The following is a 60948-nucleotide window of genomic DNA, read 5'->3' as shown; positions in this document are numbered from 1 at the left end:
GTAAGTTATGTTTTAAGATTCTACAGGTGAAAAAGAGAGTTTTGTAGAATATTAGAGAAAAAGAGATAAAATGGAGCAATTCGGAGCATTAAGGATCACATGGGAAGCCCGTGGACAATCATGGAGAAGGCCAAGGAATTGAAGCTATTAAAGATGCGACTTGGACCTATTTTAAAGCCTATTTGGAAGCCCAAGGCCAAAGGATTCGTTGCTTGGACCAAAACCCGCAAAAGAGGAAAGAAAAATAGACCAAAGGTGGAAAAATAGAGTCTCGCGTTTGAGACGCGACTATCGTGCGTCCAGACGCGACCCATGCATTTGGGACGCATAGATCGAGCGTCCAGACGCATTGATTAAGTCTGGGACGCATGAATAGTGCGTTCAGACGCATGAATCGACACTGTAGCCAATTCCTTCTAAGTTTTGGAGATGAAGTTGGACTCTGGAAGAAGTCTATTTGTATTAGGAAACAAATGACGGTTTGTAATGCTTCTGGAGCTCATTGTAACCCCTATAAATAGAGGACCTAAGTGCCTCATGTGTAGGGGCCAATTCACTTATATTCTTGTCTCCTTTAACTTGGAGGAGAGAGAGATTAATAATAAAAGATCGGTTTTTAACTAGTCGAAGTCTTAATAAATTAGTCTTTTTAGTCTTATGTTCTTCGACTCTTCTTCTTCTCGTTCTTCGTGTTCTTCCTTCTTTATGGAAGGCTAATCTTCTCCTTCAAGGGAGGAGATGAAGCCAGTGCTTAAGATTTAATGATTCTTCTAGTTCATGGTGTTCTTCAATCAGGTTAGTTCTTTATGTTTTTAGTTATTAGTTCCATTGCACACACCAGGGGATGGAAGTATAGAATAGGGTTTATGTTTTGCAATATTAATATCATGCTAGTATTCTTTACTTTTCTTCTAGTAGTATAGTTCTTTAGAGTTAGGGAAGTATTCTTTGTGTTGCCTTAGAAGGGGTAGCTCAGGGAGTGGCTGCCTAGGGGAAGTATTCTTTGTGTTTGCCTTAAGTGGTGATTCATTGAATGGCCGCCCTATTAGGAAGTACTCCTTGATGTTGCTCTTGGTAATACATTGAATGGCTGCCCGAGCTTACATAAAAGGAAAGAAGATATTAATAGCATAAACATAGGAACAACCTTAAGTAGAGTTAATTGTTAACGATGTTTTATCCAAGAGGGCATCGGCACTTGCTCGATTGCCTAATTGTAGTATACTTGTAAGAACCACCATGAAGCAGAAGGTCATAGATTAAAAGTATTGGTGGATTCTAATCTCTTGAATTCCCTCTCTTATAAATTCCCAATAGTTTAGTTAATTTAGTTTAGTTTAGTATTAGAATCTAAATCTCTATAATCATAGTTTTTAATCCCTTAAACCCCCTTTCCAGTCCTGTCCTTCACATAACATACACTTAAAAGTGGAACGATACCTTACTCATCCTTTACTTATTGAGGGATAATTAGGTTTTGATACGCTTCTATTTTGTTCAACGACCATCATCTATCTACATCATTCATCTCATCTACACACACAAAAAGAGGCTGGTCAATAGGCTCCAAGACTCTCTTCATCAACTTTTGTAAGTGGAGACGAATATCCAAGATGGTCCTGATCCATAAGAGAAACATCATTTCTAACAAACTCGTCCTGTACTAACTTCTAAAAGAATGACCAATGTTTATGCTCAATCCAGTTCCATCATTATACAACAGACTTATGCTAGAGGAGTCTTCAGTCAATCTTTCCTTTGAAAATATATCTGACAGGAAATCCCGAGGGAATCGGTCATTGATGTCAATAAGAATATCTCCACGCTTGGCAACCGAGGACTCAACTTGAGGTGTATCTTTAGTGGAGGCCCCTGCCTGAACAGAATTATTTGATTGCTCAAGAATCATTACTATGTGTGTCACTGGAAGCTATCTCACCCCAATGAAGCTCTGGTAGGATAGATATAGAGTCCTCACATTGCTTATAAGTTACTACTAAGCAATAGAACTACACAATAAGATAGAATATAAACAAAAGAAGAAGGGCAGAAAAATGAAGGGTTGAACAAGTATAAAAATGTTGCAACAGTGACCTTACCAGAAACTTTGGCAACCGTGTCCGTTACTTACAGAATCTTCATCTTTCTTAAACCAATCGACCTAAGAGCGAAAAATGTTGTTAATAAATAGACGCTTTTGTGCATTTAAAATAATATAATAGAGATAGGAATTACAGAAATAACATTTGTCTTCACGTAGACGATGAGGCACCATTGACTCTCAGCTTGACTTTAAGTCATAGTTCAAAGTCAACAATATAGTTCACTAATTGCAATTCATGATGATTTAACTGTCAACACTTTATATAAGAGCCTGATCGTATTAGGAGAAAAAGATGAGAGCTTATCAGACATTCAACTTACTTGTTCTTGGTGGTTGCCATACACTGGATAAGTCCCATATGCTCGCCGGGACGTCTTTGGAGTCCGGAAGTGGGTTGCAAAGATACCCATATCGCCGAAATCGACTTCCATAATATGTTCCACTCCAATCGATTTCCACGATTCACCCTCAACCGGCAAACAAACATAAAAGAATCATCGCCAAAACCCGATAACATAGTGAAGATCGAAAGCGATTGAAGAAAAACGCTTTGTAACCATTTTGTCGGTTTCATTTTATTTTCCTTCTCTCTCTTTGTAAACAAGAAAATCACCTAATCTGGGAACCTTTTGCATTTCATCGCCAAATGCCATGCTTAGTTGACCTTCATCACCATGCTAAAACAATACATAACAATTACTATAAGTTAAAAACCGAGGAAAATAATGGAAATAAACCAATCACTTGATGACTACTGAGGATGAGATGACCTTTTAAAAGCACCTACGAGGGCTATATCTTTGGATACAATAAGTTAATAATGATTGCATACAATGATTTTCAATTAGGATTGAACTTGAAATTCGAACACTTATCGTAACATGTCAAAAGTCGGAATTAATCGTAATCAATGTAGCACAACTCATGTAGGAAGCTTTCGAACTTTCAAGAGCTCAAAACACTTTGTACAAAATTTCAAACCAAATTGTTGCTGGCTGATATGAAAACGTCTCACCAGCCCCTCATCCTTCAAAGGAACCATTTCACATCCAAAGTGAACAATTCTAAATTTCCAATGAGAACCACCAATATCCGACACGACTATGAATAATGTTCAAAGCCTTCACCATCTAACTATCCCCAAATGATCCCAATACCACCATTCAACGGTGGTCACCTTAAAAGGAATATCACTTCTACCCATTCAACTCTTTCGAATTGTATCCTCTACCAAATCATTCCCCATAATTTATATTTTAGTGTTCCCTCTCTTATCCAAACCAATCAACTAAAAAACCATTGGAAAGGTAAAATAAAAGTCTGCATGAGTGGGTATTTGAGGAAAAGGGACAATAGTAGCGGGGCAAAATAATCAATTGTTAGACATTGTATCCGGTTCAATTATGATGTTCTTTGAAGGTGATAAAACTTCACCTTTAATCATTTAAATTGATAAAGTTTGAAAGAAGAGGTAAATGACACAATAAAAAAGAAAATACATGAACACAAAACCTTACTTTGTCGGTCAAATCAATGACCATGGCCTCTCCGTATCTTTGAATGAGATCATTAAAATGGCGTTGAACGATTTTAGGCTAGAAAGAAAAGATTACTGCATATCATTATAGAAGCACTGTGTTGGAAATACTACAACATTCATATAACAAAAAAAAAATTAGTCACATACTGTTTCTTCATGATTGACGATTTTGATCCGTGGCTTGTAGCTCAAATCCACGATTTGCTCCCAAAGAAGTGGAATTGATCCTTGAACCTGAAACACAGATTTTCAGCATCCGTTATGAAGAGAGGAACTTATCTATCCAGGAAAAAACACAATGGAAATCTAGTATATCTTACATTTGCAAATGACCCAAGATATGTAAAGAAAGTTTGGAGCAATTTCTCATGTGTGAGGTATGGACAGCTTTATCCCAAAAAAATTCTGAAGTCACCAATGCTTAAGGTGGAACTGTTAGATACAGTATACATGTAGTTATCGGGAACCATTTCCCAATCAACTAGCGGTTTCCTAGGAAACCCCCTCCGATTTCCCAAAAGATCTCATATCGCAAATAGTTAGGAAACGTATTTCCCTAACCTAGGGAGCTAACATAAAGCTTTTTCTTCATTAAAATATAAAGATTGCAAGATTTTACACTGTGTGCAAATAACAGTAGAGTTTGCAAGAGGTACAAAAAAAGTACCTGCAAAAATGAGTACCTAAAACCTTCAATCTCCAACAATTGCTTTGTCTCAATAAAGTTAGCAGTGTCCCCTTCAAGGTTAGCTCCTCGTCACCACATTCTTGTTCCTAAAATTCCGCTTACCATGTCAAGATTAACTAAGTTTATGAGTGCTTCTATATAGCCATAAGACTTTAATGTATATCAACAGGTTTCACTCCTTGTACCTAAACGCCTTGTGCACCTCCTCGAGATTAAAGTAATTTTAGCAGGAGTGTCTTTAAGATTTATCAGACGGTCGAAAACCTAAGACTCGGTTAAGTGAAACAACTCTTTCTCGTGTGGCGATAGCTCCACCGGGTTTTGATTTGCAATCTTAAAGACCAACATTTATAGCAACTCTGAGAAGTACAAAATTGGAAAACAAAATGCTTGGAATCATAACCCGGTAATACTCTTTAGGATACTTCCTTTCTTGGAGGAATGATGAATGCATCAAGTTTGCAAAAAAAAAAGAAAAGTACTTTTTTAGTCCTATATAAGAATAATTGCATTCTTAGCTCACCCATATGAGAATAATTTATAACTTTATACTAAAAATATGTATAACCTTACACTCAATTAGCTCTTCCAACAAATTCCTATTCCAAACAAATCGAGGATCAGCCTGGTATGCATACCAAACGTTAGCTCCTCAAGCAAATCAATAAATGGTGAATTTATCATGTGTCATAAGTGAGCACGGATTGTCGGGTTGAATGAAAGAAATTGTGACCGACTAGGAGACTGTTGCAATAGACTATACCAACAGACCTGTTTCCAAAGTGGTTTCCTTGCCTTAGCATTAGTTCTTGGAGTCGCATGTTCCACTCATTCACCTATAGAACGCTTGACGATGAATGAAGTCGTCATTCAGTTGCATCGAATTAGGGAGCATCATGAAGGTGTTAGGAGTCATTTTAATCAGCAGCAGGGCAAGTTGGCCACTCTCGGTTGGAAGCAAAAAATGGGACTGTTGCCAGTCTTTTTAATCTGGCGTCAAATGGACCTAATCTAGCAGTCTAGATTGCAGTCTCTATGCATCTCTGTTTCTGCCCCGGTGACGAACAATTAAGATGAATGATTTTGTAGGTTTCCTTTTCCTCAATGCATTTCAAGTTTTCAACTAATACCAAATACCAAGTGTTCCAAATTGTTTTTTCATTTAATAGTTAGATGACAGTCGTGACACATACAATTGCGGAAACCGCCAATGAGTCAATGACTGATGTCATTACTTCACTTTTGGTTTTTTTGCCTTAGCTGTTCGAAATTGGACATCTGTAGTCTGTACACATTTTGCATAGCAGCCACATTATAAAACCATGTCATTCTGAGCGTTGGCTGCCAAGCTACCAATAGTCCAATACCACTTTCTCCAACTAGGGCCACTTTGTGGAATAACACGAACAAAAAAACTAACAAAAATGAAAAGGCCTTAAAAGCCGAACAGGACAAGTTGTACCAGCGTCTATGAACAGGACCTACGACCATCTCAATCTGACCCTTCATCAGTCATTTTACGTATTCAAGCATGCTAACTTCCCTGTTCGCTGCAAGCTGGTAGACATCAGAAGCCGCACACCATCCAATTTGCGGTTTGACACAATATCTGACCACGAGAATCTGAACCTAATAAGTGATAATATTCTCATACTAGTTGCACTCTACTTTAAAATACTGCTTAAAAGACTCACTTTAATGTAAGGTCTGTTTCATACGAATAATACAACCCCGGTGTTGATTCCTTTGTCCTTAACAGGGCTCATAAAGTAAGCATCATCTCTTTTTCAAAAGCAAAAGCGGGCTTCGCTTCTTATTCAAATAATTGTCCAATCAAACTACGAGGAGCGATTGAATTTAAGTGCACCACGAATCTGAGGATATAAACCTAGACTTTTGTCTCCCCCTCTTCTGAAAGGGAATTAAACCATGAAGTATGAAGTGGAAGTAAGGAGGCCTTTTTCCACAAATACAAAAGTTCTTACTTCTTGACAAGATGAAAGCCTCAAAATCCCATTGCAGGCCATAAACTTCATAGACATTACTCGGAAAACGGGGAAACCAAGATAAGTGCCAACCTCCTTGCGAGAAGTTATTACAAGTAAATATGTTCCTGTACCAAAAATACGGTTAAAAAGTTCTTTTTTCAACTGACTTCACCAATATGACCAGGCACATATCACCCCATCCATCTTACTAGTATAATAGCTTAATAAAGAATCTAAAGTAACAATATGGCAGAGAGATTGCATTAATGTAAGATGATAAGAACTATAATATCACACTAGCCTAGTAGTCTCCTATTATACTATTGCAATTTTTCCAGTGGACTACAAGATAAAAAATTAACTAATATAAGGAATCCATCCAAACTTACTAGCCAGTAGTCTAATTGTTCCAACCACACCATAAATTATAAAAACTTTATTAGTCCACTGGAAAGCACAGCTCATCCATGTAGTTTTTCTCTAGGACCTTCTTGTACTGGTCCTCTGACAAGGACTTGCATTGCTTCCTGATACGAACACGGACCTGGGAAAATCAAACATCATGTGATTAGAATACAGTATATATAGAGGCAGCAAGATACAATTCTATGTCTACCAAATAAAATACAATTCAATTGCAAATAATGCAGATTATGTGGCTTATTCACTTCTCTGTCTAACAAATAAAATACAGTTTGAAGTGATCAAATGAACTATTGCGAATCTCAGTGACGAGGGTACCAGCATCGACTAATGAGCTGGTCGGGAAGCTTTGCCGCCAGAGTGAAATCAAACTAGCATGACTCGGTTTTGCAAGGGTGCATGCCGATTTGGGAAGGTCATTGAAGAAAGAAAAAAGGCCTTCAACTTCTATTGCCTAAACCTTGATCATTTCCAACTTCGGATATTCTCGACAAATGCGAAATACTAAATGTTGTGTAACTTATTGTATGATGGTCCTGGTCTACCAGTGCACTTCATTGCAGTTAAGTATTGGTTACCTGAATGAAGAGATGCTCATTGTTATCAACTTCAGAATGCTCTAAGTATTGTGTGCAGGTGCACACCTCATGTAAGACTAAGATCAGAGGTTAAATCAAAGGAGCTTTGAGGTTCTAGTGTGAGCTTGAACCATGCAGTATAGGCCACACCTGAAAATTTTTATGTATAAGTAGACCTGTCCTTTTGAAGCATATTTATTGAATAAATTGAAATTAGAAGTTTGAACAAAGAAACTTAAGTCTACAAAACCCTACCTGATACCATCAGCCTCTCGGCGAGTATCGTTAGTTCTATGCACACCACAACTTGTCTTTTACTCTCTCTTTCTTTTACTTCTTGCGGTGACTTTCTTAATACGGACAAGAATCTTGAAGTCTGTCCCTCTTAAAATGCTTTCGGGCTTGAGGAACTCCTTGAGAATGCTATAAAATGCATATATCTAAGTCGGAGTTCACAATGTATGTGTGGTGGGATGAGAAAAGAAGATGAGGTTTTCGATATCGTTACTCGTACAAGTGATTTCTCATTTAATCCGAAGTCCGTTAGCTGTAGATGGTTAGTTCGGGAATGCTACAAAACTATATTTTGTCTTTGGAGCGAAGAATCCCTCAACCCAGAAATGGTTGTGAACAACTTCAAAGAGAACTTCGATACTTCTCTTTTTAAGCGGAAGAATCATTCTACCATAAACGCTCAATGTATTGTACATGAAGCGCTTTACGTGTTGCCTAACCGTAAAGCTTGGTCAGTTAGGTTTCCTATCTGTCATCGTCTCTCTTACCCTTTAAACATCACTTCACCTTCACTGCCCCAGCATAAATGTGTAATGAAAAAAATGCTAATTGAAGAGAACTTTCATACTCAGATGATGATAATAGGATCAACTAATGAGCTGGTCTGGAAGCTTCCAAGCGCACAAAAAAGTAGGTACCTCCCACGTTGCAATGGTGTACGTGGCCTGGAAGATTATTGAAAATATAAGAAGTCTTTGACTCAATGACTCTTCTTTCTTAAACCATCATTTTCCAACAATAGGTAATCTGAGAACAGAAATACCTAATGTACCTAAGCCAAAAATTCTCATGGACCCAGCACACGCACTTCAAATGCTATCAATATACAGGCCACATCTCATGCAAGGCGAGATCAGAGGTTCAATTGACAGACTTCCAGGCTCCAGTATCAACTTGAACCATGCAGTATAGGCAACACTTGAAAAGTGATGCATTAGTATACTGCTTCTAATACCAGTCTTTGTGAAGCAAAGAGTAAATTATTAGATTAGGAGGATGCTAAGACTACAACAACATACCTAAGAGGTCGGAGACCTCCGCCTATTTGGTAGTATAGTTAAATGTAAGGGCTCCATGAAGTTGAAGGGAGTAGAAGCCATATGGGGTGCGACAAAGCGCTTTTGAGTCTTCCTTCGCTGCATAGCTTTCTTGTGCTTTTTGCAGTCTTCCTCCAAGGAAACAAAAGAGAGAAGAAACCGACCTGTATCAACATGCCATGTCCATGTAGTATAACTTCCAACAATTTCTTGACATTCCCGCATAGTTTGCATGGACATAGTATAGGATTTCCCTTACCAGCATCACATTGATCATCAAAACAATTAATACAAGCAATATGGCATACATAAATTCCTTACAAGAATTTATTTACTAAGAAAAAAAGTCTTATATAGAATCTGAATAAAAGTAATAACTACGTCAAGTAATAAAAGTAATCACTAGCCAAAAGGTGATTTCAATAACATTTAACCTAAGAAAACTAATAGAATCTCCAAATTCTTGAAAGCTAGCTATCTCCAGAATCTTCTAACTGAAAGTGATGATCCAAAACCTACAAAGCCAAAATGAACACCTTAAAGAGTTTGACTTTATCATTTTTCCATGATAGGTTTGATTGTCAGCAAAACAAAGGCATACTATTTAGCAAATAATTTCTAAAAAAGAAAAACAATGTAAGAAAATACTCACCATGCACCAAAAGTCTCGCTCCCAAATGCCTTTAACCACTTCAAGTTATACTCAATGAGAATTGTTGAATAAAGTCAAGTAGAACCGAACGAAGGTCTCTTATTTCATCTTTGGTATATCTTTGCTATCTTCCCCAACTCTTGGATCTAAATTAGAGAAGGAAAAAAATTAACTAATATATTATAAGGCATTAATATTCTAATTTAATTATATGACAAAGAAGTATATATGTGTTTACCTTATTTGTTAAAGATTGAGAAGGATCCCTAAGAAAGTGTCTCATAAACATCATAACGTAGTAGGCACATTCTACACCTCCTGGTTGTTTTGGGCACTACACAAGACAAATAATAAGATTAGTCATACTTACTTGGAAGGAAAAAGTAATAAAAATATATGAATTTGGCTTTGTTTACCTTGACCACTTGCCAATTTGGTCCTGCCATCATTCTTTTCCCTCCAGCATAAGTGAAAGCTCTAATAGCACTACAGAAAAAGAAATTAAATTGGGTATACACATATTCATATAAGACCTTGTTGCAAACATTTTGAGATCCAAGCTCACATTGCATTCACTTCGGTGAGGGGCACACGCATTAACACAACATATACTAAAGGAGGATGCTAGCGAGAAGCATCATGTAAGACAATACGAGTTTGAATATGTTTCTAATAAAGTCGAGAACTTAAAGGGTTGGTATTTTAAAGGAAAAAGATTATAATCATACAAGAAAATACATGAAACACATAACTTACTTGTCAACAAGAACTTTTTATTGAATATTGGAGTCGGATTTCCAGAAGAATCCAACCAGTAAACTTGTTGTGATGATATATCAATAACAATCAATACCCAATGCCTCCTACAATGAAATAAATATATAATAATTAATCCATAATGTATAGGGTATAGTCATTTAAGTAATAAATATGATTAAGAGACAAACAAAACACTTACCCCAAATTGTAAGGAATCAATAGAATTTGATTCTGCCTTACATAACCTAATCTGTGTTGCAAATGCTGAACTTTCTCCCCATCATCATTCCCATAGTTTGTGAAGTTAGAAGGATTAGCAAATGTGTATCTTTCTTGAGAACTCATGAAACTCCCATAAAGATATCTAAAAAAATTAAAAATAAAAAATGTTACAATAATTGCATCTACTAATCAAATACAAATGTTTAAAGCAGCATGCAACTTTAGCTCACTTCATGTATGTAGTCATGCAGCTGACACTTAGCCAATCCATGTTGCAAATATCCAACAAATCAAATTTTTCAATGGAAAAATGGCCTAGCTCAATCTCTTCCCCCGAAAAGCTCCCTTTCTATAGGGATGGCAATATTATCAAACGATTCCATCATGTTGTCAAGCATATCGCCATATTCTCTGATACTACGTTCCATCTCATCAAGTGTTTCCTCCTTTTCCTATGTGAAATAATCAAAATATTGACGGGCATAACATAGATATGGACTTATATCACTGACGCTACTAGAAAATAAAAATAAAAAGGACTAAACTATACAAAAGAAATTGAAATTGAAAACCCAAAGAAATTGAAGAGAATAAAAGGACAAGGGCACAAATTTAACTTGAATAAGCTAATTCACATGGATAGAACTTCACAACTTATTATTATAAACATCATCGCTAAATCTAGAAAGAAAAAAATCAACTCATACTTTCAAATCGATTGAAGTTTAAATAATCTAAAGTCCTGCCAAAACTAGTTGCATCTGCGAAACCATTAGGTTATGAGGATGAAACTTAAGTTAAGTTAAGATCTTCAAAAAAAGAAGTTTACAATGCAAAACACTAATACAATTGACACAAATGAAAATGTTAAAAGTGGTTGGAAACTTGTCAAGTATCATTCAACTTATAAGCAAAGATGGGAGTCCAACAGGAGATTTGTGGAAAACTGGAATATTGCACTTAGAGCAAGACCTAAATAACAACATGCTATCATTTTTAAGCCATTGGATATATTGCTGGCTTAATGCAAGTGCTACCCAATCAAATAGATAACAATTTGCATCTTCAATTGAAACCATCTTTGCTACACCAAGATTGAGAACATTACTAATTTCTTTGTAGCCAAACTTTAGAAAAGCGTGTTACTCAAATCAATATAGAATATGGAGCATAAGTAAGTTGCATCCATTGGAAGCAAGTCTTTGAATACAAGAATGCTCTGAGAACTTGAGAAGGAAGCTCATTTGAAGCATAGTTGCAATTGCTTCTTCAACTTAGTTAGGCCGATACATAGTAGGGCGGCTATGTGTTGTCATCTTAAAAATTGCTATATAGATAGTTCAGTTAGTGCATTTAGACATTTAAGACATTTTACTTTCATTCTTGTATAAGTTCAATATTACTGCCGAGGGAGTGAGTGTTCTATACTAAAATAGGGGAAATAGGCCACAACCGCTTGGACCACCTTTAATTGCTTTTAGTGGCTAAGTGCCATCACTGCCATGGATTTTATAAAAGGGAATTGACACTGTTAAATATAGTTTATTAAAAACTAGTACTCATTGGAAATATGATTTACGGTAAATTCAATCTTCCTGCAAGCAATCAAACACATCACAAGTGTGCAATTGCTTGCTTATCTTTTTAATGGAGAAAACATGTTTTTAAGCAGTTAAACAGTTATATAAAATAATTTTTACTCCAATAACATGTTACAGGGACTTGTGTTATTTATAGGACAATATGAACCGAAAATCTGTTTGCTAGAGAAAAAAATAATTGTATCCCCCGAAATATGACCAATCAAATAGATAACAATTTGCATCTTTAGCAAGCAACAGTTCACACTTATAAATTATGTGTAATTACTTGAATATGAGTGTCCATAGACATACATTCTGCCAATAACATCAGTCTATATACTAGTTAAATCAACATAGTATTAATCGTTCAAGCTATGAAAGCATAAAAGTCATGTTTCTCCACCAATATTGTTTCCAGAATAGCGGCAAGATAAAACTCAATACTACCCAGGAGGCACAACAACCCGAGTTTATACAAAATGAAATAACTTTTCCTCCTAGTCGTCCTAGAACCAATTTAGATTGTTCACCAAACTCTAATAATAATTAACGGCACATAGTGTTTGATTACCAATGTACTAGTTTTACTTATTTACTAAATTAACCTATCTAATGCTATGAGTGCAGTGTGAACATTTCCCTGCCTTTCATTGGTACCTTCCTCTATGTAAATTTACTCTTTGCACTGGGGAATGCTAGAAATGAGATTGTTCCTAGAAAAACCAATTCTTCTTTATGCAAAAGTCTATAAATAACAATTAGTAAATATATGGGATTATGATCATATGAAATAAGCTAAATATCTGTGGAGTACTAATTTCAAAGTTAGGCAATGCCTTCTTACTTTTAGCCACAACACCAAAATCTTTTATCTGCATGAGTATAGTAATAAATCTAAGTCATATATTAAAAGTACAAAATGCATATAAAAATACAATAATGTAAACTTTTGACTGTTTGCCTTTGTTATCCTTTCTAGCCTTCTCTCGATCCAAGTAAATCATGTTTTTCTTCCTACATGAATAAGGAGAAAAAAAAAAAAAAAATTAGTGTATGCATGTCAACACCAATAATCATTACTTTTTGTCTAATAGTTTACCACATTGCCGATTATCACAAATTCTTTTGGCCACACCACAAAACTATGTCATGCATCCTTAACAAATCTCAAGTCACCAACCCGTCTTTGGGAGAGGGAGGTCGAGGTTTGATTCATGTCAATTTGTACTTTCGAAAATTGGCTTCTCCTAAAGGAATATCATTAATATTTTCTTGAGGTCGAGTATTCTTGAAAATCGAGCCTTTAGCAGCGATGTTGCTTTTCAAAGTCAAAGCCAAACTACACTTCACACCCCTAAAAAAAAAAAATAGTAAATCAATATATCAATATATGTACACTAAAAAGTACTGAAGTGTTAAGAAGATAAAAATGTTGACTTGTTTATTTGATTTTTATCGTTGCTAGCCTTCTCGGGTGCATCAAAATCACCATCTCCTTCCTACATAAATAAGTAGGGAAAACAACATAATGAATCAAATGAATGAACAAGTGTAAATCAACCAAATCGTCATTAATCTTTCTATGATTCTTTACCACATCGCCGACTATGACAAATTCTTTTGGCCATGCCACAAAGTTGTGCCATGCATCATAATAATAATAGCTTCAAGTCACCACTTGGTACTGGTATTGGGAGGGGGAGATCAGGTTTCATTATTAAGTTAATCTGTACTTTTCGTACATTGTGTTCTCCTAAAGGAATGTTGTGGACTTTTTCTTCCGGGTCAGATCTTCTTGAAAAGTAAACCTTTAGCAACAATGTTGCCTTTGGATCTCAAAGCCAGAGAACACTTAATAGCCTATAAGAAACATGGATATGAGTTAGAGCTTATGCATATATCGTGATAAGAATTATATCAATTTAAAGGATAAGTACCTTGGGTGTACTGAATTCATGATTGGTCGGAGTCTTCTTCATTTTTAGGATACCAGCATCTTTCACCTGCATGTTTAATAAAAATAAATCAATATATGTACACTAAAAGTACTAAGTGCTAAGTGTTAAGAAGATATCGGTGAAAAACATAAAATGTTGACCTGTTTCCTTGATTTTTTATAGTTTCTAGCCTTCTCGAATGCATCAAAATCACCATCTCCTTCCTACATAAATGAGTGGGGAAAACAACATAATGAATCAAATGAATGAACAAGTGTAAATCAACCAAATACGTCATTAATCTTTCTATGATTCTTTACCACATCGCCGACTATGACAAATTCTTTTGGCCATGCCCCAAAGCTGTGCCATGCATCGCTAATAACGCTCAAGTCACCACTTGGTGCTTGGTATTGGGAGGGAGATCGGGTTTCATTATTAAGTCAATCTGTACTCGTACATTGTGTTCTCCCAAAGGAATGTTGTGGACTTTTTCTTCTGGTCCAGTCTTCTTGAAAAGTAAACCTTTAGCAACAATGTTGCCTTTAGATCTCAAAGCCAGAGAACACTTAATAGCCTATAAGAAACATGGATATGAGTTAGAGCTTATGCATATATCGTGATAAGAATCATATCAATTTAAAGGATAAGTACCTTGGGTGTACTGATTTCAAGATTGGGCAACATCTTGCTAAGTGTATCCCCATCTTCTACCTGTATGTTTGACAGATCTAATTAAGTCCCACAAAGAAAAAAGAAAGAAATTGAATGCGTAACACAAACAAGTCATAATCAGATGCATAACTAAGTTGATACCTGTTGGTTTACTCTTTTATCACTTCTAGCACTATTAGATCCAACATTCTCAGGTGGTGGCGACTTATGCATCTCTTTCTTCCTTAATGCACTTTCCTTTTCTAGAAACCTCACCCTTTCTTCTGCTTCCATCCTTCTTGCTTTTTCTTCATGTAGTTGGGTCTCAAGCTCCTTTCTATTTCTCTTCCAAGTACGTCTAGGAAGTTTAAAGTATCTTTGTTGGAGTTACAAACCTCCCTCCCCTAACTCTACCACTATGCTCGGGGTTCCTAAAAGCCGAGTAAGTATATCATTCTTTCCTTAGTTACTAAATTCCCCTCCTTCTCCTTGGTTTCAATTAAGCCTACATGACATAATTATGTTAATACATTTCAATATTTTATATATAAAAGTAAAAAAGAAATTAACAAAACTTCAAGAAAACTCACAATTCTTTCTGCAATTTCCATAGTAGCATCATTCACAAATTCACCATTCTTCTTTTGGCGAGCCCTTAGCCATTTGACACTCCGATCATCATGTTCTCTTGAGGAACCGAACTCTTCTTTCTATTAAACATAAACAAAAATTGTATTAGACTAGAGTATATTCATTGCTACAAACAAGTAACATATAATAGGACCTAGAGTATTGGACAAGAGGTGAGGTGATAAACCTTGGACCTCTGACCACCTAATGGGACATCTGAGAATTGATTTGATAACCAGATAGTAAATCAATTAATAGCATGATCCTACATGAACCAGACACCTAAACCAGATAGCCACCTAAACTCGTGAAGTCAATTAATAACAGAAAATTCCTTCATCAGCTGGATGGCATTGAAAGGAGGGCTCAAGACGTTGCAGAAACTAAAAGAGTGGAAGAAAGTAGCAACTGATGTTTGTGTGTTGTGTTGGCGGGAAACTGAAACTGTAGATCATCTCTTTCATACATGTACAGTCGCGCAAACATTATGTAGTATACTGCTTTAGAAGATAGGATTCAGCAGGCCCATGGCCCATATGTGGCAAGAAGAGGTACAATGGGCTGAAAAAATTACACGAGGTAAAGGTTGCATACAAGATAGTCACAGGTTTACATGGAATGCTTTTGTATCACGGGATATGGAAAAGCATAAAATGACAAGATTTTTCAGAATAAGCAAGTTGGCCTTGAGACCGGTTAGTAAACTTCGGTGATCGGAGATGTAAGGAGACGACTCTTGGCTCTTAACATAAGAATGGAGCAAAGGACGGAAGCCTGAGAACTTCATGGAAATGTGGGAGATAGAGGTTGGAGTAAAACAGAAAAAGTATGAGTACTGTAAGTGGATGAGAGCAAAGAAGGAGATACACAATCTGAATACTGACGGGACTCTACAAGGAACAGAGGGAGAATGGGCAGCAGTATTACGTAATGATAGAGGAGAAGTACTTGCAGCAAGCCAAGGCAAGTTAAACATGCATAATATTGCTTTGATAGAGCTACAGGTCGTAGAGCAAGGAATGAGGATGGCATTAACACAAGGAGTAAGTAAGATAGCGGTACAAACAGACTCAACAAATGTTATAGCGTGGCTGAAAAAGAAAACCAAGTACCCATGGACAGCAGAGAAGATGATCCGGAAAATTCAAAATATGAAGGAAGAGATGGAGCAATTCAGCATCAACCATGTATATAGAGAAAGTAAAAACCTCGCTTACCGACCAAAAAAAAACAAATTAATAACAGAAAATTTAGAAAACTAAATGATTACCATCTCTTCTTCGAGACCAACATAGCCTGATCTACTGAGTCGGTGGTTATACACATTCTTCTTTCTCCTCTCAGATTGCAGCTTGTTATACTCCTTTGAATTAAAAAAGACAACAATAACTAAGTATAGTAGGGGCTGAACACACATAACTAACTATCACTATGCAATTTGAATTTCATTCATCCCGAGTTTAAACAATTACTATACATACCTGAAACTCATCTGTCAATCTTGACTTCACAAACTGTTCCCAGTCATTTTGATGAATAAAATCATAAATTTTTGGTGGTTTCTCCAGTAGGCTGCGGTCATTTAAGTAAGGAGTAATATATTTCCTAGTCAAATTGGTCTTGAAAGTCCTCCATCTTTCCCCAATGGATGATATGACTTTATCAATACAATTTGGATCAATATCAAATATTTGCTAGACATAAAAAAACATGTAAGACATCAGCTTTAGGAAGAAGAGCAAAAAACAAATTGTTCATAATATAAAATACATAGAATTATACGATTACGTACCTGCATTGCTTCCCATAAATCATCTCTCAAAGGTTCTGGTAAATCATGCCAAGTTTCAAATTCACTCAATGGTACCTTGGACCTTGCCAATGCACCCCCATACCAGCAAGTTTTCTCCGTACTACCCGATTATTTGGCCTTCCTTTTTCATCATAGACAACTCTAATTTTATTTCCATCCCATTTCTTGTTAAGCTCAATCATTATTGTTGTTCCTCTTTTCGTGTTTCCCTTTTTCGATTTTTCGGTTGCATCATTCCTTTTTCGGTTGTCATTTGATTGGCCATCTTCTTCTGTACCCATGATAACCTACATGGCAAAAATAAAAATGCACAACACATGTTAAATCTATGTAGAAATTTTAGTGTATGACAGATTAACGGTCAATTTTCTAATTTAGGAAGAAAATGGATGATGAATCAACAATCTAAAACAAAAATATAGGAAACTAATGCATCCCATAAGCATTTCCAACAGCAAAGGCGAGAGTATCTTTACCAAAAAAAAAAACAACAAAGGCTGAGAGAAGTGCAAAATTAAAAATTAAAACACGCTTGGAATTATGACCAAGCAATGACATGAAAATAACAAGATAAACAAGACAATTGAATATAAACAAAGGCACGAAAGCTTTATTAGTTTTATTAGGATCATCTCAAGATTCTTCTAAATCTGAAAATTCAAGCTACACTATTAGAACTAACAGAAAAGAAAAAGAAAATAAAAGATACAATAATCAAATAAATAGAGCTGAAATGTTTCGTTTATGGGCTTTTCTTTTCTTTGAAGGCTTGTGAGCAATCCAGATCCCTTCACAATCTTCACGTCCATACATTGATTGTTCATCGTCATTCACATCCACAGATTCCATATATGGAAATACTTCGTTGCGAATGTTGTCTCCAATACCATCATCAATGAAGTCATCATCTTCATTCTCATTATCATGATCATAATATCTCTGAGGAGTTGCTAGGGCAACTGACCATTTAGGATTGATCTGATCTGGTACATAGAAAACTTGCTTCACTTGAGAGGCAAAGACGAAAGAATCAGATTTGTACCCAATTCTACCAAGATCAACCAGTATAAAACCCAAGTCATCTACCTTGATGCCATTCCGATTCTCAACCCAATCACACTTGAATACTGGGAGTTTGAACTTAGTGTAATCAAGCAATCATATTTCGGTAATAACACCATAGTAGCAACTTTCTAAAAAAAGTGGATTTTTATCTCTTGCACTTGTTATTTGCATTCCACTGGCAACTAAACTCACTCCACTATTCTGATTAACTCGTGACGCATCACGATCCTTTGTGGAGAAATGGCAACCATTAATCACATAATTGTGATATTTCAATACATGTTTATGAGGACCTTAAGCTATCCAACGTAAGGTTTTCAAGACATTGTTACCAGGGATGCTCCTTTCATCTGAAACCTGTGTTCTTTATAAAATTAGTTACGCTTATTAGAGTAGTAAATAAAAAATTCAAGTTGTTTAGTAACTCACCCTTTTTCTTAACCAATCACTAAAAGTGCTAATATGTGCATCACGTAACCAATTTTGGCTTTTTGATTGGCGGGGATGGTTTTGCCTTAAGTAGTTCATATGCTCCCTACAAATTATGAACACCAACTCTGGTTAGATATGACAGAAAAATTAGAAAAAAAAAATTGAACTCCTCAAATGTATTTGAAATGTCATTACTCGATATAAGGTTCAACAACATTTGTATTGTGCAACACATAACCATGTGCTTCCTCTAAGGACTTCCGGTCGACAACTACCAAATCACCACCGATGGAGGCTTTTCGAAACAATCTCCTTGGCTGTGTTGCTTTCAACATGTGGAGTACCAACAGCACCCAAATCAGATAAAACTCACTACAAAACTCAAACCGCTTCTACGTAATATAACATTCAAAGAATGCACCTTATACGGACGATTACAATTTCTTACATAGCCTTTTAAAACCTTCATATACCTTAACAAAAAGAAAAGGAATATTGATGGAATTTCCTATATTTAACTTGGTATAATTTGAACTATAAATGATATTCGGCAAACTTACCTCTCAAATGGGTACATCCATCAAAAGAAAACTGGACCACAAAGTTGGACTTCTCTCACAAGATGTACGGTTAAATGAACCATAATGTCAAAGAAAGATGGTGGATAGTATTTCTCCAGAAGACAAATGTGATTACCAATTCTTTCTGAGTTTCACGTAATTTCTGCAAATCAACTACTTTCGCACAAATGGCATTGAAGAAGAAGCAGAATCTAATAATTACATATCTCATATGCTTTGGCAACACAGATCTTATTGCCACCGGAAGCAATTGTTGCATCAGCACATGACAATCGTGGGATTTCAGACCACCTAATTTTAAATCTTCCATTGAAACAAGTGGCCTGAAATTAGATGAGTAACCTTCAGGAACTTTTAGCTCATGCAAGGTTTTGCAAACTCGTAATTTCTCCACTTTGGATAATGTGTAACAAGCTGGTGGCAGGTATGTTCTCAATCCTTTTCTTTCTGGTGCCAATTCCTTTCTCAAACCCATCTCCTTAAGATCACGACGAGAAGCAACCCCATCCTTCGTTTTCCCCTTAATGTTAAGCAAGGTCCTAATAATGTTATCACAAACATTTTTCTCAATATGCATGACATCCAAGTTATGTCGGAGAAGTAAATGTCTCCAATACACAAGCCTGAAAAAAATAGACCTCTTCCTCCAACAACGTGTAACATCATCATGAACAATATTTGCTCTTAACCTTTTTGACTCCTCACTTTTGCCCCAAAAAGTTACAAGTGTTTTAACCTTCTTCCGTATACGCACACCGGTGAGTGGTGTTGGTGCGGATCGAAACTCACATTTACCATTAAACGCCTTTTTTTGCTTTCGATACGGATGCTCTTCCGGAAGATATCTTCTATGAGCCATGTACACATTCTTCATGCAATGCTTCAATCTGCAAGAATCTGTGTGTTCACCACATATCGGACAAGCATAATAGCCTTTAACACAAGCACCGGACAAATTACTAAATGCAGGAAAATCGTTAATTGTCCACAAGAGAATAGCCTTTAGTGTAAATTTTTGTCGTTGGAAAGCATCATAAATCTTAACCCCTTTCTTCCACAATTTTTTCAAGTCCTCGATCAAAGGTGCTAAGTATATGTCAATGTCATTTCCAAGTTGATGTGGACCCGAAATCAACATTGTCAACATCATAAACTTCCTTTTCATGCACAACCACGGAGGAAGATTATAAGTGACCAACACAACAAGCCAACAACTATATTTACTACTAAGAGAGCTATGTGGGTTGATTTCATCTGCCGAAAGTGCTAAGTGAAGATTTCTTGGTTCTACTCCAAACTCTGGCCACTTATCATCTACTAGCTTCCATGCGGGTGAGTCTGCTGGGTGACGTAGTTGCCCATCAACTTCTCTCTCATTGGCATGCCATGTTAAATTTTTCGCTGTCTCTGCTGATTGGAACATCTTTTTGAATCTAGGGATCGGTGGAAAATACCACAAAACTTTTGCAGGCGAACCATTACTTTGCTCAATCATATTATCCTTCAACTTATATCTTGAAAGTCCACATGTAGGGCATGTCTTTCTGCCACTAAACCCCTTCCGATATAGTATGCAATCATTGGGACACGCATCTATCTTCTCATATTTCATTCCATACACTGCCAATGTCTTTTTAACCTCACACATATTTTTGGGCAGTATATTCTCTTCGCTTGGTTGCGTGTCTCTCATCATTTGTAACATCTTTGTGAAGCTTTTGTCGGACCACCCACTCTTCGCTTTCAGATTGAACAAGTTAACAGTGGAAGATAACTTCGTATACTTTGAACATTCTCTATACAAAGGTTCCTCAGCATCTTCAAGCAACTTCTTAATCATTTCAGGGTTACCCCGCGATAATCGATCTCAAGCTGGCTGAACCAATTTTGCTGTTTCAGCTGCATCCTCTACAGGCTCCCACTCAAAATGATGATGGGAAGGCTCATCTGTATCCATATACGAGGGAGCTGCACTTGTTGTTCTTTCCCCATGCCATGTCCATGTAGTATAACTTTGGCACATGCCATTGAAATACAAATGATTTTTAACGTCGAGTTCCATCAATTTCTTGATATTCCTGCATAGTTTGCATGGACATCGTATAGGATTTCCCTCACCAGCATGGCCCCGTGCAAACTGTAGAAAATTCTGAACCCCTACTTGGAATTCAATAGATAACTTATCCTTGGACATCCAACCCTTATCCATTTTGAATGTGTCAAAGAGTAATCTGAATGTAAACAGTATTGTTCAGTTAACAAAGTAATCAAAAGGCATTTTTTAATCCCCCACGAATATGCCAGATATGAAATCTAACAAGAACACTACATGACCAGTCTTTATTTCTAATAAAACATTAATAATGCTACGTATTATATGGTCAGGGGTTGCTCGGTACTAGCTATTTAATACATCTGAGACAAATAACGAGGTGAACAAACTAGAATTCATGCGTAACCATGTTACTTCTTCATTTTATAGCTTAACTAGGCGTACAAAAACAGGTTTTCCTCTTTTTTAGGTAAAACTATATATCAACATCATTGAAAGTAAAACCTATGCTATGAGAATCAAAGTTAACTTATGAATTAATAGATATTCATGCATACACAATAAAAGTAACAATACTTGAATTCAATAGTGCAACATTTTAAGCGGTAACAACTAAAACTATAAATGTATGGACTATTGACCAATAAAAAATGGTTGTACTATCCAAAACAAAGGTGCATAATAGAAAACATGTTTCCTCACACTCATGTACACAAAACAAAATTGATAAAGTCATATACACATGAACAAAGGTTAACCCAAAAAGATTAAACTTAATCAGATAAAGAAGATAGAAGTGTACCAACTCTAAAAGCAACCCAAGTTGGAGCAAAGCAATCAGGACCTTCTCTTGTCCAATTCGATTCTAACAAAATTTGGGAAGTGATAAAAGATCTGCAAATAAATAAATAAAATGTTTAGCCGCTAATTCACTACTCAGGATATAACAATGGCAATAAACAAGCTGAAAAAACAAGAGTGAACCTATTTACAATTGAGAAAGGATATCAAATGGTTCTACTACCCAAATACAAAATTTCATGACGAAAACCTTGCATTCTCAACTTACGTAAAACCAAGTTGCAAGGGCAAAAGTCTACCCTGAAAGCTAAACTTATGAGGGTTGCAATTTTAACAGATTGCAATAAAGTAACATAGATTGCAAAGCTATGAATTACCAAGCAAAATGCAATTTACCAAGACCACATAAGAAGACTAGGGGGTTGTGCAAAAGGTAGCTTTCGACACTTAAAAGTAGTATTTGACTTTGGGTGGCCAGAACTCTAAATTATCAGGCGACCGACCATTTGTACATCAATGCCTCATTGCTTCCACTAGCAGCCAATGTTTCTGTTAATCATGTTATTAGACACAAAGTTCGTTTCGTCTTATGGAGGGCAACTCGTTAACAAGCTTATCGATAGCTATTTATTTGTTCTAATACTACAGGCTGGATCTATTCTTAACTCCAGTGGGTGTTACAGAAACTGCGAGTTCAAATACCAAGGAAAAGGCACAGACGAACTGGAAATAGAATGAATGATTCTTATTTTAAATAATGAAGACAAGCCAGCCAGCGGAATAAGTTCAATTCTGGTTAATCGGAAGAATCTATTTGGTCTCATACTCTCATCAGCTATTTGTGTGCAATCACGTTACCTTAAATAATAGCACTAGCTTGATATAGTCATAGATACAAGAAAAAAGCTCGCTACGTACAAGAAGGCCTTATCTGAAAAAAGATAAGAGTAATATACCTGCTCAAAAGCAAATCAAGTTGAGGCAGGACGACCAGAACCTCCTCAGATCCAATTTGTTTTAACAAGGAATGAATAGCTAATGGAAAAACTGCAAATCAGTTTATAAAGGTTAGGCACTAACTTATTTATACATGAATTTTCAAAAATCTGGCTAGTTTTGAACACTATATAATCTCCTAGCTTAATCTAAGATCATTTTAGTACCTGAAAACCCAGAAGAATTGTTGAATTGCTGTGGAGTTGAAATGGGTAGTGGAACTTGTTTCTGAGTCGTTGGTGCGAGAGGTGAAGAGAGGGCAAAATACATGGATAGTGGAGAGCGAGATAGCTGGGATTAAAAATACACGAAGAGATATATAGTGGAGAGCGAGATAGTTGGGATTAAAAATACACGAAGAGATAGCAGAGAGCGAGATACTTGGGATTAGAACGGCAGTTGCCATTATCGTGAGTTCGTGATATTCCTGAGCTAGAGAGTACTGTAGAGCGGGAGTTCAATTTTTTTTGGACTTCTATGTTTTTTTGGGATTTTTGTTTTCTTTAATTTATTCCGAGATATTTGGTATAATAGCTATTATATCATTTTAGTGCCGAGATATTTGGTTTAATATCAATTATATCAGTTCAATGTGAGATAAATTAAATTTCCTATTATATCAGTTCTAGAATGGTGAGATAAATGAAATTTCCTATTATATCCGTTCCACAATGGTGAGATAAATGAAATTTTCTATTATATCAGTTCCTATCCACCAGTGGTAAAATCCATATATTTTATCTCGGTTAAGTAAGAGGCGAGATAACAGATTTATACTCAGAGTTAGTACCTAAATTACAGGACATATTATCTCTCTTATCAGCAGAACCGAGATAAGGCTAATTTTAGAACCGAGATAAAAACCTTTTTTTTTAGTAGTGGATGAGACCCTTACGGAGAGGTTGAGTATTACGAATGAGAGCGAAGGGGTTGAGATCATTCGCGGATATATTGTTGAGTTCTACAAAAGAGAAATGGAGGGGATGAGCCTTTCGCAAACATGATGTGGAGTTTTACAGAGCGTCGAGGAGAAGGGGATGAGACCCTTCACGGGCAATATGTTGAGTTTGAAGAGTGAGAGCGAAAGGGAATAGACCCTCCGTGGGCTTAGTAGTGAGTTCTATAAAGAAGAGTTGATAGCTGGGTTGAGACCCTTCGTGGGCATGATGATGGATTGTGAATAGTGAGTGCCAAGGGGAAGAGACCCTTCGTAGAATGGTAGTGGGATGAACCTTCGTGGAATCAACCTGGGGGCAAACTGAGCTGCCCCCAACTGCCAGAGACTGCAGGGGGATGAGCCCTTTGCGGATATGCTTTGCAATATCCGGCTAGTGTAAGAGGAATGCACAAAAAACGTGAGATCAAGTCCTATGGTACTGCGCAGATTTAGAATTCAAGTACGAGTACAGGAGAGGTCAAGGTCTTCTCAGGTCCACCGTCTTCATCGACGGACCCGAGAGGGGGCATCTGTAGTGGTCATATTCGTGACATGAGAGGTTATATGTGGCAAGTGGGCCGGATGGGAAATAGAAAGAAAGAACATACTGCAGTATATCAGGTCTGTGGAACCCTAACTGCTAGGGGACCTAGGCGGCATATGGAGAGGTAGTGGACACAAGATGAAAGGGAGATCAACGAACCAGAAAAGAGAAGAAGTTAGAAAGAGATAAGGAGTTATAAAGAGGAGAGGAGAAGGAGGGGGAGAAGGAAAAGAGGAGAACTACGGCACAGCTTGATCCTCCGAGAATGGCTCGGGGGTGCGTAGACAACCCAAAAGGGTTCAGTTGATCAATTCAAATGGCGATTATTTCTCATCTTCAGTATGAAACCGAGGAGTGGAGACATGTAAGATTAGTGTGTATGAAAGGGGTTCATACACTCACCTCACCAAATCAATTGAAAATATTAATTGTTTTCAGGAGATGTCTATATATATTTATCCCAGTGCTTTTGTCTTTTATATTTTGGTTTAAGTTTTTTTGTGATTTCACCTTTTTTATCACACAAGTTCTTATGCAGGCAGAATCAAGTCGCCATGCAAGGGAATCAGAAGTAATTTTGCAAGTCAGTGCTGACATGGAATTGAAACTGATGACGACGAATTGTATATGTTGGGAGTTTCATGAAATAACTGTTAGCCTTTATTTCGTTAGGAATTCAATACTAGCTTGTAGTATTCATTGATGTATATATGCTGGTGATCAGGTTTACTGTTAAATTCTTGCTTGTGTGTTGTATATAATGTGGAGGTTTTTGTAACACAATCATATGGAATATCTAGTATTTTGGAAGTTCCTATTTTCAGTTTCCACTGTACTGTTTGATTTCACTACTGGATTTTCTAGTTGATTATGATGATCGTTAATCCGATAGAACATTAATTAGTTACTAGCTTAGCACCATTTCTACATCAGACTTGCTCAACATGATGCACGGTTGGAAGATATCAGTAGCATTCTGGCAGTGTTACTTGTGAAGGACGTGCTTCAAACAATCTCGACTCAGAAAGAAAGTTGAGCTCTCGGCTCTTGATTTGCTGGTCATCATCTTTACTCACTGTTTTTAAATTCTGATCCTCTCTTCCAATGTCGCACAATGTCAAAGCATACGCTGAAGGAACTAACGGTATATACTTCGGATGGCAAACTTCACTTCTCCATGATAGCTGACTATGTTCTGAAATGCTGCCATGATTGTCGTTGGGTACGAGAGCGGCAACTATGTTTTGAAATGCTGTCTTGGTTGCCGTTGGGTACGAGAGCGGCAATGTGAGAGTTTTTGGGATTACCAATGGATTGTTGAAAAAAAAATCGCTACTAGGCGCTTAGGAGCGAAAAGTCTCATCCACCACACATCTACCATCTTGTTAACTATTGATTAACTATAGTTAATTAAAATCTAACCAATTATTGTTTTATTCTCTCTCCAAATCATTCAATTTTTCTCTCAACAAATTTTTCATTTTTTCTGTGTTTCTATTAAAAAAGGAAAAGAAATTATTAATTTCAATTAAAAATTAAAAATTTGTACATAAATTATTGATTTTGTGTTGCGGATTTTTCAAGGGCTTCTCCTTCATTTAATTACAGCCCGCGAATTTCTCAAATTTATTGTGTTGGCTATTATCATCAGTATTTTTGGTTGTAATAAAGTTGCAATTTATAATTGCATTTACTCTTTTTTTAAAAGAGTTATGATAAAATTTAAGAGTTTCTTCATAAAGTTGAGTGTAGTTTTTATTTTATTATATAAGGTTATTTTCTACACAAATCCTTTTTTTTCATATAAAAAGAAAATAAATTATTAATTTCAAATTAAAAATTAAAAATTGTATATAAATTTTTAATTTTATGTTGCTTCTTTTTTGATAATATAATTTTGTAGTGCAACTTTTCAATTTTTAATTGAAATTAATATTTTCTTTTCTTTTTATGGAAACACAAAAAAAAATAAAAGATTTGTGGAGAGAAAAATGGAATGATTTGTAGAGAGAACATAATAAAATTTTAGTTAGATTTTAATTAACTAAGCTCCTATGAGCGAATTTTTTCTCTGGGTTGTTAATGTTAGGTTACTGTATAATAAATGATATTAAATAAATTTTTAATTATATTAGATGCAGACCTGCTTTTGGTAATATACATGCGCGTAATGCTACCTTCAGTTTTTTTCTTTTATCTCCTCTAGTTTTAAGTACTAGCATATATTGAATAAAGGTTACAGTAGAATACACTAAAGGAAAGAGTATAAAAGCAAACGTACGTTTCAAGAAGTATGTATGTTACTAACCTTTGGTTCTACTTAATACCCCCGTCTCGCTCAAATACAGAAAGTAGTAGCAGCTGGGGGAGCAAACCACAATCAGGATTGAACAAAATGTCTTTGAAGGTTTCATTGATGGTAGCATGTGTAGCAATATCAGTGATCTCTCCTACAATAGCCCAGTTAGTTGTACCCCCAAATCCAATTCATGATATCACAAAATGCTGGTCGTCTTTCCTAAATGTTGATGGATGCGTGCCAGAAATTTTCACCTCTTTTCTCAGTGGTCGAGTAGGCTTACTTGGTCCTGCTTGTTGTAATGCCATCAAAGAAATTCGTACGAGTTGTTGGCCAGCAATGTTCCCCTTCAGCCCTTTGTTTCCTCCTTTGCTCAGGCAATATTGTGCTAATGTTCAGTCGGGCGCCAAGGCGGCCTTAACAGCTTCATCTGCTCAAACTGGTTCCAAACTTGAAGATGCATCTCTGAATACATTTGGGTTAATCCCAGACGTCGGAACATGTATAGCGTCGCTCCAGAAGACCGAAGGGTGCTTGAATGAGGTCGTTACCTCTTTCTTCAGCTTCCAAGTTCGCCTACTCGGTCCAGCATGTTGCAGAGCTATCAATGCCATTGATAACGATTGCTGGCCAAAAGTATTTCCTTTCAATCCTTACTTCCCTCCATTGGTCAAGACCTACTGCACCAAACTCGGAAGCGAAACACCTACCAAGACACCAACAACAGCACTCCCTCCCATGACACCAACAACATCACTCCCTCCCAAGTCCCCGCTGGCTAAGGCAACTGGTCCAAACTGACTCTAATAATATCCTATCCTAGACTGATCCATTTCTAATTATATCGTTACATATCGTGCTCTTTTTGTTATTAGAAATCTAGGACGTGCTTATTTATTATGCTCAGTTGCTCAAGGATTCTAAGGTTTTTATCTCTATTAATTTTATGAACGCACAAGATTCCGAGAGACTTATTTCAAAATGCTTCTCTGTTTATTTTATCTTAAGGCACTTTTCGTGGAAAAGTAGCATAGGCATGCCAAATTTTTCTTGGAGGTGGTAATAAAAACTCGCTTGTTATGCCCCTATCTCAAGAAGATTCTCAACAAAAAAAAACAGGTTTACCATTCAATCAAACAGACCCCGAGATAAACTGTAATAATCTTAGCACACGCCTTTCTATAGCCATCTCTTTTTAGGTTGTTTCTTAACCATTAATACGTACTCTTTTCAAAATTTGTTGTTCATGTTCTTTTGCTCTGGCTATAGAGTTAAGATGCTCTGACTTCCAGGACAAGGTTTCGGAATGTAATCTCGTCAGTAAGAGGTTGGCTTCTCCCGTATGGATCCTCCCTTATTGAGTTTCAATTCATTCCTTGGCTTGAGTAAAATTCGATATATCTAGATATAACGCTCGGTGGCCTGTGATGCCATACATTAGAAGATCCTAAAAGAGAGCTACATTATTGGTAAATTACTTAGCTTCCTTCATGAAATATATGATGTAATAATGGACACTTTAATCAGAATGCACTTTGCTAACTGAACTTAATTTGGAAATGTGGTCATTGTAAAAAATTATCCAACTAATAATTTTTTGGTTCATCAAATGGTTGTGTACAACCTTTATTAAAGTCCTTAGTGAAATCAGCTCTATCCCATATCGACCAGCTACATAGTGCAGCAAAACAAAAGTGGTTATAAAAGCAGATTTGAGATGGTATACAAAACATACTTTTCTCGGTTTTTTGGCTAAGATCAAGTGTAGTATCTGTTCTTATCTATATAACTAGCCATGCAGCCCGACTATTTTAAAAACTTTGCTGATATGGCTCACTATGAGCATCTTGGGAGAAACGGATATTAATATAGGTAGGATATCTGATATGAGGGGCCTTGCCTCGCACGATATTAAATTAGAGTCGACTATGTGTTGCATAGGCCTGGCTCGCCTCACCAAATCAATCGGAAAGTTTGATTCAATTTTGTTTAGGCTTTTGTGCGTTTTCAACCTAATCGTTTTCGTTGGTTTTATTTGGAATGCACACTGCTACTACCACATTTATACCAGATTGACCCACCCTATGGTACGTACTAGATGATCTAACTAACTAGAAAATAACTCAAGAGTTGCATCCATAAATCTCCTTGAAAAGGGCACTGTTTAAAACCCAATTTTAATTGCACACTTTTTGACATACGAGTTGGCCGACATATCTGTTTGAGGAGTTGAACAAATTTGGCAAGTCCAAGGGCAACCTCAAGTTGAAGTACACCAATGATCAGGGAAAGATTGCGTTAATTACGTAATTTACTTAATACCTTGGTAGCACAACTGCACAAGGACCAAAAGATGTTTAGTCTGATTGAGTGAACCTACAGATCAAGAACCTCGACATCACATGTACAGCTAGTGTCTAGAAATGCTATGGGTGTGTGTGCTATAAGACTATAAGAGTATAAGGTATAAGGTTCTCTAAATATTTGGTCAACTTTCCTACATACCAACGGTGGCTAATTTTGGATAGCTAGACAGCTTCAATCTGGACGTCTTGTCCTGTGAAATCAGGTATTACCAGATAATAATCTATTCAATAGTAGCTATTCTCATTTATTCAACAGTAAAAGTTAGAAGCTAGTAACTAACACATGCTTTATACCTAGCAGTAGTAGCTATGTCAGTAGAGTTGTGGGGGTGCTGCTTCTTATCCTTGCGTACACACACATATATTAACACGAGACAAATCAATAAACAACAAAAGATATGCAACGTACTTCAAGTTTTTGGGCAGAAGAGCCCACAAGTAAATGGACAAGGCAATGGCAAAAGTGATAGAAGTGAATAGAGAAAGACATGCGCTAATCCTTCTATGCATTCCACGGAACCAGATTCCGATAAGGCAAGCCATGAAAGATACAGCAACCAAGGTAATGAAAATGAAATAAAACATAGGATTGGAAGTGAAAGTTTTTGCTGGAACGCAATAGTCCCCAACATTTTCATATGTGACACCTAGAAGCCCAACCAGCACAGCAAATGACATTGACAGTAGCTTGTCATACCATAAGAAAGGAGGATGGCCTATACGGCACTTTACATGATCGGAAATTGAAGTGCAAGTGCGACTAGGAGACGACGAAGTAGATGGAGATGCGTCAATATGGTTTTCTACAGTAACCGGATTCCTCAACCTTATGGCAGAAAGGGTGTAACTAGTAGTCCACTGTAAACGGGAATTGAATGAACTATATGCCACTTGAAGATAGTAATGATGATATAGGGACACCAAGAGCATGGTTTACCGTTGTGTAAGAGTTAGTGGACGGTGTGATAGGAAGGACAGTGCTAGTCGCGAGCGTTCTCGATAACCAATTCCATATCCTGTCCATTTTTAAAGTTTTATATTGTTGGAGATGGAGAAGGATGTTGTTTCCCGGCAAATTTTTTATATTGTTGGAGATGGAGAAGGATGTTGTTTCCCGGCAAATTTTTTTGGACGGACGGTACAGTTTCTGCCGTCCATCGAAATTTAACACACAAACGGCAGAAACTATATCATCTCTCTCCCAAACTTATTATAGTAACTACCAAAAGTCTTAACTTTAACTGAATTTTTTACTCCTTCCAAATTTTAAGACCTTTTTAACATCCCCATTGAAATGACATTTTTATTGTTGGAGATGACATTTTTATTGTTGGAGACTTGGGAGTACTATATTTGTCTTTAGCAACCCATATAACCACCATTGGACTTGCTCTAAAGCGATCAAAAAATTTGCATCCTGAAAGTAGATCGCATATTCGCATGACATGTATCTGTCCAAGTAATTAGTTAATGAAAGCTTTGTCAATAATAATTTGCAGGCCAGAATTTGCTTAGTCAAAACTTGCTTAAGGATAATTTAAGTGACTAATTCAGCTGAAAGATTGTATACCTAATCACATTTAAATGATGAACGCACATAGATAAATATATAAAACATTATCAACCATTTCACTTTCCTCGAAGTCGATCACCCTTTTAACTTTCTACTCGGGGAAGAAAACAAAACAATTGTTTTTAAGTGAATGTCCTCTGTGAGCGCCATATGGCACTACCGCGCCCCAATGGTTTTGTACCACCATTGCCTTGTACTATCATACTTTCAAATTCAGTCTATGATCAATTTGTAAGAACACAAAACAAAGAAGCAAGAAAGTGGAGATGAGGCTTTAGCGTTCTCAACGCACAAACTAGAAGATTCATTTCTTACCTCTTTTCACTGCATCAAGTTACTGACAATCTGAAAATGGAAAACTAGAAACAAACAATAAACAACATAAACCCAATCTTCTTTTGTCAAGTCTAACAAGTACCAACTAAAAACTTTGAAAATCAAACTTGATCTAATTTCTTTTGCCAAGTCTAACCCCTCCATTTCAGACGCCCACAAAACTTTTCATGCATAGTTCAGCCGGAATATATCATTCAAAACAAAGAAATTTCCTTGAGGAGCTGTCGGCATCAAATGGAACATCTGATAAAAATAAATAAAAAAAGTATGAGCATATGAAAGAAAAATTATAAAACCGATAGCCAGATCGCAAGGTATAAATAAAATGTGAATCTTAGAGAAAGTTTGTTTCTTTTTTAATAAGTTAATTTTATTGAAATTGAAATATAATAATAGTATAGACAGTACAAAGGGAGTGAGAGAGAGCCTCACCTATAACAACACAGCATTACCAAAAACAGTGCACCCTCAAGAATGGGCACAAAACTAATTAGTCGCCAGTTATAAGAAATTCCCAATGGAGAACCAAGTCCCTAAACCTATAATCCTTACTCTGGATAAATGGCGAGCCAATACCAAAAGAAAGATTTCACCTCCAAGACAGCTTGAGCAGGCGGAGTTTCCCTATGACGAAAGATCTTATTGTTCCTTAATCTCCACAACACCCAAATTGGATGGACAAGTCTCCACAATTTAACGCCTAAAAATAGGTATTTACTTTAATAAACCAGAGGCATGAAAATATACCAAACAGACAGTGGTCGTAACAAGTGCCAGGCGAACTCCCAGGGCATACAAGGAGATCTGTTCTCCCCCCTCCTTTTGGCACCCCCACTGCCTGAGCTAATCAGTATTTTGTAGACCTACATCGGGGTTCCTTTCTTTTCTTTTATTTTCTTTGTGTGTGTGTGTGTGTTTGAGGAGGCGGTGGTGCATGTGTCTTGGTGTGTGTGTTGGGTTGGTCGGTTGGGGCACCGGCTCCTGGCTAGGTGTAGTCAATTACAAAATGGTATGGGGTTTAGGAACCTCATCTAGTTGTTTTCTCTTTTCGTTTCTCCTTTTATTGCGCAACTTCAGTACATCCCCTCCCCTCCTAACTAGGTGTACTTGCAGAGCCAGCCCTCTAAGGGCAGGCCAACTAGGCAGACGCCTAGGGCCCCCAGCTTGTTGGTCAAAATGTGGGCCCCCAAGTATAATCTTATACCCACTAGACCACATGTAAAAGGCTAAAGGCTGTTCAGTCCAATCAAATTATGTGCAATCCAGTCCACTCAAACATTGGCCCACGACCCCTTGCATAAAAGACTTATTTTTTTTCTCAATAATATAGGCCCATTTTAAAAAACTCGCCTTGGGCCCCTCAAAGTTCAGGGCCGGCCTTGTGTACTTGCTTCCTCTCTCTCATAAATTTGTATGGTTCACCTTACACCCAAATTCACCCTCAATTTTTTTCTGTTCATCTTTTTTTTTAATGGTAGGCAATCTCCATCTTCAGTCCTCCTAAGTCCTATCATGGGCCTACTAGGCATAGCAAGATCAACCAGAAGTCTGGACACAATTTCAAATCAAAGATAATAAATGCCTAAGGAAATCATCTCAAATCAAAGATACTAGATGCCTAAAGAAATCATCCACAATTTGAACTAAGGCATGCCACTTCATCACTGTTAGCTTTTAGAACATTCCAACATTCTGATATGAGTAAGATGATTTAAAGAAATCTTTTGTTGATCCTTGAACAATAACATATAATGAACCATGGAAAAGCAACCTTCCCGACTAATATCCTATGTCTGACTCTCCTCCCTCTTTTTTTATAACGTAACATTTTACTTTTTCACTATAATACCTTTGTCTCCTTCCTAAATATCTGAAAAAAATTCATCTTCTTAATGTTCAACTCCGAAAATAGTGTTTTTCAAAAAGCTCCTTGTACAACTCAATAAATTCCTCATTTTTCAATAACGAGTTTGGAAACGAAATACCCTTCCTTTTAGCTTATCTTCTCCCCTTGAGTCATTCTATTTCCTTCAAGAAGAGACTAGGTTGTTGAGATTAGTCTCTTACTCTCTTCCTTTAGGTCAAGGCCAGCTAAGGTTTCCAATATCTTCTTATCAAGATATGTTATAAACTAGGCTGGTTGATCCATTAAACACTAAATAGAACAGCCATAAAAGACGCTTAATCGCAAATAAATAAATAAATAAATAAATAAAATACCTGACTGAACTTCAAAGTATGTTGTTCACCAGAAAGTTGAAGATTACCACTAACAAAAACAAGCATACCATTAGCAGGGCCAGAAGGTTGACAATCAACAGTAGTAATAGAATGTTTACATTGTTGGAAGGGTAAACTCGTCAGTTTAGCAACAATGTTTGTTGACCCTTGGATTTTCTGTCCTTCAAATGTTAACATGGATGATTCTTGATATAAATTTCCTAATCCCGTTCGATTTGCATCGAATGTCGTGTAGTAATGGTCCACAAACTGCTTCGCTACTCCGTCTGGATCCATCGAGACTAAATAATAATTTTTTTTTTCTTAACAATGAAAAGGTGTGATTTGACTTATGAGTTGTGCCTATTTATATAGAGAATTGATGGGCCCGATGTTTTGTGGGCTTCGGCCCAATTACATTGATGGGCTTGGGCCCTTAAGAAATTTACAGCATAAAATCTTTGGGCCAGGAGGAGATAAAAATAAATGGGAATTGCTACAGATGTACAGCATGTGAAGACATATTTATAAATAGATTTACAATAATATATGTCATTGAATAAAGAAAATTACAAAGGGCATCTTCTCTGTCTATACTACATTAGTGGTACGGACTAGGCATTTTCTATTATTATACTAAGCTTATCCATATAATACAATTTCATTTTCACAGAATGAAAGCAAAGAATTAGTAAGGTCCGCAAGCGTTCTGACTCCAATCTTCTATCAGTTGTTGCAAGTCTGCCATAATAACATCACTGTTCTTACGCAACCGATGATCCCAAATCATTATGTACATATCTAAACAGTGGTAATTCGGGTGCTCTTCTATGAATGCTGCTGCTCTATGTTCCTATGCTACTCTCAACCTACGAAAACCCTAATGCAACCTCAATTTGCTTGGCAATAGTTATGTGATCATTTGGGAAGGTAAACAACCAAGATTCATCCAAACGGAATTTTGCACATCCAAACTCTTTCCAAGTCTTGACAACCAAGTACCTTCCCTGTAAGAAGCAAAGAGACAAATAATTGTCACTTACAATGTATAAAGGGATAACTTAATGACATTTTGAAGTCTGAAACAAAAGTTATTCTTGTCCAACTACAATAAGCCAAATAGCTAAAAACCGCCACTATGCCGCAGCCTATTATTTTTTCCAAGTCAATATACTACAGCCGACAGGTCATCTACAATTCAATATACCAGCTAAGTCAGCAGTGATTCTCAAAGTGAAATTCATAACTAAAATTGCAACTCAGACAAGTTCAATGGATGTGCTGGACTTGTGATTTCTAGCCAACCTAACATGTAATTGCGCATCACCATGACAGATGCACAAATTACCTAACTAAATCTCAAACTAACAGTTACCTCTGTTCACTGATCTACAACTCCAATAGCACGGATTTTGTGAATGCCATACACACCCTCAAACAGGTGCAGTCAATGATTTTTCAAAACTACATGATGCTCTGATGGATATTCAAAACTTTGTTCAGACTATAGTAACAAAATCGTACTTTTACTCAGCAGTTGTGCGTGAAAAGAATCAAAGTTTTTAAACGATATGCCTTTGAATAGTGCAGAATCATAGAGAGCACATAGAGGAAGTGAACCTACCTTACATGGAAGGCTATCTAACAGCTCACACAGCAAAACATTAGGTTTTCAGTTTTTCCCATGAAGATCTCCTTTGGAGGGTAGAAGGAATAAATCTGATAAAGCTAAGAAAGAAACTTACTCTTTGGAACAACATGAATGGAGGGTGTAGCATCACAACGTGTCCAGGGCAACAATCAATCAGCTAGTATCCTCGACAAGACCCACTTTCAGTACTGTCAACTGGTTGTGCATCTAAGCTGATTTGAGAAATCTTGCAACTTCCCGATACAACTGTTGGTGATCAAATGGTTTTGACACATATCCATCCATCCCATACTTTAAGCACTCCTCATGAGTAGCTTGGATCACGTCCGCAGTCATGGCCAGAATAGGCACATGCCAATTTGAAATGTTTTCATAAGCTTCAACAGGTTCCTCTCCACGTAGGATACGGTCATTGACATTTTGTTCCCCATCTCGAATCCTTTTTGTAGCTTCAAACCTGGAGAGATGAAAATATAACTACTTAAAATGGTTAATCCAAAATTTACGTAACGCAACAACTGCACAGTACAAACTATTAAGGGTATGGCGGTCGAATACAACTAGTACGTAAGTGCCTTCTAGCTTAGTTGGTAAAACCTTTGGATGATGATACTAGAGGTTTGGGGTTCGAACCCCACTACACACTATTGAGTTACTAATCTCTTTAAAAACAAGCTTGCCCACACATTATTTGTAAGTGCCTTCTAGCTTAGTTGGTAAAACTTTTGGGTGATGATACCAGAGGTCTGGGGTTCGAACCCCGCTACACACTATTGAGTTACTGATCTCTTTAAAAACAGGCCTGCCCACACATTTTGCAGGAACCGACTAGCAAAGTCGGTAAAATCTTTGGGTGATGATACCAGAGGTCTGGGGGTCGAACCCCGCCAGCATCAAAGAGTTACTGATCTCATTTAAAACATGCTTGCCAATCAAAAAAAAAAATACAACTAGTACGTACCCATCCATTTCAGGCATTTGAATATCCATGAAGCAGGCATCAAAATGATGTGGTGGTTTAAGCAAATCAGTAGCCCTTTTCCCATTGTCTACAGTTTCCACTTTAGCCCCATACTTTTTCAAAGCACCTGCAGCCACTTTCAGATTCACTTTGTTGTCGTCTACAACCAAAATTTGTCTACCATGAAGCAGATACTCAAGAGACTGGAGAGGTAGACCCCCATTTCGGGAAGTCTTCTTGTTTCCAACACCCATGGAACTATGTAAAGATGCAGCTAACATGCTTGCTCTAAGGGGCTTCATAATAACCATTGGGGTATAGCAGGCAGGCTTTGCAGCAGTGGTCTTGGAAGAGACAACCGAATTAGCTAAAAGAAACAGTTTCAAAGGATCGGAGTTCTCATACTTCCTAAACTCGTCCACAAAGAGATCAGATAGCTCCGGATCTTTTTCCCACGCTTCTTTTTCGACCAAGACCATTTTAATGACTGTAGTCCCACTGGTCATGCGAGAGATAGCTTGACTTAGATCAGATGCTACTTCAACATGAATTCCTAGCCGTTGGAAGTGATACCTCGTGACCTTGGCGCGGACTAATCTGGAGTCCACTACTAATGCTTTTAAACCTTGAAATTCAGAGGACACAGACTTTGGCTGCTTAGTAATGCGCTGGTTCTTGGACTCGTTCGAGTCGGAGTCACCAGAGGTGAAAACTGCAGTGAAGGTAAAGGTGGATCCTACATTGGGTTCACTGACAAATCCAATCTCACCCTTCATGAGTCTAACCAAGCACTTGCTTATGCTCAATCCAATACCAGTGCCCCCATGAATTCGCGAAATTGATGGCCCTACCTGCATAAATGGGGTGAAAACGCGGGATTGGGCTTCAGAAGGTATCCCAGCACCTGTATCCTCAACTGAAACAATCAAGTTAATGAGCTCGGGGACGATGGAAGAGATTGGTTGAGGACACATAGGACTGTCTGGGCTAACAGTTTTAAAACCTTCCCAGCTACGGCACCTATCTGCCACAGGGAAACCACTCAAGGTATTCTTTAACGATGTTTCTGTCTCAACTCCAATTGAGCTCATAACTTCCTCGGCAAGATTTACAGTCACAAAGATGTGTCCCTTCTCCGTAAACTGTGAAGATGAAATTTTATTAGTTCTCACCTCTCAGACAATTGGCTGACAACACAATTACACAACTGATTAAAATGATTTTAAGATGCACCTTGAGGTATACCACGAACAGTAAAAACAAGCTAGGAAATTCAAAGAACAATGACACGTAAAACGAGAACAATACCACAAAATTCACTTTTAAGACATTCTATTCATATTCCCTTCCATCTATGAACGAGAACTTCAAATGGCTTAATCCACAAACATAAAGAATGGTGCAACAGTACCACTTACTTTGATTGAATTTCCCATGAGATTTGTGATAATTTGGCGAAATCTCCCAGGATCGCCAATTAGAGATTCAGGGACACCGTCTGAGATGTACACTGCCAACTGCTCTTCGAAACATATTTGAAAAAAATCATAAAATATTCAATGAGATTGAAAGAAAATGAAACACTTCGTTAAGCTAGAAACATGGAGAACCAAATTAGGGAAGCTTTACATACCTCTATTCCTTTTTTCTGAGATTTTCCAGAAAACAGTGACAAGACATCATCCAAGATTGCACGCAGATCAAACCGCACAGCCTCGAGCTCAAGCTTACCAGATTCAATTCTGGCCTGATCTAAAACCTCATTAATGAGTGCTACAAGAGTTTCTCCACTGCCCTGAGCAGTTCTTACATAATCTTGCTGAGTTATATCAAGCTCTGTGTCCATGAGCATCTGCAACATCCCTGAAAACAGTAAAAAAATAAACTCTGTTTGCTTAGAAGAGTCGCCAAAATTATTAATTTCGAAAGTAGGAAGTGCAGAGTAAGACTAATGCCATAAAATTCTTTCACCCCTCACCTAGAACACCATTCATGGGAGTTCGGATCTCATGGGATACAGTAGCAAGGAACTGCAAACATAGGACAACACCTTAACAGTATGGGAACAGTGCACAAACTAGAACAACCACCATTTCAACGAGAACTCAGAAACTCAATCTTAATGTACCTGGGACTTGGCAACATCTGCTGCTTCAGCACGCTTTTTTAGCTCCTCCATCTTACGACAATCCTCCTCAACCTTTGCGATCCTATTGACTGTTGCATAAAATATATGCCCAACAAGCAATGCGATCACAAGTACAACAATTGATGTCATTATTGATAGCCATGGCCATGATGCCTTCTGCTTGAATCTACTCCAAGAACAAACGAGAAGTGTATGTTATAGCAGTCCTCGCTATCAATGACCAAATGTTATCACAGGAAGGAGCATTACTACTTACCTGCAACGCATCTCATGCTTTCTAAAAGGATCGCCGAAGTTCAACGTGCTAACGTGGATCATACCATCATCTGTCACATTTGACCCATACATGCTAATGGGATGTAATGGGTCAGTGGTATCGTATACATTGACCAAGATGGTTTGTTTGCTCGCAAGCTGGTGAAGCAGCTTCTCCACTAGTGATTCTATGTCAAAAATTCCACCGAGATAACTGTTCAGCAATAAATAGATACATGATCAGTTATGTAATTAGGTTGTTTATTCCTCATAAGAAGAGTTTCAAAAGTATAACAAGCCATTCAGTAAGTGAAATCCAATATTAAATATCCAATAAGCACCCAATCTGGATCATTCAACCAATAGACACTATTCATTCATGCCATAAAAACTAATCAGAAAGAAGTAGATGACCCGAATCATACATACAATACTTTACTACAAAAAGTTACATTGACCATTCAAAATCTGTTAACTAAATCTATTACATACTCTGCGTCAGACAATTAAGGTGATTGACAATGACTTGCTTCCATGCTTCCAAGTGGAATATCAAATAAAAGTTTGAAAAAAACAAAAAAAAAATAGACATACTGGGGAGCATAACACATTGAATCCTCAAAGTTGGGTTATACTGTTTTTTATCACCCATCAAATTTAAAAATGATTGCATATTCAACGAATCTAGAACTATCCATTTCCTAACAAAAAAGTAATCCAAAAAAAAAAATTATAAGCATGTACCCATCAGTAGCTTGGATCAGCTCGTTTGGAGTTGCATTTATTGGGAGTTCAGACTTGTACACTGCAAAAGTTAGAATAACCCCAAGCCTATTTGTTTTAAAAAGTCTGAAAGGAGCAGTAACAACACCCTTTCCAGACGCTCTCGCACGTAAAACATTATCTCGATCTTCCTGTAAGTTAAAGGTCCCAAAATTAGAATTCCCCATAAAAAGGGAAATTATTTGAATTTAATTACAACACAACGAAACAGATGACCATATGGGAATCATAACACTAAATAATCAAACAGGAAAACAAGGCAATTGATTTATCGTGAATTGTCTTCACTTTTTTGAGTTTTTCACATGCTTGTAAAGCACAACAAATCATGATAAAGTTCATTTAGACCTTCTCACCCATCTGGATTAAACATAAATATGAAATCATGAAAACCATGTAGCAGTAGAAGTAGAAACTAACCTCTCCTGAAAACATATCAAGTGAAATCACATGTGAAACGGTATCCTGTGCGAAGATGACTGGGGCATATTCTTCTTGAACAGGAGAAGGCTCCAGGACTTCAGCCTCCTGAACTGGTGTTTGCTCCAACTTATCCATCCTCTTGATGGTCCATCCTTGTTGCTTCTCAAATTCTTCTCTTTCAGAATGCAGTACTTTGACAGCATATGCAACTCCACTAGTAAGCGGTCTCTCAAATGTTGTTCTATCTGTATACCTAGCAAAGGTGGTCTGTCAACCCACCCCCAAGTTAGTCCCTTGCCAACCCGATTCCAAAGTTCAACAGACTAATAACTTTTAACTTAGCACTAACATCAACTAAATTTCTCAAAATGAAGTTCCACACTAAAATCTACAATAAATAGTTAATTTAGCTGAATTATAGCAATATCACACTATAACTGGAAAATTCATCTCATGGCTAAGTTTGTGTTTACCTGGTCAATAGCAGATGGATTCTTTCCATGGTGGAAAGTTGAGATCAGGATAGATAAAGCCTGAATATGATTCATACTGACATTAAACTGATCTTGTAACATCCTTGCTCTCTCATCACACATACTTCCAAGTGATTCTTTCCTCTTCTCATAAACTTGAGAGTTCATAAGCCAAAAGATCCACAAAGAAGCAATGACCCAAAAACAAATCCACAACACTAAAATCTTCATCCACCCAACTTTTTTCGACTCGATATACTGGTAATATTGATGTTGGATCTTCAAACCTTTTCCAGATATATTTTCTAACCACTTCACCCATCTCTTCCCTCTATCACCACTTAAAAATGTAAACTTCTCCATTATTCCACCACTAATGAACCAGTTCATGGAGATCAAAGACAGTATCCAACAACATAGCATCAATATCAGATGCCCCACTACTTTTACACCAATCTCAAACACATATACATAAATCATCCACAACAAGAGCCACTACTAACTTTTTTGTCAAAGTAGAACTGGTACTAAAATCTACTAACAACTACTTGGTCAACCTCAAATCACACAACACATAGTTCACAAAAGCATAACATACCTTCAAACAAGCACTACCAAGAAGACCACGTTACACTGTTGAGTGTAACTTTAAAACATGAGCAAAGACAGAAACTTTGGAGGTAATAAGAGAAGTTCAAGAAAGAAACAGACAGAAAAAACTAGTTTCAAGTTCCTTGAATTCTTGAAAAAAATAAAAAATAAAAAATAAAAAAAGCAAGTGGGGAGTAGTTAAAAGTTGACTTTGAAGTATGGGGTTATGAGTGAGGGTGGTGGAGAGATGAAAGAAGGAGATAGCTAGAAGAAGAGAGTAGAATCTAGGTGCAAGAAAGAATGAAGAGTAGAGAAGTGAAGAAGAATATGATGAGAGAAGTGTCTGGTAGTAGAGACCATTATCTTCACATATCTATCCACCCAAAAACATATCTTTTAGCTAATAAAATAATGGTTATTAATTAAATAAATAAAATAAAGGACAAAATCATAATATAAAAAAGAAAATAGAATAAAAAAAAAAATTAAAAAGAGTAACTAGTCATCCATAATCCATCCACTTTATAGAAAAGTTCAAAAATATTTAAAGGTTTTGTGGGCTCACAGGGTACAATTTTTGTTTTACCAAAACTATGGGTTTTTTGTGGCTGGTGGTTGTCTACTGATTGGGGGTAGGGGTGTTAAATGGGCTAGCGAGACTCTCAAACCATAAAAGCACTCCTGACTAATGGCCGGGTCAGCCCGCTCCTAATGTGTGTTGAGGGCCGGGTCGAATAGGGTCAGGATATAAATATGCAAGCCCTTATCCGTCCCTCGGCCTTCAATTTTGAGAGCCGGGCCGGGCCCAATTAAATTATACATTACTAATTTACTTTTTTTTTTAGTAGTTTTAATTTTTTTTATTATACTTTTGATTATGTATATCAATTTCAACTAAAGATATAAAACTTATTTTTATATATTTATAAAATAAGATATAGAGATGGTGGAAGAGATGAGAGATTTACACTTTCAATATTGAACTATGTTACTACGTTAGAATTGCATGTTAACTTTGTTTTTATATGACATATATATCTCTCTTTCATTTAAATTATAAAAAAGTTGATATAACATAGATAATTAAATTATAAAACATATATGCAATGTAAAACAACGACAAAAATTATGAGGGCTAAGTGAGGGCTGGTGAGGGCCTAATGAGGGTCGGGCTCATATTTCATAACTTAAACTCTAGCCCGCCCCTAATAGGTATGAGGGTCGGGCCGGGCCGAGCCGCCCCTTAAATCTATGAGGGCCAGCTTTTTTAAGGCTTTTGCAAGCATTTTTTAGGGCCGGGTTGAGGGCCCTCAAGAGACCTAATTATCACCCCTATTTTGGGGGTGTTGCATTGTTGCCAATTGAATTATATTTAGGACCTTTAGGAGACTTAATTCTACTAGATTACTTAATTTTACTAGATTTTAAGACTATTGTTGAGATTAGTACTAGAATGGGTGACTTATCGAAAAAATAAATAAAACTGTTGTTGGATGGCAAGACATTCCTAAACTTAAGATTATCAAATGCTCTGATCTTTTGTGTGGCATGTTCAATAACAAGACCAATTGCATTCGCAATTGCCGTGTAGGTATGTACGTAATATACTAGGATTTAGTTTGTTGTCGCTTTGGTGCAACCTTCTCAAATGGGTTTTTTTATTGGTATATATATATATGAGAACTCCTTGTTTTGCCTAGGGGTGCCAACGGGTCAGTTTTGGGTCGGGTCTTAACGGTTTCATTTTGGGTTTTATTATTTACGGTTTTATCGGTTTCGGTTCTCAACGGTTTTAGTATGAGAATTATAGAACCCAATTCAAAACCATAAAAATCCACTGATTTTTATCGGTTTCGGTTCTAATTCGGGTATTTATTATTTATTATGACTATTAAACAATTTCAATCATTTAAACACTAATTTTTTATTTTTTTTTTCTACATAATAATATTTTATATATAATTAATGATATATCAACAATCATATTTACATCAATTTATGAATATGTATCAATCATACACGTTAAAACATTCACAATTCATGTGATAATTTAAACCTTTGATATATAAATTAAAATAATCAAATATCTAACTTTATAATTTTGATTTTTTTTTTACATGCATACACATATATTTGTTTTCTTGTATTAACTCGATCGTGTACACGTGCAATCACATATATTTGTTGCTTTGATATATTTGTACACGTATATTAACACGTATTTTAAATCAAATATGTGAGTACATGCGTCTTACAATTACATCTCATCACTAATTTTTAACATGAACATTATATATTGATTTATAATAAGTGCTTGTACCACAATATATCAAGCATGTATATCCTATTTAAATATACACGTGCATAAATTAATAAATATAAAATGTATTAGTTAATTCATAATATACACGTTGACATTATTATTAACATCTATGATACACTTGTTTAACGTATAGTTATAAAATATACATTTAACAATGCACATTTATTATTATGCTATATATATTTAATAGACTTTTATACGTAAAAAATATATTTTATATTATAATATATGAGTTTGATTATCTTAAATGTAATATAATACTAAATTTTAAATATTAAAATCATAATAATCGGTTCCGATTCAGATTTAAATACCCACGGATTTTTTATTATTCGGTTAAATGATTTCGGTTCTTTATCGGTTTGGTTTTTAATGACCCATTTTAAACAAATATAACTTTTTAAGACCCAAAATTGAAACATTCTGTTTCGGTTCCGGATAATCGGGTATCCATTGGCACCCCTAGTTTTGCCCCTTGTCCTGACATCACCATCCCAGTGCGATGAAGTGTACAGCTTGTACACGCTAAAAGCTGTGATTTGCCCATTCGGGGTCATGTACTCTTGTTTACCACAAAAAGATGTCCTTAAACAAAATGCTAATTAATATATTCAGCTATAAACAACAATCGTCTTTTGGTTTTTCAGCATTAGATGCCCAAAAAAATTTCAGACTTGCCAAAAGAAGATGAAGTGCGGCTTCTTGCTGGTTGGTTGGTATGCTGTAGATAAGACTCCATGATAAAAACCGCCCTCCATCTCTAAGGTGTGTTGCTACGTTCTTTTGTCTTTTGGAATCTAAGCCGAGTGCTGTTCGCAGTTCAAATTTTTAATCTAATAATAAAGTTAGTTGCACTGTAATTCAGACTTTCCTACCCGGCAAAGTAGCAAACCACCAAGTTTTGAAACAAATGTATTTGAAGTTTTGAACGTGCCCTAGCCATATTTATGGCTTTTGGAATAGTCGGAATTTTGACAGTTCTAAAAGCTAAAATGACAATATATTCCGACTAAAATTCGAATTTAAATTTTCCAATCCCATATTGGGCTATATTAATTTTTTAAAAACCAAAATATTCAATGGAATACTAAGATCCTGTTTGAAATCACAAAGTATGGCCCTAGCAACTCATGGTTCAAAAGGGGGACGTAGGCACGTGGCCACAGCCAACCTTTAAGTCTGAACAACTCTTCACCATTACGTTAAGAAGACAAAGTTTGTACATATAATATGGGGACATGCTCCTAATAACAACATTGAAACCTGCCAACCTCATTATTATAGTTCTTTCACTTGGATTAAGAGTATCATTATTGATTATGGCTCCTGTTTCAATTAATCATTGGGATTGTATTGAATACTCCAAAACAAGGAGATAGAAAAAACTTATGTTTTAATTTGTACTCTGATACTGCCTACCTGACTTGGCTGACTATAGTAAAATATATAGGTATTGGATTGTCATCTAGAATATACAATGTAAGTAGATCTTATACAAATGCTATTCTAGAACGTCACGAAGAAATATTTCAAAAATCATCTTTGCTCTTTTTTGGTATGCCAAAATAATTATGTACCCTTTTTATTGTGATTACAGGTAAGGTATAGCACCAATGCACCATGTAAGTCTCTACAGATACAGATACAGGGGTCTATTTAAGACTGAGTAATTAGCTCCTTATTTTGAAAGTTGTATAGCATTCCGATATTATGTGAAAATCCAAAAATGCCCCAGGTTAAAACTCCTATTTTGAATGATAATTTTAAAATACTTGTTGAGTATGTCTTTCCTTCAAAAGAGCCTCATATATATATATATATAATCAAAATTTTACACCTATTAATCAAGTGAGCGGAGCGAACGTTATGGGCTAAGTAGAGAGCATGTGGACAAAAAATCATTTAATTGGTTTCTGTATGTCTGTCTTCATTTCTCATTTTTTTTTTCATCTCTCTTCTCTCCACGCCTCTTAATTTCTCGACTGCAATTTCTTTCTCTCCTTTTCCACTCACTTTACCAATGTATATCAGTATACTAAGTAAATATATGTCTTCAAAGAAAAAACTAGATTTTAACCGCAAAACCTAATGTTACTATGCGATCTAGTATGTGGTACACTTAGTTCAGAGGAGCACTATAATCTAATGCAGTGTACCAACAGACCAAGTGATCAGGTCATCATAAAGCCAACCCTTTTTGGGTGTGTCCTTTCGTAGGGCAGTTTGAGAGCGACGTGCAAAGTCATTTCACCCGTACTCTCCTGGGCAACCAATGCAAACTGTGTTCATATCAAAATATGGACGCGTGGCACAAGCAGACGAAACATCTCTTCTATCTTTCCAATCTAAAACGAGGAAAGTTCTGATGGTCCTTCACTGCTCCTGTTACCTCCCTCTAGAGTCTAGACTCAATCACGCTAATAATGCAATCACGCTAAGAATTGGTTAGAATTTGTAGTACCTACACTGCACAAAAGTGGGTCCTAGATATGCTGATTTTGGATGTGTAGCAAGGTACACTGAACGTAGATGTTTGACATGTCGTCTCCATTTAACAAAGAAATTTAATGGGTACAAAAATGTGCTACTTGCTAAATGATAAACTATTATGAGATTTCGTTGTAACCAATTTTTATAAGGGACCCTTTTTATAATATAGCCAAATCATCTTACTGGAGAACTGTAACATGTAGTTTCTTAGGTTTGGAATTTAATTTGTTGGTAACCAAAATAGAAAAAAAGGATGTAACATTTGTTGACTTTCATTCATTCAGTGATCCCAAATCTAAAGTCATGAGCTATGATTCAGATATTGTATAGTGTTTCAATTCTAGCGCCTAATCTTATTTGTTATGTTGATTAAATAGAAAATTAGTCTAGAGGAGTTAGTTATAAATATTTAGTAGTCCTAAGACTCCTCTTAAATTTGTTTAGAATTTAATACCCCAATTTGACTAGAATATGAAACTAACCACCTGTTATCCAATTTTACTAGGAATAGACGAAAATATCCTCACTTGGAAACAAACATAACCGACTATCTACCGAGTAACATAGTGGGATACAAAACAAAAAATTAAATTTCACACAAAAAATTCACTTATAACTAATTGCCTTCACATTTAAAAATGCATATAATGAAAAAAGGGCATCTAGGGTGCATCAGAGTGTATGAGTACGCAGGAATGAGAGCCTTTGGACAACTTTGCTGCAATACACCAGTACTTGTGCCTATATGAGTGACCCATATGTTATCTGTTGAAGTACACCACAAGACACACTAGCTTTTGGTAATGAAAAAAACTAAAAATATTATGCCTCCAATATTTTGTGGAGGCATTTGACGCTAGTCGTTAAGTCTAAACTCCAAACCACTAGACACTAAACTCAAAATCTTTATAAACTAGACCCTAAGCCTAAACCCTAAATCTTAAGACACTAAACCCTAACCCCTATAAACTAGACCCTAAGCCTACCTTAAGACACTAAACCCTAATCCCTATATCCTAAATTTATAAACATTAAACTCTAAACCAACCCGTTTCATTTAATAGTAGTTAATCAAACCCACAAAATAAATAATCAAATGCATTTTGTATCTGCATTTTAAAATGCGTGGTGTGTATGCATTTTAAAATGTATAAGTTTATAACGTGGTGCATCTGCATTTTAAAATATATAAGTTTATAACGTGGTGCTTCTGCATTTTAAAATGTATAAGTTTATAACGTCCACATTCGGATGAAAACAGGTAGTGTCAAATTTAACTTTTGGAGCAATACACGGTACTTTTTGCTAAATTCTATTCAAACCCATGCTAAATTCTATTCAAACCCAAAATATACTCTTTTTGTTCTAGTAGTTATCTTATCTAAAAGTAGTTATCTTATTCAATATTTATTCTGATAGTTATCTTATCTACAAGTAGTTATCTTGGAAGGATAAAAAAGAGAATAATTTATATTAAAAAATAACAGGTGGCACCTGGTCTCGAGTCAAAAGTTTAGATTCTAAAGATTTTCTATAAAAAAAACACTTATGGCGAATAAAAACAATGTAGGGGTATTAAAACCCAAAAAAATTATAGATAGGGCTTTAGAGTTGTTTTTTTTTTTAAAAGAGACTCTCTAGCCCAATTTCTTGGTTGATTAAAATGGTTAATTGGACCAAACCTCTCAAAATATACACCAGTTTTGACTAAACCCCGTATTGTTATTGTTTTGAACTTTAGACATAAACCCCTATTCGGTTAGACCGTTTTAGAATCCTTGATATTCATTTCATACCAACACTGCCCATATTGCTCTTTCCTTCTTCAAATCTATGAACACTTTGCTTTCAAAATCTTAATCTCTGTTATTTTCCACCAAATGTCGTCGTATGACCCATGGCGAATAAATGCGACATCAAAAATTTCTTCAGTAGGAATCTTATTGACATCATTAACAAAAAATGGTACACAATAAAAGTGATGTCTTGAATATCGTAGGATGGCTTGATTGAATGTAATCAATCCCAATAATCAGATCATCATGTATACCATGCCACCATTCTTTTCCTTCGCCATTTCATTTTTGTTTGTGCCCAATTGTAACCCTACACCCATCAGCGAGCATTGGCTCCAAGTTAATTTATCTATAATTATTTGAAAGAGAAATCAGACAAGTATGAACACATTTTGCTTGCCCTACGCCTACGCTTGACAAAAGCTGCTCAAATTATATGGTTTTGGACAGGACATTCTTTAATTGTGTTGCTTCTCTATCCATTTAATTAAATATTGAATGATAATTGATAAGAGAAGCATAGTAAAATACTCTCCATGTGAGCCAAAAATCAGTATATGATAATATTATTACTCGTTGCTTTTTGTCCAACTAATATTTGTTTTAAAAGGGTTGCTTGGGAGCATGGAATTAACAACTAATTATTGTTAAAGACAAATGGTTATTGGTTAATGGTAATATAATGAGAGGATGTCTATCAAGGAGACACTCGGAAAGATTTGATAATAATTGGGTAAAACGAGAATTGGAAAATAAGGGCAGACCTGCTGTTAAGTGAAATATCCCAAAGTCTGAGAAACATGGGGCTAATAGAATGGGGGTTTATGTCTAATCGAAAAAATCAAACACAAAATATTACATATATATATATATATGTATTTATTGGTAAAATCCACTACCTAGATACATACATCATATTTATTTAATATGAAAAAAATAGTGGTAAAACATTTATAAGGTTTAAGAATTAAGATAATGAAGACTTCATATATATTTTTTTGTTCGCTAAATAAAAACTATGAAGACTTCATATCGATTGTACCTATTGTATTTGGGATTTTTAGGGTTTGGTCCTCCTTAAAATAGCGTAATTAGGCTTTGGTTCAAAAATGATCGTTTACTAGGTTTTTGTCCTCCTGACCATGAGTTGACTGGATGGATTGACTAACCTGCATGGGCATTAGTCAATCTCCTATATATAGTTTTCCTATTACGTACCCACAATACCTTACACATGCATGAGTCATGAGTACACATAAATTAGTTTTTGGTCATTCTAAAAATATTTTTGTTTAGGTTTTGGTCCTTTTATAGTAAAAGTTGCACCTACCCACTAGCATGTACCTTGTTGAATGCGTAGGGGACTTATGTTGCAGATAACAAGAGTCACCAGTTACGTGGATGAAGGGGAAAGTTACTACAATGACTACTTTAGGGTTTTCAAGTTGGATCCAGTTGAGCATGAGTGGATCGAGATGGATGACTTCCATGGGCATATGGACTAAATTGCAAGGTGTTGGGGAGGGATTTTTATGTCAAGTCAGCAGTTACCCATTCTTAGTGTGCGAACTACAAAGTTGTTCGATGTCTACAAGCATAATATAACTCACTCTTCGCACTTGTTGTTTAGATGTTGAGATAGATATTCCCGTCTCAGGCAGGTCGTTAGTTTCAATTGCGAGTTACTAGTGCCTTTCCTTTTAGTGTGTCTGGAAAGATAACTCCCTCAAAGGAGAACAAGCTAAGCACATAAACAAACAACAATAGTACCTAAGACTAAAACTGTAAATTTAAAAATTGCCCAACCTGCATTTCAAAGACCAAACTATCGATTCACCAAGGAAGGACTCATCTTTAACCTCCTGAACTTGTACTATTTTAATTTAACCACCAACAAGAAACTAAAGAAATAGAGAATAACAAGTTGTTTTATTTATCTCTTTAAGTGAAAGTGTTGGACTTATATAGACTCCATACAAAAGCAATCTCTGCAAGATATCTAAGAGTTATCTCCTAAGTTGTTACATAGTATGGGATACATGCCTGTGTAAGACCAAGTCTTTCTCACATGTTGTTCCTTCAAAGTGGGAACTACTTGAGTTGTAGATTAACACAATAGTGTGTTCTGTTAAGTGCATGTCACGTGCTCTATTACTCCCTTTCAAACTTGACGTGGGTTGGAGCCAAAGTACCACTACAACAAAAAGACTCATTTGCAGCGCCATACCCCGTCGCTAATTGTATGAAAATGCGTCGAGATTGATCAATTGCAACGCCAAACTAGGCGTTGCAAAGGCGTTGCAGAAAAGTGGGTCACAAAAGATCAATTGCAACGCAAACAATGGCGTTGCAATAACTTTTAGTCTTTTGTAACGCCTCACTTCGTTGCTAATAGTTTTTTTGTGTTGCTACTTCATTTTCCAAAACTAATTTTTTTTTGAAAATATTTCAAACTATTTGCAACGACTGACGTCACAAAAACATTTTTTAACAACACCATACGTCATAAAAGTTAACTTTTTTATCAAAGACCCCGGCCTTTGGCGTTGCTAAAATCAAAGTTTTTAACAAAAATTCAACTTCATCGCAAATTGTTTAACCCTATTGCTACATGTAGAGCGTTGCGAAAGGGGCGTTTTTAATTGCTAATGGTCAACACCTGTTTTGTATTTTTAGCGCAATATTTTGTTTTGATTATTTTAAATGTACATAATACATATCAGAATAAATTGACAATGAATCATACCAAAACAAATTTCATTAATCAATATTACTATTACAAAAAGTATTTCAAACATTTATACAACTTTTTGCCACTGCATCGTTTTGACATAATCTGGACAAAACAAAATCTACTAAATTTTAGACAAGGTCTTCAAAACTAAAATTTGGAAAAATTCACAAAAGTCCATACTTTGCGGATATTAAAAGCATCCACCCAAGTATTCTTTATTAATCTACCAGCAATGTATCAACCGATCGACCAATCTGGCACACCAAATTAAAAAGAGCATTAGTAAACTTATCCGAAATAATGAAGCTAAGATGGTAAAATTAACCATTTAGCAAAACAAATCATAGAAATTGTTAAAAAAATGCAGCTAATAAAGTAAAAGAGATGAGAAAGATACTTTCTCAAAGTACTAGCTAAAGCACATAAGTATTGCTTAGATCTTAAATGAACATATGTCGGTTTATTTAACTAACACGATACGGAACAGTTCAGGTAGATAGAGGAGACTTAAACCAATGTCAAGATCACATACCCAAGATTGAGAGGAAATGCATGTGTAGAACTGGTTCAGCTTCTTGGCCACAACATCAACTAGGTGTTCTACATACTCGTACATTCATGGACTTCTGATTCCTTGAACCAAACACAGACCTAGTCATAGAGATTACAATGCTTAGTGAGTCATGCTCTAAGATGTCAGGAAAGGTTCATTCCCAACAGATACATATTTGAATTAACTAATAAAAATAATTTAAGACTCATAAAAGAGATTGCAATCAACATTTTGTCAATCAACTCAAAAGATCACACAACTGAAATATCACTAAAAGTTAAAACAAATATCTAATTAGCCCAAGTGCTTGATTAATGACTTCAAAGAATTGCGAGGGAACAATGGGTGCTTGGGAATCAAATAAATTAAATGATGTGAAGAAACCGAGGGATGCAAACCTTAGCTAGTGGTGTCTCAACTTTTGGATGCATTCTAATGGATGTGGTATTGGCAAGGATTATCCCGACCTCCGGTCTAAAACTTTCTAATTCAACGCTAGATAACACATCTCCTCCAACTAAATCAACAAGTTCCAATAAGATAAGGGAATAAAATTGAAAATAAATAAATAAATAATAGAATAGAATTTTATTGAAATGATATGGCTAAAAGACAGAAATCAATGAGAACAATAAGACAAGATGCCAGTAAGTAACTAAGTAAGTATCTAGATCACTTGAACAACTCAAATCATGATCCTTACTTCACTGTTAATACATCACAAGGTGATTCATGTTCAGCAGAACTGCATCAAACTTTATGCCTGTAATGTTTTCAAAATATATATCAATGTGATAATCATATGAATGATAGTTTACCTACGAAATGAACGATAAAACTCAAAACGTAAGTAAACTAAAACTTATTACGAGTCTATATTTATCAATGTTTCTACTCTCAATTCTATCGAAATAGAGTGGAGTAACAAATTCGTTCCACTCCTAATTCTCTAGCATGGAATGATTTCATAGTTAACTAATCGGTCTTAAGTCTAATGAGAGGTTTATGAGGGAAATTCTATGCTACGAGGTGAATTAAATTAACAAGTTACGAATAACGAAATGCTACGGAATACTGAATGTGAATCTAGATAAAGAATTAGAGGGGAATTGATTCCACCTCGAATCCAACTTAATCGCCTAGCATAGACTGTTGTAATCTAATTCTTACGTTCTTACGGTAAGAATTGCTCGTTCTAATCCCTAATTAACATGACATTTCTACCAATTATAATTAGCATGTGAGGTCGTCCACCCATTCTCATGGCGAAACACGACCTTCTAGAATGGAATAGACTCTACGACGATTCTACACTTATACAACTAAGCTTTCATCAAGGCTTCATCAACCCCTTTAATGGAGGTTTAGCCTTGATTCATCAAACCATCATTTCCCATATTATTATAACTAAACATCATATCAAAATTCTAACTTGACTAATTTAACTAACAATACTTCAATCTAATTTAACAACTCAGAAATGATAATAAAAAAGAATTAAAACTAGATCTATAATTTGAAATGACAAAATCGAAATTGACAAAATAGCTATTTTATTTATCAAACTAATTAAGAACAATGATTCTAAGAGTTTAATCTAAAACAAGAATTTAATTAAAGATAAACTAAATTAAAAACAATTAAATCTAGATCTAGAATTATCTATATTTTTAGGTCTAATTAGCTACCCTTAACAAAGAGCTAAGCTTTGGTTTTTATATGTTCAGATCCAAAAATCGTGCATGGGCTTGGATCCATATTTTGGGCCAGAGAATCAGGACCAAAACCCAATTCTTTCAGTCCAAAAAGGCCTCTTCAGCTGCAGTTGGCTTTAACAGACTTTTCGTCTACTTCTGCTTCTCTTATTGGGTCAAGGCTTATACCATTGGAAAGCTCTTTCCGAGCCGGTCGTTTTGACATAAGGTAGGCCCAATTCCGAGGTCTGAGTCCAAAGATACGGCCTTCAGAAGTTCTGTTGACTTTGAGTGCTGTTTTTGCCCGCGTCGACTTTTCAGCTTTTGACCGGGCTTTAGAAAGGCTTTGTCTTCTTGAATTTTGGCCTTTAATCACAAAACTCCTTAGCAACCGACCTTTGCTCCTTTATCTCGCTAAATTGGCACATTTATGCACATAATGGACTTTGAAGCCTGAAATGCATAAAAACACGTAATCAGTATTAACTCTTAATTATTACTCACATAATTGGTCTAAAAAAAGTATGGTCATTATGGGGTTAAAACTACAGTTTTGGGCTCTTATCAAACCACCCCAAACAGCATTTTGCTTGTCCTCAAGCAAAGATGAGAAATTAGAATAAGTGACCAAAAAATGGAGTTCTATCTACTCATTTATTTGAGTCGCGAGACATTGCATCATTGACCATATGCAACAAGGCCTTAAACCACTAGGAATTCCCTAGTGGACGAGTTATAGCCTCGTGAGAGTTTTCCAGGGAAGGTACTCACAAACTTCATCTATACTACAATGACTAAGAAATAAAACTATTGTTTCCTCATTCATGACTCAACTATCTATACATCTCACTAGCAAATGAATAAGAATAACCAAGTCAAAAACCTAAGCTAATATATGCATAATAATCAATCATCTATGATACAAATATATATACTATGAGAAATACCATGAAATGCCTAGCAAGTTCGTTTATGAAAACTCGGAATAACGTCCTTAAGTAGGTCCTCACATAAATGTCAAGACGAAAACCACTCGATTTTTTTCCTCAAGTTTAAGCTACTCCGATTATCACGGTGGGCACACTTTACCTTACAATCTCAATGACAACAAGGAGTTCGGAGTCGATCAAACACATCTGCCACTTACTATCACACTAACCTATTCCTAATTAAGCTAGAGGTCTTTATTAGGTGTTACGGGATTAGGAGATGGTTTAAGAAGGAAGGAAATGGATATTGAGGAAGGACAAGTATGAGATAATAGAGTCTTCATATTATGTAACTTAGAAAACCTTGTTATTTTTCTTTTGCTTCTATACTTTGTTTTCATCCTTAGCCATATTTTTCTTTTTTTCTTTTCTTTGGCTTTTAACTCCCTTTTATTCTATTTTGGAGTTTTTATTTATTTATATATATATATATATATATATATATATATATATATATATATTTTTTTTTTTTTTGAAGCAACTAACTAATTTTTGTTTATCTTGGTTTTCTCTTCTTCTTTCTTCACTCATTCTATTCTTAGGCTTATTCTAGATTGGGTAAGTTGAATTTTTATTTTGTTTTGTTTTATAACGGGGTAAAGGAATTGTGGTTTATGGAAGGCTAAAGAAAGGCTCGAGGGGTGACTAGCGGAAAATAATTCATAGGTTTGAATTTACGGCTATATCGATCCAAAGAGGGCCTAAATTCTCGCTTAGGATATGACATAGTGATCAAGCAAGTGGACGTGTGATTTTCTCTATCCGGATTTTACTTCTCCCTTGTGTCATTTCTCAAATGTTTTGGCTCATATAAGGCTTTAGGCTATATTCTCCACAGGATTTGTAGAATAAGTACTCTAGCCTAGATTTCAGAAACTTATTGCTAATAATCATAGATACTCATGTAATATATTTATAGATAGATGCAAAGATTATTACCTACATATTAACCTAAGTTTCTAACAATTATTCTGATGCAAAAGCTACGTGAGACTTCTAGATTGTTAAGAGCATAGAGAAAGAAAACAATACCAATATTCCTAAGTGTATAGCATAGACTTATTTATTTATATTTTTGAAAATTTTAACTTGAAAACAAATGCATGTTATACATATCTATATCATAACAGATGCCTTAATTACACGTGTTTCTATGCCCCCCCCCCAAACAAGAAGCATGTTTTGTCCTCAAAGCATTTAAATAAAGAGGGTAGAAAAATACCATGGAAACGCGTGAAATTCTAGAACATCTGCAAAACAAGGTTAAAACATACTAATATAGGAAATAAAAATACTGACGCAACTCTATAAGAGTTCCACCCGTTATGGGGTTAACAGAATTAAATTGCTTGGGACATAAGCAGACACTAACTGAAACTAAAACTTACCTTATCTCCCGCTTAAGCATCCTCCTCCTCATTAAAGAGATGAGGTTCCTTTACATCCTGCCAGTCCATTATAACTTGCCAAGTTTGCCGCCATTTATCATCTACTAATGCTAACCTGTTAAGTGTTATTATGTGCGATGGGATACGGGGCGACCAAATGAGGTCGCGCGCCTCGCCATCCCGGCCAAGTCATTATTATGAATGAGCGAACCACCAAATGGTGGGTCTCATGACTTCAACCCTTTTCCAATATGTGAATTGTGCACAGAATACAGGTAAACAACTACGCATGATGCGGCTTACCAAAACAGGCATAAGAAGATACTTACGCCTCATGCTTTGGGCTCTCTTAAGACTAGCGACTAAAACTCGGGGAATGTCATATCGGCGACGTCCCTCAGCTAAAGCGAGGAAAATATCACCAACAGTACTGTTTGCATAAATGAACTGCCATTCTCCTAAAATATTCATCAGGATGAATAACATAGTGGTGCCTACGTTTAGGGACAGGCTACCAAGGGCAATGCTATATCGCCCCTGGTCCATTACTCGAAATACCCCTCCCCCATAATACTCATTGAAATATGTATAATCATAAAGGTATGCATTATCGGTCATATATGCCCATGTGTGAGCAGGATCGGGTATTGGTAATCCCGAAACTAAAAGCGACCACATTTTTTATTGAATTCTAGTGTCGTGTCATCGACTCACGACGGAGAATTCTTGTTCTCCATCCCGATTACAATAGAATCTAACGTGGTCGTAGAAATAAGCAAGAAGTCTTTGAATATGAATCGTCATCACTTACCGGTAGATGGCCATCCTAATTGTAGGATCCTGTGTCGGAACCAATGTCCATAGGTCTCGGATCCCAACACGTCTTCGAAAGACTGTTCAGGTATGACTATAGGAGATGTCATCTCAACTACTCTTTTGAACCGCGCAAAAATCACGAAGATCCTCGAGAAAATTGGAAATTTTTCGTGTATGGAGGGAGGGCGCTGGTGCGCTTCCACCACACAGGGCGAGGTCGCTCAGTGTTTTGGAGTTACAGTGTTTGGGCACGAGTCGCGCTCAACTGGGGCGCGGGTCACGCTCTGAGTAAAATTTCTGGAAGTGTCTAGGGCGCAGGTGCGCTCGTAAGTGCTGAAGTAGAAGTTTAAGAGGAAAAAGAAGGAAAAGCTTGGAGTGAAAGGTGAGGGATGATGGTGGGGTGTAGTGTGGTTTGTGAGTGTAGAATGAAGGGAGTTTAAATAGGTTTTGAGCTTCCAAAACGAATCGGCAAGTTGCCAAATTGTTTTAAGGCAATTTCCGGAAATAGTAAAATTCCAAACCCGGAAACGGAAAAAACCATATTCTTGATTTTCTAACAACCCTAATATCTTTTATACTAGATTTAGATAGTAACTTCTAAACTCTCCTAGGTTTCATGCTACCACCACACATATTCATAGATATGCCGATATCGGCAAAATTCTCAACTCTTACTCCAAGACAACCTTACAGAAGGTGATCATATAACGAATTATGCTCGGTATAAATATTACCACCCCCAAACAATTCGGGAAGGTGGGATTAAAGATAAAAACACGCACAATTCGAAAATAACCAATTATATTAAAAATAAAATTTAAATCCAAACAACATAAAACAAACACATTAATATTTAAATTTAACAACTGAATTAAAATCCAACTAATAAAACAATCAAAACAATGAAATAACAGCGAACACAAACTGATGGTGAACACCTAGCCATGTGATGAAGATGGACCCTGAGATGGAGATTGGTCCTGGGATGGAGATTGGCTTGACCCATCTGTCCTTCGGCGATGACGCTCATGCCTCTCAGACTCAGCTAAAACAGAATCCTCCACGGGTGGCATGCGTCGTAGCATCTCTATTCGGAACAAACGCTGTGCTTCCATCTCAGTCCTGAGTACTGCATACTGGGCTTGGTGATGCTGGTGGATAGTCTCCAAGTTAGACAAGATATCGTCCTGACCCCTTTCGAGCATTTCAAGTCTCGTCTGAAGGTTCGTTTGCTTATTTCGAACTACAATCTGTCTATCTCGGATATTTTCACAAATACCATAAACGCAACGCAAGCAAGGGTTTGCAACACTTGCATGCGTTCTAAATTAGAACTACAACTATCTAATGCATCGTCATCCAGACATGTCATATCCTCCCTTTCATCCTCCGACTCAACCACATTTCCTTCAGACAACGGCCAAGTCTCTTGGATGCAATCCGTATAGATACTTGCATTAGAATGCAATTTGATCTTAATAGGAGCAGATTTTGTGACAGCTCTAAATGAGAGCATGATCTTAGTGATCAATACGGGAAGAGGCGCCATGCTCTTTCCCACTCCTCTAATCACATTAAAAATTAAATCGAGGATGCAGAAATTATACTTATTCGTTTGCAAAATCCGAGAACGCGTCGGACATTGCGGATCGATATCACCGACTTTGTCTTTCCCGAGGGGCGTTCCTACAAATCCACCGAGCTCTGCCCGGTTGATTGGTTCTCGGGGTCGACCGGTGAACGAATGAGAACTTCAGATTGTATTCACCCTCCACGACGGTATCTTTCATCAAAGCGGGAACTCCAAAGTATAATGGGATTCCCGAATGGTCGTTCTAGGTTGCTTTCAGCGTAATTCCTAACATTTCGACCAACAACCGTCGTTACTTCCTCCTCGTTCTGCTACCTTAATGAAAATCCTATCCCCTCCACTTCGCTTCTTATAAAACTGTTTAACCAAATCGTAGTGATAGAACTCTCACCGAAAGTACCCGCGATCCATTCCAATTTCTCCTAATCATCTCCGTCGTAAAATGGCGCTGAAACGGTCGACGCGAACGCGCGTGCTCCGGCACAATTCTTCGTCGTAGCGCCATTGAAGTTTTTTTAACCAACCAATGGTTTTGTAGAGGGTGAAGGAGGCGAGTTTGATGTAAAACAACTAAAAACTACGGTGGTGGCGATGGTGGGTACGGTGGCAGGTTGAAGCTTGAATTGGTGGCTATTTTCGGAGTCTTAAAATTGTTGGGGTTGGTGGTAGTAATGGTTTGGAGAAGATGTCAGTTTGGTTTAACTGCTTGGCGTGGGTTTAGTTAGGTTTCCTTCCTTTTTTTTTTTTTTTTTAGGTTGAAAACCTTGTTAATGGCGGTGGTGGGTTAGAACGCCGCATCTTTTTCGTGACAACAAAGTGGGCAGTGTCCGCTAACGCAATCGCGAAGTTTGGGCCCAATCCCAATTTGAATTTCGAACTTTTTCGATATTTCGCACAATTTCATATTCAATTTGCCGCTTCGTTACTGGTCTGATTTGGGCGAATGAGTTATGGAAATGATTAGTAGAGAATTTCCAATCCAATGATCCATAAAACACTCAATTCCCACCATGGGTGACGTATAAGAAGGTGGAAAAATGCCTCGAAGTGCGTGTGTGACGTAAGTTATGCGAACAAAGGAAATCTAAATTTTAGATTACGTCAACCCAATTGAACTACAACTAATGGGCCTAAGCAACACAAATGGAAAGTTTGAGCAATCTGGATGGAAAGACCGACTGCCCACCCCCAAACAAAATTTTTTTAACACAAAATTTGTTTTAACGTGGGTCGTTTAAAGTCAGATTCCCAAGACTTGTTGGATTGCTATTTCTATGATTTTAGAATTTTTATTTTATTTTTATTATTTTTATTAGTTTATTATAAGAAACACGAAAAACAATAAATACATAATTCACCCCATAGAGGAACATGACTAAAAAACTGAGAAAACATGCAAAAGTGGAAAATGTGAATTATGTGAAACGTGGACTTAGGATCCGGTACTTACATCCACACACTCCATAGGGAGGGTCCGGTTACCTAAATGGTGCACTTACCACTATATGGAAGTGAAAGGAAGTACACCAAATGACAAAGGTCAATCCTCATAGACAGGGTCCTGTAAAAGGACTTCCTCTACATCGAGGGAATAAGAAGCGTGAAAATGTTTTAACCGTTGACCATTAACTTGAAAGGATGCTTGTTGTCCTTGGGATTTACCAAGGTGATTGCCCCGTAAGGGGTGACTTCAGTAACCAGAAAAGGACCAGACCAACGGGTTTTTAGTTTCCCTGGGAAAATATGTAGACGGGAGTTGTAAAGCAAAACCTTTTGACCAACCACAAACTCTTTGCGCAAGATTTTCTTATCATGAACACGTTTCATGTTAGCTTTATAATCCTTCGCGAGATCGTAAGAATCGCTATGGATTTCTTCAAGCTCATTCAATTGCAACTTGCGTTTGACACCCGCCTCATCAATATTGAAGTTAAGGCTTTTTATAGCCCACAGAGCACGGTGCTTTAATTCAACGGGCAAATGACATGGTTTTCCAAATACAAGTCTAAAGGGAGACATACCTATAGGAGTTTTGAAAGCCGTCCTATACGCCCATAAGACATCCGATAGACGCCCGACCCGGTCTTTCCTATCGGGGTTTACAGTTGTTTCTAAAATCTTTTGATTTCCCTATTAGAAACTTCTACTTGTCCGCTAGTTTGTGGATGATAAGGAGTTGCTACTTTGTGTGTAACTCCATACTTTTTCACTAGGGATGTAACAACTCTGTTGCAAAATGTGTTCCACCATCACTAATGATGGCTTTAGGAATGCCAAACCGACAGAAAATATATTCTTTAATAAAAAATACAACTGTCTTATGGTCATTGCTACGGCAAGCCAGGGCCTCTATCCATTTAGACACGTAGTCCACGGCAAATAGAATATAAATGAAACCGTGGGAAACAGGGAAGGGACCCATGAAATCAATGCCCCAAACGTCAAAAATTTTTACTATCAAGATTGGATTTAATGGCATCATATTACGCTTCGTGATTCGCCCAAGTTGTTGGCAATGAATACACGTCTTGCAATGGACTTGGGCATCCTTAAAAAGGGTAGGCCAATAAAATCCACATTGAAGAACTTTAGAGGCTGTTTTCATCCCACTAAAATGGCCACCATACTCTTTGTCATGGCAAAACGATAGAACTTCATTATATTCCCACTGGGGAATACAACGACGAATAATCTGATTCGCACAATACTTAAAAAGGTAGGGCTCATCCCAGTAGTATAACTTAACTTTGGCCATGAACTTCTTACGTTCATTTCTTGACCAATTATAAAGCATAACATCAGCCGCTAAATAATTTACAATGTCAAAGATACCATGGTCTTTGAAAAAATAGCATACAGATGCTCATCAGGAAAAGAGTCCGGTATGGATTCAGAATCACTATTATCGTTGTTTGTGAGTCTAGATAAGTGGTCGGCAACTACGTTTTCGACTCCTCTTTTGTCCTTTATTTCTAATGTGAACTCTTGCAGGAGAAGGATCCATCGGATTAATCTCTGCTTAGCATCATTCTTTGCAAGAAGGTACTTAAGGGCTGCATGGTCCGTGTAAACTAAAGTTTTAGAACAAACCAAATAAGGACGAAACTTATCTAAAGCATAAATGACAGCTAAGAATTCTTTTTTGGTAGTTGAATAATTCCGTTGAGCATCGTTTAAGGTGTTACTAGCATAATAAATAACAGTGGACTTATTATCTAGTTTTTGTCCCAAAACTGCACCAACTGCATAGTCACTAGCATCACACATGAGTTGAAAGGTTTAGACCAATCGGAGGTCAGTATAATTGGTGCAGAGGTTAGCATGACTTTTAAAGTTTCAAAAGCCGCTTTACGGTTAAAATTAAAATCAAAGATTGCATCCTTCAAAAGCAGATTAGTTAAAGGCCTAGCTATTTTCGAGAAATCTTTAATAAAACGCCTATAAAACACAAGATGGCCTAGAAAGGCTCTAATATCACGGACAGTCCGTGGTTTAGGTAGAGTCGCTATCTTATCTAGTTTGACTTTATCTACTTCGATGCCATCACTAGATACAATGTGACCTAGTACAATGCCCTTTTTCACCATGAAATGACACTTTTCCCAGTTTAAAACGAGGCTCTTTTCTTCACACCGTGTCAAAACCTTAGACAGGTTAGACAAGCAGTCCGTGAAGGAGTCTCTATAGATAGAAAAATCATCCATGAAAACTTCCATAAAGCGCTCTACCATGTCACTAAATATATGAAGCATAAACCGCTGGAAGGTACCAGGAGCATTACAAAGGCCAAAAGACATTCGTTTATAGGCATACGTTCCAAAGGGACATGTGAAGGTAGTATTTTCTTAGTCATCAATATCAATAATAATCTGAAAATAGCCTGAGTAGCCATCCAGAAAACAATAAAAAGCATGACCAGCTAGGCGTTCGAGCATTTGATCTATAAACGGTAAAGAAAAGTGATCCTTTTGTGTCATAGCATTTAAACGTCTGTAATCAATACATATTCTCCATTTCATAGGACCTTGTGTGACAACATAGTCACCCTTTCCGTTACGTACCATGGTAACTCCCGATTTCTTAGGAACTACATGAATGGGGCTTACCCATTCGCTATCAGAGATTGGGTATATGATACCCGTGATCGAAAGTAATCGTAAGACTTTTCCCTAACCACCTCTTT

General features: G+C 36.5%; 3 protein-coding genes, 1 long non-coding RNA gene and 3 pseudogenes across 4 annotated transcripts; 2 read left to right on the top strand and 5 right to left on the bottom strand.

Annotated features, from left to right (window-relative positions):
- Positions 1–1663: 1663 nt before the first annotated feature.
- On the bottom strand, positions 1664–7067 carry LOC147515106 (phosphoinositide phosphatase SAC8-like; annotated as a pseudogene).
- Positions 7068–9425: 2358 nt separating this feature from the next.
- On the bottom strand, positions 9426–9790 carry LOC147515105 (uncharacterized). The gene is made up of 3 exons (XR_015214472.1): positions 9721–9790; positions 9543–9638; positions 9426–9450 (listed from the first exon to the last, which is right to left on the bottom strand). It is a non-coding gene; the product is annotated as an uncharacterized LOC147515105 (long non-coding RNA).
- Positions 9791–17616: 7826 nt separating this feature from the next.
- Positions 17617–20820, bottom strand: LOC147515104 (uncharacterized; annotated as a pseudogene).
- Positions 20821–26645: 5825 nt separating this feature from the next.
- LOC147515103 (uncharacterized) lies at positions 26646–27567 on the top strand. Its single transcript, XM_086594443.1, has one exon. The coding sequence runs from the start codon at positions 26707–26709 to the stop codon at positions 27409–27411; it is 705 nt and encodes a 234-aa protein (XP_086450569.1). The 5' UTR covers positions 26646–26706; the 3' UTR covers positions 27412–27567.
- A 774-nt stretch (positions 27568–28341) lies between these two features.
- LOC147515102 (U2 spliceosomal RNA) lies at positions 28342–28572 on the top strand (annotated as a pseudogene).
- A 2250-nt stretch (positions 28573–30822) lies between these two features.
- LOC147515101 (nuclear transport factor 2A-like) lies at positions 30823–33455 on the bottom strand. Its single transcript, XM_086586164.1, has 2 exons — positions 33106–33455; positions 30823–31128 (listed from the first exon to the last, which is right to left on the bottom strand). The coding sequence occupies exons 1-2, from the start codon at positions 33400–33402 to the stop codon at positions 31051–31053; spliced, it is 375 nt and encodes a 124-aa protein (XP_086442290.1). The 5' UTR covers positions 33403–33455; the 3' UTR covers positions 30823–31050.
- A 155-nt stretch (positions 33456–33610) lies between these two features.
- Positions 33611–40782, bottom strand: HK3 (histidine kinase 3). The gene is made up of 11 exons (XM_086586157.1): positions 39801–40782; positions 39325–39594; positions 38866–39035; positions 38123–38335; positions 37846–38032; positions 37696–37747; positions 37351–37580; positions 37136–37234; positions 35718–36859; positions 34851–35213; positions 33611–34112 (listed from the first exon to the last, which is right to left on the bottom strand). The coding sequence occupies exons 1-10, from the start codon at positions 40278–40280 to the stop codon at positions 34964–34966; spliced, it is 3093 nt and encodes a 1030-aa protein (XP_086442283.1). The 5' UTR covers positions 40281–40782; the 3' UTR covers positions 33611–34112; positions 34851–34963.
- Between the last annotated feature and the right edge of the window lie 20166 nt (positions 40783–60948).

This window comes from Coptis chinensis, chromosome 2, assembly GCF_015680905.1.
Source record: "Coptis chinensis isolate HL-2020 chromosome 2, ASM1568090v1, whole genome shotgun sequence".
Classification (NCBI taxonomy): domain Eukaryota; kingdom Viridiplantae; phylum Streptophyta; class Magnoliopsida; order Ranunculales; family Ranunculaceae; genus Coptis; species Coptis chinensis.
This window is presented reverse-complemented; position numbering and strand designations above follow the sequence as displayed.

Excerpts from the sequence above, each read along its gene's own strand:
- LOC147515101 (XM_086586164.1), bottom strand. The coding sequence starts at position 33,402 with ATGGATCCAGACGGAGTAGCGAAGCAGTTTGTGGACCATTACTACACG. Across the intron at positions 31,129-33,105 it reads ATACTTTGAAGTTCAGTCAG|ATGTTCCATTTGATGCCGAC; the intron begins GTATTTTATTTA and ends TATTTTTATCAG.
- HK3 (XM_086586157.1), bottom strand. The coding sequence starts at position 40,280 with ATGATTTATGTATATGTGTTTGAGATTGGTGTAAAAGTAGTGGGGCAT. Across the intron at positions 37,748-37,845 it reads CAGATGTTGCCAAGTCCCAG|TTCCTTGCTACTGTATCCCA; the intron begins GTACATTAAGAT and ends CTATGTTTGCAG. Across the intron at positions 37,235-37,350 it reads CTCAGAAAAAAGGAATAGAG|TTGGCAGTGTACATCTCAGA; the intron begins GTATGTAAAGCT and ends TTCGAAGAGCAG.
- LOC147515103 (XM_086594443.1), top strand. The coding sequence starts at position 26,707 with ATGTCTTTGAAGGTTTCATTGATGGTAGCATGTGTAGCAATATCAGTG.